This window comes from Cynara cardunculus, unplaced genomic scaffold, assembly GCF_001531365.2.
Source record: "Cynara cardunculus var. scolymus isolate 2C unplaced genomic scaffold, CcrdV1 Un_Scaffold_1227, whole genome shotgun sequence".
NCBI lineage: Eukaryota > Viridiplantae > Streptophyta > Magnoliopsida > Asterales > Asteraceae > Cynara > Cynara cardunculus.
In genome coordinates, this window is record NW_020200708.1 from 1 (window position 1) to 70308 (window position 70308).

The following is a 70308-nucleotide window of genomic DNA, read 5'->3' on the forward strand; positions in this document are numbered from 1 at the left end:
CTCAGAAATAGTGTTTTTGTACTATTCACTGTAGCAAAGGACAAGCCTTCCTCTTAAGGTTTGACACGCACTCTGTACCTACCATATTGCATTAAATGATCATTTAATGCACTGGGTATAAATAGAAGTGTTTCTTCTCCATACAGAGAGCACACATCTCTCTCTAACCTTATTCTTACTTCAAGCATCTTTCAGCTTAAGTAAATGATCTTTCTTTTAACAATTTTTTTCTTGTATTTGCTAAAACTTTGTGTATAACCAAAGATTGTTTAGATAGGTTTTTATTACCTTATCTTTCCGCAAACAATCTTGTAAAATCTGTATTGATCTTCTCTATCAATATATATTTTAAATTTGAAAATATTGTGTTTGTACTCATCTACCCCCCTTATACAAATTGTTTCTCTTCTTGTAGACCCTTACGGGACCAACAAGAACTCGTCGAGATGAAGGGGAAGGTAGAACCAGAATCTGACGTCGATTGATGAAGAAGGTAGCGATGGTGGCGGACGTTGTGTATGGAGCGCACGCCGATTGATGAAGGGAAGAAAGGGGTTAGGTCTTGAGGGTAGAGTGGTAAAAAATTTCTTGTTCCATTTAGTTCTAGGGGGTAAGGGTGAACAACTGTGTCCCACCCGTGTTCTGCTTAGTTCTAGTTAGTTCCACATAAGGCCACACCAAACATAGGACAATTGTGTTTTGTCATGTCTTGTCCCACCCTGTCCAGCGTACCAAACACACCCTAAGTAACCGACTTTTTGGTTTTTGACTCTTGGATAATCAGTTTTCAAGGAGTTGAAAAAAAAAGAATTGGTTTTTAATTGAAAAGGTGAAAAGTTGATTTAAATTATTTCACATCACTTTTTAAATTTTAAAAATCACACAAAAAGAAGAATGGGGTGGTGGTTTAAACCACCATGTAAACTATTTTTTTTGCCATTGACCTTTGAACGGCGAGTTCTTAATTGTGGGTTTTGAAGAGGGTTTTAAAAAAAATACATTTTTAAGTAAAAAGGTGATTTCCATCACCTCACTTCACCTTTTGAAAAATTGTATTTCCAAGGTGATTTCAAGATGACAAATCTTTTAGATTTGATTTTTTTTGAAATAAAGAAATGGGGAATATGGGATAACCAATATGTAAAGCAATTTTTGGTCATTGGCATCATGGATAACCGGTTTTGGTGGGGTGGTTTTCAAGATAGTTTTTGACAAAAGTATTTTTGGTTTAATGATGACAAATCTTTTGGATTTGATTTTCTCAAAAAAAAAAAAAAAGGGTTAATGGTTTAACCACCATGTAATGCATTTTTTCCTTTGTATCAAGTATTACATTTTTTTGGGAGAATTTTCCAAGGTGGTTTTTAACTTTTTAAACCAAAAATCAAATGTTGGTTTTCCTTTTTCCATTTCCCTCTTGTCATTCTTTTCCAAAGAAAAAAACCAACCCCTTCATCTTTCTGAAATTTTCCTTCAACCTCCATGGCAAGACCAAAGCAACCAGTTAGAAACCCTAACCCCTCTTGTCGTTCAAATCGCCGCGTACAAGCCGTCATCGCCACCGCCGATGACTTTCCAAACGTCGGCAATCAAGCCATCTCATTAGCAACTGCTGGTTCGACCATCCATTCGTCGATAGCAGCTGGTTCCTCCATCAAAAGTGTTGCCACCGCTCCCCAAAGTCAGCTGACGGCCGCCATTGCTCGGCTGCTCTAGCCCTCGAACGTTGTAGCTCCGCCGACCAGTCAACTTCCATCGACGCCTATGACCACCATTCTCACTTACGAGGAAGGTCATGCCATTCTTACCCAATTCTCATTTGATTTTTTAGGACTGACCACGAAAGTTGCTCACAACTGCCAAGGTACCGGCTTCCGAGCACGATGTAATTTCGTTCTATCATTCTTTGCTTGATCAAGGCACCATCAACCGAATACATAAAATCATGACTGATACTACTCTATGATGGTTGGTCAATGGGAGGAGTGCAACTAGAAGATGGGTGCCATTTCTGATTCATTGCAACAAATCAATGATCGAATCACCGGAGTTGAGAACCAAGTTGCTGGTTTGACTGCTTGCTCAGAAATATTTTGGACGTATGCACATGACCGGAATAGGGTGGTGATCAAGTTTTTGTTTGCCAAAAAATGTTATGATGGCTGCCGATATCCTGTGCTTTCCTGGAGGTCTTTATCCACCACTAGGGATGGTGATTTACCCCGACCCGGTTGAGAACCCGGTTCACCCGACCCGAACGGGGATGAGGATTCCCCGCTAAAACGGGTCTCGGGTCGGGGATCCCCGGTAGACTCAAACCAGGGACGAGGGATGTTACTCAAACCGGGGTCGGGGTCGGGGATCCCCGGTAGAATCAAACTAAATGATACTATTTGTAGGGTTTGACCGGGGTTTTACCGGGTTTTGACCGGGGATTACTAGAGATTTGACCGGGGACGGGATGATAATCCCCATACCCGCCGGAGACCGGGGCCGGGGCCGGGTATTACAAAACCCGCCCCATCCCTGCCCTGTTTCCATGCCTATCCACCACAAGTTCAACTCCTAAAAATTCGTCGTACTTCCACTTCCGATGCTATGAGGCAACCTTCGGCCAGTCAAGGTGAAGCGGGTAAATCGGATTGATTTCTCCTAGGTGTTTCCTCATCATTTTTTTGAAACTTTATTTGTCCAACTCTTTTGCGTATGTGCTACATTTTCCAACCTCGCCTTTTATGTTGATTTAACGAGGTTGTTGATACTCTTATCTTTTGTTAACATTTTCGGCGTTGATATTTTTGTGGTTTCGTTAGCTTGTTCTTTAATTTCATATACGATTTCTTTGATGGATTCTTTTAGGTTGCAAAAATTAAGTAAGACGTAGGTCATCTTTCATTTTTAGCCGAAACACTTTCCCTCATTGCCAAACCAAACACTTTAACCTGGTCCAATGCGGACATTGTTCGGTTTAAGTTTGGGGGAGTTTGTGCTCCAAGGTGTTGTTTAGAAAAAATAGAAGTACCAATTGTCTTCGAAAAATTGGAAGACACAAAAAAATAAAGCAAAATATTTTAACCCAAAGATCAATAGTGAAAATCAAAATTTGGGTTTCTAGAAATATCAAAAATACAACAAAAAGATGCGATAAATTGAAATCATTTAAGCCATGTTGTTATTTTAGACAAGTTTGGAGGAATTTTTTTTTAGCCAAATACACTAACCCGATAAAGCCCTACCGATTAATTTTTACACCTCAAAGATCAAAGAAAGGAAGTCGTACATCATCTAAGCTTAACGAGATTTCAACTTCCCTCCGTAAGTTTTGTGTTTTCTCGTTCCTTTTTGTTCTTATCTCTTTCATTTTCTTTACTTGAGGACAAATAATATCTCAAATTTTGGGGGTGTGATAACTCTCATTCTTGAGAGTTGTTTCTTATTTATTTCTTCCATTTTTGCATATATCAAATACTCAATTTCCTTGTTTTTCTCCATTTATTCTAAAAGTTTAAAAAGGATGATGAAACACAAAGAAAAAAAATTCATTCCAAAAAACTACACTTTCTAGCAACTGCCCACAACGGGAAGTTCACGAATTTTTGTTAGTCTTTTACTTTGTGGATGATGTTTGCTTGAAGATCTTGTTCAAAGATATACTATAGCTGGAGTTGCTTGTAAAATTGTACTTTTGTATTATTTTAAGTGGTTGTTTAATGGTTTTTGTCCCAAGGTTTATTTGTGCTTAATTTTTTTTGGATAAATGGGTCATCTTTATTCATTCATCTCTTATATAAAGAGGCCTAGGGGTTCACTTTGAAGATCATCTCTTGGAAGCATTATCAACTGAAATTTTTCTCTTATTTTCTTGAGTTTTAGCATGTAATTATCTTATTAATTGTAATCTGTTGCCCACAGTATCACCACTGTAGACAGCAGACTTTTGTTCTATATTAATGAAAGTTGCATTTAAGTTTTATTTCTTGTCTTATATTATGCTTTTCATGTTTATTATGAGCTAATTTACTCGTATGGGTGTGGGTGTGAATTTAACTTAGGATTTTTATACAATATTTGAGTGTTTTTAGTTTTACCACTTCGTAACTTGGTCACTTAAGACGGGACTTAAACTCGACGCGGATAAGCCGATCACTTTGAATTGTTAATATTAGATCTTAAACCCAGAGATGGGCGGATCCGAAATACGCCTAAGTGATGCACAAAGAACTCAAGAAAGTCTTTGAAAATTACGTAGAGATGCAAATTTTGTATGTATTTAGCTAAGGATTAAGCGATGGTTATTCTTATCACAAAGAGATTTGGATATGAATTTTATTTCTTCTCTGTTTAGCTAAATTGGCAAGTTTCGAAGTGGTGAGAATAGGAACTTTGTGGGATCTGTTTATAAATCTTCACTTTCGAGAGATTGAAATATTTATAAACATCTCATAAGTTTCTGACCATTATATTATGTTTTTATCTTAAGAAATACTTACACCCATGCCCATCTTTTTATTTTGCAAGTCTTTTTCGTTTGTGATTATTCTTGTAAGCGATCATAGTATCAACGTACACTTACACCGCCACTGTGTGGACTTCATGCCCACTGTGTGAACAAACATTCTAGGTTTGTGATTAGAAATTTTAGAAGTCTGATTCTGGTTCTTGTTTGCTCTTTTAACCAGTTCCTCTACCAAATAACTGGAACAAAACCAAGGACAAATTATTTTTTGAAGTTGTGTTATAAATAGTTATTTCAAACAAAAGTGCTCTAATCAAACAACATTAAATGCATCTACTTTTGATGACATGATTTTTCGTTTACTTTTAAAAACCAATACTAATATATTGTTTACAAGGACTTGATATATCATATGCAATAAACCATTCAAAAGTCTAAACCAGTGGACTCCTTCATGGAACTAACTTTTTAGCCATGTTAAAAGTAGCAACACCGATAGATTCGAATTAGGGTTCAACCAGTTGTGGTGAATAACTACTTTGGTTCAAGCGTCCGATGTGAAACAATAGAACAAAAACCTGATACAAATTTACAAAAGCCAGAAAAGATGGAACCATATCTTTTGCAGGTTTCTACACACTTTTATGTTCTATACTGTCAATAATGTCTATGCAGTTCTTCATTAATGACTTGGCCTGCTCGTTTTTTTCGATTTCCCATTGATGAAGAAGCTCGTTTTTAAAACCTACTTCAGCTATGGGTACTTCCGGAAGGTCTCTATATAGCTTCGTCAGTTCCTGAAGACACTCTGAAGCTGCAATGTGAACCTGAGAGTTTGCAAGGAAAAAGAAAAATGATTGGTTAGATAGTTGCTAGCTTTAGTCTTTGGTAATACTCCTTTACCGTCCACATTTCTATTTTAGTTTGTCTTCAAATAAGTACCGACTTTCAAAAGTAATTGTCTGTTTTTCAATTTTACCTTTAACCGTGAGAAGAGAAATTCATTACCCCCTCTGTTATTAAGAGGGTAAAACTGTCATGTAAGTGTAGCATGGCAGGCATTTATTTTGGGAAGGAGGGTGTAGAAACATAGCAGAAAACATTGCAAATTTTTTTCTTCCCTGACCAGGAGTGACTGACCGACTGGAACAAAACTGCATGTTTCTAGTAACTGGTCCGGGCTTAACTGCTGGTGTGATCCGTCTAATCTAGCATATTTTTTTGCCAGTAAATCCCACTAGGAAGTAGGGTCTGAGGGTGAGATGTATTGATGTACGCAGACCTCCTCTCTAGCTCAAAAGAGTAGAGCAGTTGTTTCCATGAATACCCCTGGCTTGTGCAAGAGTGTGAGAAAAAGGGTAGAATAAACAAAGACCAGCACATGATGAACATAGAATCCGCAAAATAAGAAAAGGTAATGGGTACCATTGAAAACATACAAAAGGTAAGGCAAGTCAAAACACACATAAAGCTAATACATATCCCTAGCCTACACTACTCCCGACCTCTCCAACTCCTTTCTGCCCGACCACACTAGCTATGGGTCCTCGTATCTAGTCTGGTACCCTAGTTATCCCTTTCAATATCTTGCAATGAATAGCCAACACCATTATGTACATTTTATATACAGAGTGTAAATGACATGAGAAAGAATGACATACCTGGGCAATCTTTACTATGCTTATACAATCAATCACTTTTGGTGACACAGAATAAAATAGCTGGAGGTAAAAACCAAATTACAATTAGAATCCAACAATTATAAATTTAGTTCAGAAAGATGGTTGGCAATGAGCTTCTGTTACCTCTATAGCCAATGCTGATGTATCAACATGTTGGCTAGATTTATCCGTGTCTTTCAACCCTTCATTTATCCTTGAACATAGCTCTTTAATGGACGTGAAGACTGAAACTTTAACTGTTCGCAACAGCGTTAAGTATCATATCAAAGACATACCACAGTGAAAGTGAAATAAACAAGTACTTTAGTGCATACCTATCCAAGGAATACCAGGTGCTAGGGAATTTAAATACACATGTAGCAAGTCCTTTTGCCATTTGAGAATGTCACTTAATCGTGCAACAACTACACAGGATGTAATGCAATCGACAATCTTGTCATGGGGAACAGAAGAATCGTCTGTCTGATTTGCCTCTGTGTTACAAAAAAGTAAGGAACAATTAACATCCGGGAAAGTAATATATCTGCTTCTGTTTATCCCCTTCTTGATGATAAATTTGATCATGCTTTAATTATCAATCAGCAGCTCATATCTATGCCACAATTGTTGTCTAACTAACAATGACAATTTCGATGAAGCGAATATCTCAATCATCAATCCAGGTATAGAATATATTATCTCTTCTCTTGCAATTTACATCGTCTTCTTTGCTTCTTTTCTTTTCTCTTGGTCCTTTTCTGATGTGTGTTAAGCTGAGTTCATGAATGCTCGGTCCCATAAGAGGTTATCCTTAGCAAAGTGCAAAGCAGGTTGGGGCCTAAAGCAATGACCTAGGTCACTTTAGGCTAATTATTTGCTGAAGCTTTGAATGACCTCTTTAGTAGGTTTGTACAAGTGCTATCCTAAATTGATTTCTAATTTTAAAATTTCTCTAGATTGTAGCATCAAAAGTAACAAAATGTGTCAAGAAAAATAAACGACAAGCACCAAAATAGTATTACTTGGAGACCCCCTATTTTAATACAGAGAAACCCATTATTTTACCTTGAAAGTACACACCATAAGTTTTTATATTCCCCCACAACACGTGTCACACAGTAATATTGCCAAGCACTACGTAAACCTATACGGTCACATGGAAAGGATACCTATGCTTCGATATGGATGATGAAAAACACGAATAATATCATGTTGACCATTAAATTGTTATTCCAGCAGAATAGCTAAAGTATGTGTTAAAAATGTAACTATGATAATTACAGAGTTTTATATGTAAATGTATTTACATATAATTTTATTAACGATTAATAAAATTAAATAGAACATTTATTTAAGCTTAATGAACTTTTAAATAGATAGGCCTAATGATTTATAACAAGCCCCGCCCATGTTTGAGAATTATGGTCTATCTATAACACCAATGGCCACCTATAAATAAGGTGATAGGCCTAAGCCTAAAGAAGCTAATCAATCTTTTAGATTTAAAGATTATCAGAAAAAACAAAAAAGAAACCTATTTTCTTTTCCTGATAATACACATACTAGAAATCTAGGGTTTCGGGCTACACCCTATGGAGGCCAGACGTGTTCGTGTGTGGATCTACATAGAAGAAACCTACTTTGGTTTCTAGTGCTCCGTCAGAATCTACTAACAATCTCAAAGGGAAAATTCTAAGTACCCTTTGGTTTGTTTAGATTCGTTTTGGATCTGGATAAGGTTTCTTTATTGAAAAGTTTTCTATGAAAGTAACCTAATTTAAATTTTTCCGCGGCATTTTTAAAATGTTACTTTCGACATGAAACCCTACACCCACCATAGTCTAGAAGGAGTTTGTTTAACAGGTATTATCTTGCAAACCAAGTTCAGCATCTCTAAATGTTACATAAAGAGCTAAGTTGTTTAAAAACCATATCTGCTTATACTTGCAAAGAGATAAACATGAAAATGCACTAGGTATGATAACACTCACAAAAGCTGGAGGTGCTGTTTGGACCTCAGCATAACCATTGGCTAGACATGAACATGTTCTGCTCAAGGGTATTCCAGATATGGTCCAATAGTCAAATAGCATCAATGGGCATTTATACTGAGAAGTCAAAAGGCAGGGTGTCCCTACGCTATTTTAGGGAATCCAATGTACGATCATAGGGGTATACTGATATGCTGATTGGCTTGTTGGGATCTATAGGTGCAAATTTGTCTTCAAATTTTGCAACACAACATCTACTGGCTAGTTTCTCCAACAACCATTTCCTAACATTTAGAAGTCACCTTGTCCAAATTAGATGACCTCCAATTTTTGCTTTATAGTAGAAGAGTTGTGAAACCAACATATCTCTCCAAGAGTAATCATCTCCTCTCTTCTTCCGCCCTTTTTCCATCCCTTCTCTCTATCTCAATTCTGAAAGAACAATTATTGAGTGTGTTCTTTAACATCTTTATTTGTGTTTTGTCATATTCAACGTGAAAAATATAAGATTCTAGATGCGACCCTATATGATACAGCACATAGAGACGAGATCTATCATACACAAAAAAGGTAGTTTTCTATGTGAAACTAGTTGCCGTAGGGCACCGTTTTGTTTCATTTCCTTGAAATATATGCTGATTCACCTCATCCCTCATGAGGAATTGCCAAACCATTTGACTCTTCAACCATTCCAATATAAAGGATTAGTCAATCAACACATAGATGGTAAATGGGTTGGTTTGAAAATAAATTAATTGCTAGTTGTGGAATATTATTCTCGTCAAACTTAAACCTAACAAAAATAAGATCAAGACTGATAAGAATAAGGTTTTGAACAATTTTGCTCCCTTTCGGCGAAGTAAATCAACCTAAGGTTAAGATAAATAAGGGTTTAATTCGGACTTTTCTTCGGGCATGTATTAGCAGATGAGATATATATATATAGGTTCGCGATGCATTGCTACTAGRAATCAAGATATTGGGGTTGGACTTGTCAATAGATTTATAACTTTTAGAGCACAACCAATCTCTATTCGAACCCCCTTACTTGTAGGAGCCCGTCTTGGTTTTGTCAATTATGTTATGGCTAGAGTCCAGCTCATGACGACCTGGTCCAATTGGGCGAAGCTGTAGGTATTATTGCAGATCAATCTATTGGAGAACCAGGTATTATTGCACTAGGCACTCTGCTCTGGTGCACACCTGCAACCGTTATGCAGCTAGGGCAAGGCTATGTAAGATTGTGAGTCGCCATGATAAATTATATTAGCATACCATGATTTCACATATTATAAATAATCATGCTTCAAAAAAGGCATCTCCTTGATTTTAGAGTTACAACGAAAGCTCTCATCTGTTTAGAGGTTGTATGGAACTTAACCAAAGAACACTATTTAAAAACTAGAACATGTTACTTGGACCTACGGCATAATTATTTATATTATTTAGACATAAGCAGCTGAAAGTGAAGTACTTGTATTATAACATGTTCCAAGTGCAATCTAGAAGGCTCACATGATTCGCGCCAAAACATATCATCAAATGGAATGTACCCTTCAAATATAGCGACATGAACAGATTACGTAAAAAAAGCATTATGAATTAAACATGATCTCGATAGAAAGTGGATATCTAGACTTCTATTGAAGAAATTGAAGCTTTTGGAAAGAAAAAAGCATATCTGACCTGCTTTGTCACCATCATTTGGTGAAGACACTTGTTTGGATATAGAGTTGAAGGACAAATTGCACATTTCGAACAACAACGGGAAGACCACACTAAAGAAGTCTGGATTTTTGAAGGCTTTTAAAACCTATTAACATATGCAAGTCAAGTCAGTTCACAAAGCAATGCTTGAAAACAAGAAAGTATACCACTAAGTTCAAACTCTAATAATAAACCCATCCACCAACTAAAGGAATAAAAACACATTATAGTGAGTGAGGAAAAGTTAAATTAGAGAAAAAAAGCAAACTAACCTACGAAATACTTTAAGAGAGTGAGCGAGGGAGAGAGAGAGAGAAATGTTAGAATTTCCAGCTAGATAAGATGGCCAGAATCAAAACGGGCTCTGCTATTCAATTGTTTCAGTACCTTCTATATCTAGATACATTGTTCGTTATATTCAAACTGTTGAAGGTTGTCATACTACCACCAAAGTACATACTAGAATCTTACCCCACAATGAGCCCATGCCGCCACTAGAGAAGCATCCAGTTGAATAACAACATAAAATTGCAGTCAACATTTGATCATTTTTTTTATTAACCTAGATATCCAACCCGTTATGCGAGCCGACTAATCCCAGGGCGACTACCTGCTTTGCAGATAGCCCGGAGTCACTGCTTTTGAACTTCCATGGCCACAAGGGGATTTTTATTCCTCCTTGGATTTGAACCTGGGACCTCCAGGTACTTTTGACCTTTGGAGCCAAGCTCAAACCAATCAGGCACCACCCTTGTGGCTCAACATTTGATCATTTTCTCCTACAGATCAGTAATCCAAACTCTCCGATCTATTCGTTTCAATGCTTTTATGTTTCTTAGATGTATGCGATGTCTAAATTTTAATCATCTTTTTGGCCTTAATACTACAGACAATTTTCAGGTCCATATATGTTCACTCTGAATAATGATATAGATATGCCTTCCCATCAAGGTTTGTTACAAGAGCTATACAGTGATCATTGATTCTAGGGCTCAAAAGGGGTATAGGTCATAAATGGCATTCTCAAGAGGTGTTTTCCTAAGTTACAATATGATCACTCCCGCATAACCCTATTCTTTAACAAGTGGTAGAGTGATGGCCTATCAAGTGAATTGTTTCTGCAAAAGTTACGATTAAAGAGTCTGCTCACTTTTCCTGTCCCACCTGATCCGATCTGGCTTGATTCTTCAACCTTCCATTCTTGATTACCCTGAAATCCTAGTTAAGGTTCCTTAAGCCCCTTATTACTTGGTCTATGATTCAAGTTCAGCTACAATTGGAACCTTCTGTAACAGCCAATCTAAAGAGGTTAAGAAAGTGTACTTATACACCATCAAATCGATGCTAAATGGTACCATCAGTTTGCTAACTGCTTATTATTAGTGTGCAGAAAGTTAAAAACCGAGTAAATGATTTATCAGGTCAAAAACTATTAATAATATAGTGATCAAGGGGTAATATGATATCTATTGAGGTGAATGTAACGGTGTAATTAATTTATAAAAAGAATGAAGAATTTAGAAGATATTACATCAAATAAAAAACAATATAGAATTTTAGTCTTAAAACTAAATAAAAAAAAAAAAAAACAAATAACGATGATAAAAGAATTGGAAAAAAAGGGGCTCTATGAAATTAATAAAAGAACTAAAAAGATGCTGGAAAAAGGGGATGTTAGGCCTGTGGGAGGTGAAAAGGTGTTTTTATTTTGGCAGAAGGTGTTGGAGGGCGCCATGTGAAGTGGCGGGTCACTTGGTGCCACCTCCTCAACTCTTGTATAACTAGGACAGCCTCATTTCTTTACCTTCTTTTACTTGCAAACTCAATCAGAAAACTCTATAACAAAACACACACACATACATAAAACATAAGAGAGAAGAACAGGAGGAAAGGGTAAGCAAGGGCCTTTAGAATAAAACCTGTGATACATACTAAATTTCAGAGGTTTTTCTATAATTTCTACTTGGAATTTGAAACTAGAATCAAGCCTTATGCATGTTAAGTGCTTTCATGCTATGTTTCATGTAATTCAATGAACTTTTATATATATATATATATATATATATATATATATATACACATGGTTCACCAAAGATTTCACTATCAAGCAAGTGAGGTTTGGCGGAGCATAAATCATAGAGGCAGTAAGACTGTGGCAGGGGGTCGTAGAAACGAACCCGCACTCTTGACGAAGGGCTCCAGAATAATAGCAGAAAGCTGAGACACCTACCGGTGGAAATCAGATTTCTTACAACATGAATTACATGAGTATGTTAACATGTGCTTCTTGTTATAATGAGGCTGTAAATTGGTTTTCTATATGTATTGACATGAGAATGTGATATCACTAAACAATTGTTACAATTCAATTGTTTAAGTTTCTATGTATGTATCACAATTGGGTGCTTTGGAGGCACACGTGGATAGTTCAAGGGAGCTACCAAAGTATGCGCCATAGTCGAGTTTTGTATCGGTTTGTATATGGTCTTGGTATTAAATTGTGTCTTAGTATATGTGTATTAAAGGTTAGATTGTGTATTGTAATTACGATCCATCGAAATGCTTTTATGTTATCAATTTCTGTTTTTACTTCAATCGTTTCCGCTTGGCTTTGGTTGTGAAACAAGGTTCGTAACACACTCCGTGTATCTCAATAAGGAGGCAAAACGTGCGCCACTTGGATTAATGGGCAAATTTGCAGCAGCTTAGGTATAGCACAACATTTGATGTTATGTAGTAGGAGGTTATTAATTAATTAAGTTGAAAGGTCTCTACAATCTTAGTGTGGTGTCTAAAACCTCAGTTTCTAAGGATATCATTTCAGAAAACCTTCCAGTTTAACGAATAATATATCAAGCATTGAGATACAAAAATAGTTGTGTTGCGAAGTTCCATAGGACACAAAAGTAAAGCATTTTTTGCATGGTCACAAGTGTGGGTTTGCTTTTTTCATGAGTAGCCAGGCAGATCACTGTTTTGATGGAGATGCATTATGATAATGAGGTGGCAATGCACGATTTCCATGAACAAGATTTGATGAATCAATCAAAGATTTCAAGGTAGATTACTGTTTTGTTCCTTTGATCAAGACAGTTTGAGTGAATATATAGGATACGAGTATTATTAGCATTATGTTCTTAAATTTTATTTCTCCCCTTCATCTAACATATTTAAAACCTTGACCGAAAAAGCATCGACTTCTTTAGAAGAGAAATGGCTTTTTTACCTTATCTAGACATTGAAAGCCTGCATCACGAAACCTCTTGACTTTCTTACTGCATGCGGATGTTACAACACTCAAGATGGCACTTTCACAGGACGGATCAGCAGCAGAAATTGCGGTATGGCAGGAAGTACAAAGAGAAGACAGCGCTTCCAACAGATCCTCCTTTCCCTGTCAGGTATTACCATTAGTTAGTATGAACCAGCAGGTAAATCAACACAAACTCATAGCAATATGACTATGTTTGGCATTATGTAAGCCTCATTAGATAAGACGCTCAACATTTTGATAGCCAGCAGGAATACCACCAAGGGTTAACAAGATTTGAGCTTCTAATGTGGCATGGAACATTGCCTGACATATGGATAATCCACTTAACCTGTAGATATTCCCCAAGTAAAATAACCAAATGGGTTATACTTTCTACTCCCTTTTCAAAAGAAAATAGCTTCAAAATGAGATGTCTGTGGTTTTCCTCTAATCTATTGCATTCAGGCAAGTTACAAAAACTTTAGAGACCTTTTTGCCATTTGGACATATTGCTGTGCGCTCTAGATGCAATGTTCCATAAATTTAACGTAACCAATTGACACATGTACACAGTTGCAAAAAGATTATCAAAATTTCATAAAGTACTGAAATTTACATGTGAATAAAAGGAACTAAAAGCAAAAGCAAGAGAAGAGCCCTTTTTATTCCATGCTCATTTATGCAATTCATCTTTTTCACCAAGGTCATATTATCATACCTAAAAATTTGTGTTAAAATAGAGATTAGGATCAGATATATTTGGGAGTTCATGTACACGAGCATCATAAAAGAGATGATAAACTATTCATATGTCCAATTTTAAGGTAGTCAAAATTGTAATCCACAAATACTATCAACAATCAAGTTACTGGTATAAACATATAGTCACATAAGCTAGAAATAAGCAACACAAGGTGAGAATCAGTAATTCAAAAATAGGTTAACTAAAAGAATTACAAGGTAACAGTTTTAAACCGATGAATAGTAATACAAATGAACTTCAGGACTTCATAAAGGTAGGTATTCAGTATTCACAAAGGTGCAGGTGAGAGTGATGTATGTGCGTACTGGGTGACTTGGTTCCAAAATAAGCTAAACATCTAGGCTCCAAGAAATTTCATTAAGACAATGAGGTCTGCCTATCATCTTCTCATATTAATTGATTGAGAGAGAGAGAAAAGAATTACCACAGTATGCACATTACAAAATACAATTACGTATGATTTTCATAGGAGCTGTATTGTAGATTAGAATATAGCGAGTATATCTACCAGTCTGTTACAAAGCTCAAATCATTTATTTCAAGATCCGTACCAGGCAGAAAAGAGCGGATAGTAATAGAAGCGGATACTTTAGAGATTTGCACAATACTTCATCACATGCACAGTTCCTAAAATTGCCTTAATTTGACTTCATATGCGGAAAAAAAAAACTACTTCTAATTTTAAAACTAATATTATATTTAAATTTTTGCAGGAAAAAACAACTTCGTCAAAACTTGCAATAAGTATCATAAATACTGGAAGGATTGATGCTAAACTGTACAAGATAAATTATAATTTTGTAACACAAGTTTGACATTCAAAGCAACATAGGATTGGAGAAGTAGTATATTGGTCTCTCAGAAAAATGTAAAAGAAAAGAAGTTGGTCAAAGAATAGCACAAAAGTTTAAAAAGAACTAAAAGATCCCAATTCACTGTAGTTTTCACTCATTAAAAAGCGATCTCTTCAACCCCCTCCTCTTAGGGCAGAAAAGAAAAGCCCAAAATTTCTAGAAAGCAAGGCGTAAGTCAACAAAAACAAGTCCTTAGCTAGACTAGCATTTATATAGGACAGAAATAATATGGCGCAGTACCTAACCTGGTCATATACGCAAAGAAGCAGCATACAGGTAAATGTAAAACGAACCCCATAACTAACAAAGTAATTGGAATACAAACAAGTATTTGCAATGACTGGTCTTCTGGTGCCTGCTGAAACATAAGAAGATAAACCTACCTCCCATATACGACCAGGGATTTCATTCATAAGAGAAGTGAGCAACACTTGATGATATGAAAATACAGATGCATCCAAGACTTCACAAAGCTTTACAATTGCTTTGGCTGCCTATAAAACATAAACAAAGACATAAAAAGCAACAGAAGAAGCTATGTTAAACTTGTGATGCATTAAATAAAAATGGGAGCTTACAGGAAGTACAAACAAATGAGACTACCTTCCTTTTACTAGCCCAAGATGATGATGCAATTCCTTCAGTTATTAGAGCAACAATTTCACCTACATACAACTGAAGGGTGAGACGTTCACTGGTCATATTTTCCTCCCATAATTCCTCATATAGACTAGAGACGTTCTTGTCATCCTCAAACCTGCATAACCATAGAAAAAATAACATATGACTCACATTCGTATCGTAGATTATTTAGAAAATTGATATCAAAGGCTACAAAACAAATTGTGGCTTGTGATCAGGAAGTAGTTTCATAAATCAAACTCTGAAGCCTAATGGAATAGAGGTTTCAATAAGGTAATGGCATCTACGGAGCAAACTATTCTTCTATTTACCTTCCCTACAAAGTCAACTGTTGTGCAAATAAAAACCGTAAAAGGTGGCTAGAGATGATGAATCACCTTTAAGGGTTTATATTTCACTGGTAAGGCAAGAAAAATCCTGCTTATCTTCAAGCAATGTAATCCTAAAGGACATCATGACTTTTTGAAATGCCTGTGTATATAATAGAGTGAAGAAGATACCCAAAATGTACTACCACAATAGAGTATGAAGTTCTGAGGTGAATAAGGACTGGATATGGCTAGGTTCAGGCTATGGGTAATGATAAATGAAGATAGGCTGAGCACTAACAACAACAAACTAGTAATAAGAACAAGGATGGGTAGATGCGCAGTGATGATTCTCTATAACCCAATTACTTTCAGGTGATATTGGTTTAAAATATCTTATCCAAGACCCAATCAAATTTGTAGAACTTGTATTTTCCAGGCAATATCTGTCCTCTTTGAACAGTTTAAGGTAAGTACCCCAAGCCTTCTCCATAGACGTATAAACCTACAAAAACACCTAACAAATACACTAAAGCTGACAACTGAAATCCCTCAGCCTCTCTATCTTCTCATCTCTCCTTGATATATCTTGTTTTCAATTCTATCCCCAATCCTTAAACATAAACTATAAGTTGCAACAGTCTCAGATCAATTCATATGAATTAACACAAAGATCCTATGATAATTACCCAGTAGGTATGTTTACAAGGAGGGTTAACAATGTCTGCTAGAATACTCATTTTAATCTCTCTTCCGGACCCTTCGCTCGTATGGGCATAACATATTTCATATGTGGATACCAATAACAGATTCAATAAGATCTGGGTCGAAAGATGAAGTATGTTTCTGAAGCTAACCTTGAAAGAAAAATAACCGGAACAACTGTTGCATAATACCCATTCAAGATATCAGCAGCTGTCGATGCATAGCTTTTTAATAGCAGCGCACATGCAATCTGTGAATTTCTATCACCAGTATGCAAAGCAGCAGTTTCTTCGATAAGCTTTTGAACCTGGGAGGGAGGTGCATATTTTATGACAAAAGCACAAGAATTTGCAAAGGCACGCTTCGATGCAGCACTTCTCTCTTCCTTGACCACTAGAAACAGAAGCCTCAGTAGCATGCTCGTGAATGGTTTAATACTGCTTCCAACCTTTTGAACTAACAGACTAATAAAGCTAGCAACACCAACCCTGTGCACGAACATAAGATGAAATAAAGTATCAGTATGATTGAGCAAATGCACTTCATGACATGAGAAATTCACTCCCAACACAATTAAATCATTTTACGTATGATAGTAAATACAGAGAAGTTGTACAGATCAAAGTTGTTAAAGGCTCAAGGCGTACTTTGGTGCAAATGGGTCCTGGGGCCTAGGCGTTAGGCGCAGGCGTGAGGCGCGGGCCTCAAGAATGAGAGACGCATGTTATTAAAATATGTATATATGCACACACACAACTTAAATATGAAGCAAAGCCTCCAATGCAGCAACCAACAGTACTTCGATAGAGGCAGGGAGAAAGGTTTAAGGCGTGAGTTGTGAGGAAGAAGTTTTAAGGTTTGGATATTTATAGAGAGGGAGGCTTGAAGTTCTAAGGATTGGGTATTTAATATTAGGGTTTGACTTAGGTCATCTATTTAATTTGTCTTTTTTAAGAAGTCTAAGAGAGGACTTAATATTAGGGTTTGACTCGGTATTTAATAACTCCTTATGAGGCGCATCGACACCCACAAGCGCCTCAGCCAAGATGCAGGGCCTTATTGAGCCTCGTGAATACGCCAAGCCTCAACTTTAAAAAAGCCCAAGACCTTGAGCCTTGTGAGCCTCAGAGCCTATGCGCTTTTAACAAATATGGTACAGATGTTAGTAACTTGATGGTCAGAGCTACCAATAGCCTCCTCTTAGTGAATTACATCAATGGTCTCTCGACCATTAGCCCCACCTAGGGTTTTTGCAGCATGGTTTGAGTGTTGGGAAATCCCATGGAAACAAGATTCACACACATGAGCAATATCACAGCAACGGAATGCAAAACAACACAAACAAAGAACACAGATTTTACGTGGTTTGGCCTACTCCACGGCCATCCTAGAGTCATTCTTATTAATTTTAGTTTAGGGTTTTACAATTACAACAAGATGCCTTTATAGAAGAAGAACGGGCCAAAACTTGACATCTGGGGGACCATAAAACAAATTTTCAATCCAGGGGCCCTGGAAATTACAAAATTTACCATCCGGAAAACCCCATCAAGGCCCTTGCACTTTCAGATTCCCACGAGCGTCAAGAAAAACAAACATCAAGCAGCAGCGGACTCCACAATCAACATTAATTCTGCAGGCAGTCTTTTAAATATTTATGGACAACAAATGCCATTCTTCCAGGTGTATAATAGTAAGTTAACATGTGTTTATCTAATTATAACATATCAAAAAAAAATTCTTATCCACACTTCCCACCCAGCCTATCACACCCGTTCTTCTCATTTTCACCCAAACCAGTTGAAGAAATTCTGGAGTGTTTATGAGAAGGAGATCAACCGCCAAGAAATTTTAAGTTGTGTACAAGAAATTTGAAGTTCCAACAAAAGATAATAATCAAACAACTAAGAGAATCAAAACATTTTTAGCTTTAGAAAAAACAAAGATCCCATGAGTTAAAGCATCCATGAAGAAAAGAATCATGAAGTTGCTTCAAGCAGACATCAGAAGTGGGAAATATAGACAATAATTAGGGAAGTCTTGGGTTTGTAATCCAGAAATACAGAGAAGATCTTTGATGATGATGATGATCACGAATACGCACTATGATTATCTTCTAAGGTGCTAATTAAAAGGTAACAAGAGAACGTTTTGGATACTGATGCTACTTCCACCACTTCCATCTGGTTCTGGTCAACGTCTGATTCCACCAATCAAACCGTTACATGTCAATGACTTCCTTAAGACAAGCAATGTGTACAAAGATTGTTATAGAGCAGGAGAAAGGAGGTGTAATTTCATGCATTACCAACCCAACCATGACATAATTTGTGTGAGCACCTTTCTTTTTTTCTTTGTGGTAATTTGAAAATGCATGAATCAGTGTTTCATAAAGATGATCACGAAGAAACAGTAAGAAGACAGAGAAAATGGGAAGGGGTAATTTGTGTTGTACTATCATTAATATAAATATGATAAAATGGCCAATACACTCTTCAAAGATGCCATGGAGACAAGCGTTGTTAGGTGCTCCATTTTATTTTCCCATTGAGGCCGAACCTAAACTTGTGCTCGAGAGACTTCTCTTGGTTGAGGCCCATAGCTTCAATGAGGCATGCCACTTAGGGACCATTTACCAAACTCTTACCCGCGTAAGTGCTTACCGATACAATTTAACACTATCACTTACTTGCCAGGTAAGATTTTGGTCCACCAAAACGGTATCGTATGCAACAATTTACCTGGTAAGCGGTAACCGTGGTAAGAGTCATCGCCCTCACTTCGTCCTTGCCTTCGTTCTTACTAGGTAAGCTTTTTGGTTCTTGCCATATTCGTTCTGAAAGATAATGCGACTTGGTAAGTGCTTACCCGGGTAAGCGTTTGGTAAACAGCCCCTTAGTTGTCTGTGAGGCGAAGGCTTGAGGCACACGAGGCATGGGTTTCATTGAAGCGAGGAACAAGATTTTTTTTTCTAATAACGGATCAAAAAATATTATTCTAGTCCCTTCTAGTTCAAATGAAATCTGAACCCAATCTGAGGCCATTAAGCATTTCTTCCTAGTCTGCATGGCAACGACTTCCCAAAGGCAAGCAACGTGTGTACATAGACTGTAATAGAGCATGAGAAAGGACGTGTAATCTCATGCATTACCAACCCAACCATCGCATGATTTGTGTGTGCACCTTTCTTGTTTTCTTTTGGGGTTATTTGAAAATGCAGGAATCAGTGTTCCATAAGGTGATGAAGGAACAGTAAGAAGACGGGGAAGAATGGGAAGGGGTAATTTGTATAGTACAATTAATAATATAAATACGATAAAATGACTAATACACTTGGAGACAACTTTCTCTTGGGTAAATACGATAAAATGGCCAAGGCCCATAGCTTCAATGAGGCATGCACTTAGTTGTCTATGAGGCGAAGGCTTGAGGGTACGAAGCATGGTTTTCATTGACACGAAGTACAAGATTATTTTCTAATAATTGATCAAAAAAAATTCCTAGCTCTTTCTAGCTCAAATGAAATATGAGCCCAATCTAAGGCCATTAAACATAACTTCAATCAATATATTACAGAAAATTGCCTAGGGACCTTCGCTCTAAGTATGCCTCATCATCTCTTTACCTGTCAACTCTTCTCTTTGTTGATTATGGGTTTGAGGTTCATCGTATAGAACTTACTATGCAATAAGTGTTGATTGATGATTCTACAATCCAAGATAACAGAATGTTTGTGATTATTTTATAGAATACTAGGGATTTTTTATATATATGTTGCCAATATATCTACACATATATAATATGTGTGTGTTCTAATGGTAGATAAAGGAATGCTAGATAACTTATGGAGAACAAACAAACTAGAAGAAATTTGTATTTTATTCTCTCTCAATACTTGATCCTGGCACTTGAATTTTCCTTGGAGAATGCTTATTTGACGAACCTCTAGGTCTCCAAACTCCATGAACATATATATATGTATGCACCTCTGCATATGTGTGTATGCAACTACACAAATGAGCGAAACAACAAAGTATTCAGTGATTGTATGAAATATTGTGTGTTGCTGGATTTCAATCAGTGACTTTAACAGCCAAAAGCTATTTAATGCCATCAATATATTAAGGCAATTACACCAAAATATGGCATCCTATCAAAATTAACAAGTAATAACTTACATGCTTATATAGGTTTCAATAATTTAAAGGAGGAAACCAGATCAATTAAGGTACATGAAAAATGGGTTATACCTAGTATTTAGACCAACACCAGATCTAGCCAACTGGGAAAGACGAGGAACCAACTGCTCCAGAGATTGGTCGTCAACAACCTCTATGCACAAATCAAGAGTTTCCCACAGCGGAGAGCTCTTGGCAATTGAGATTCGTAGGTTTTCGAGCTTCTCTGTTTGTATCCCAGCATTTGCTGCATGCATCTATAGTACAAAATGAAGTCCATTAATATCATCAGATGAAGTATAGAGCAAGCGAGAGAGGAGGAAAAGAAACTGAATCAGCGAGCTTCCTGATCTAATAGAAACCAGCTTTCTGATCAAATAGAAACCAGAAAGAGTATATAATAAATCATTCCTATATTTAGCACCAACAGTAACAAATATAAGTCAAACCTCGACATAATTCAGCCCTTGGTCCTCAAGGCTTGATAAACTTTCAAGCATGCAACAAACTAATTCAGATAAATGTGGACGGATTGCAATGCCTGCACCCTGGAAATATGAACATAAAATTAATGTATAATAAAAAAAGAATTCAAGAAATTGATGTACTAGTTCCAAGAAGTATAACACTATAATTACCTACGTAAAGAGAATACTCAAGAAGCTATGACCACATTTTCCGTAATATTTAGAGCATATTTAAAAAAGTACTACTACTACTACAACAAACAGTTATTGGGCTGTCAACTTTCACTAGATTGCATTCATTGGACAGACTGGCATGAGACGCTCATTGGTCTAAGGGTGATGGTTTGCAAAATCTAATATATACACCCAGACACCCAGTGCATAGCAAGAATATTAGAAGATAGCATCAAATGTATTTTACTCTGCTCCATACTTCATAAAACGTGCCTACGCGACTTAGGATGTCTTGTAATTGTTCACTTATTCCAGATTTGATATATATTGTTTGTAGAAGAAGCAATAACTATATTAAACCACATTGCCCTGCACCAACCACAGCAATGTTTTTCTATAAAAAAGAATGTAGCAATTTTATTGGAATTCCAAGTCAAATTCAGTCCAAAGAATATTCTTCTACAGAAGTCAAGATCAAACTCAAATGTCAGTTCTAAAACAAACCCGTGAAAATTGATACTCCAAATGTCATTTGTGTAAGATGAAGATCGAGCTTTCTGTCTAATTAGGCTAGTACACTTCTTTTTTCCATTAAGAACACTTAAAGTCTCAATCTCGAGGCTTACGTGAAAATTGTGGACCATGCCTCCTCTATGTCAAGAAAAATAGACCAACACACTTGGACTTAATTGTTGGTTGATCAGTTACTATTTCTTTCATAAAATGCCTATTGCTCCATTATAATGAAAGGTAAACGTTGAAGAGAACATATTTTTGTGTATTTCTCTTCGATACATTTATACAACATAAACCTAACTAATAAGCGCAAAAAACTAGAATCATATTTACATATTTAGCATACTACTTCTACATATTTACATTATACCCTACACTTCTACAACCCCCCCTTCTGAAGGTGGAGAGTCTATGATTATCTTTCCCAGCTTGGAGCTAAATCTCCAAATGTAGATGTTGAAAAAGTTTGGTTGCTTTTGAGATAAAGTATGAATTGAGATCAATGACTTTAAGATCAAACAGTTCCATCGAATTGAGTATGATTGTATGTGTGATAGCATCTACTATACCAGGAATATCAAAGAATCTCGTTTTCTACGGCTCCGGTGGGTTCCCTTAACCAAGCCACTGCCTAAAATGCTATTAATGAGAATAGTAATTCACTATTCTACATTTCTTTATGTTATTTGTACCAGTAACTAACTGGTAGCTTCAACTTTTACACTTATGTAGTCACTATCAATTTCCACATATTTATTTTGTCATTGTGGATTGGATTCTTTGCATTGTTCATGGCTGCTTTATTGTCTCATAGGAGTGAGATTGAACCGGAGTTCTCTACTTTTAATTTGTTTAGTAACCTGGTCAGCCACATTCTTGCACATAAACCTTGCAACATTGCTCAGTATTATGCTTCAACACTGCTTTATATCACAATAGATTGTTTCATACTCCCCATTGTGACAAGATTGCCTTGTACAAATAAACAAGAGACATAATTAGATCTCCAATCAGCCAGGGTTCCAGCCCAATCCGCATCGGTAAATACTTTGGTTCCTCTGCATGCCCATTTTTGAATGTCAATCCTTTACTTGGCATACTTTCGAGATACTTTAGCATCCAATATGTTGTATCCATATGCTCTTATGTAGGGTTGTTCATGAATTGACTTGCCACACTCACAGAGAATCCAATCTCAGGCCTTGTGTGGACAAGTAGACTAGTTTCCTTACCAACTATTCATACCGCCCTTTGTCCACTCAAGCACAACCTTGTTTGGTGCCTACTTGTTTTTAGGGATCCATTGGTGTATAAATAGGTCTACTCTCTAGCATTCTTGTTTCGTTTAGCAAATCAATGAATTTAAGAAATTACTAGAGATCTTTTAGTGAATTTGGATGCGTGAGACAGAGAATTTTATTAGATGAGAAAAACGTGAAGTGTTTACAACATGACCCACTTATTTATAGGCTAAATAGAAAAAGGAAATAACACTAGAACTAAAGTCACACCACTCGACAAATCTCCACCTTGACTTCAAATTCTACAAAGATTGCTTCTCTATAATTGTGAAGGGACTCCATTTCTTCACTCATGGCTGCTACATCAGCCTCCTTTGTTGTGATTGCTTCTCTATAAGTAGACGGCTCAAAGAACTTCAATTCTTCAGCAACTTGTAATGCATAGGCCACCACGTCATCAAAACCATACTGAATTGGCCTACCAACTTATCTTCGAGGCTTGTCTAACGCTATGGACTGAAATTTCATAGGCTCGTGCTGACTTTCGGACTCAACAGGTCCTGTTTGAGTCATGTTACTGCGCTGTCCAGAAACATTCTCACCCTCATCTGAATCATTTAACTCATGCTCCACCTGTTCGGAGATCCTCTCCTCTTGGTCTTTTGAAGTAGATGAAGTAGACGAATACCGTACGTCACGCAACATACTTCCTTCATCAAATATTACATCACGGCTGAGAATCACCTTTCTTTCATCAAGTGACCAAATTCTATACCCTTTTACTCCAGCACCATATCCCATAAACAACCCCTTCTTTGACCTTGGTTCCAACTTTCCTTCACTCACATGGTAGTATGAAGGACAACCAAACACCCGCAAATTCGTGTAATCATCTGGCTTACCGGACCACATTTCAATAGGGGTTTTACAACCAATTGTTGTTGCAGCGGCACCCAATTCACCAAGTAACAAACCGTGTTTAACGCCTCAGCCCAAAAACCTCTAGACAGCCCTGCATTTGACAACACACATCTAACTCTTTCTAGCAACGTTCTATTCATCCTTTCGGCCACTCCATTTTGCTGTGGAGTGTCCCTAACTGTTCGGTGCCTTGGCATTCCTTCATCTTTACAAAACCGGCCAACTCATTCGAACAAAATTCCAAACTGTTATCAGTTCGGAACCTCTTTATCTTCTTCCCAACTTGATTTTCAATGAGAACCTTCCATTCTTTGAAATTCTCAAACGACTCACTCTTATGTTTCATGATAAACACCCAAGTCATCCTAGAGTAATCGTCAACAATTGAAAAGAAATAACGGCAACACCAAGAGAAGAAACCTGTGAAGGACCCAACAATCAACATGTAGATAGTCCAAAGTAGACTTGGTATTATGGACAGCCTTTGAAAAACTCACTCTCCTTTGTTTTCCAAAGATACACTACTCATAAAAGCCTAGTTCAGCAACTTTATGACCTCCAAGAAGTCCTTGCTTGTTGAGCATGAGCATGCCTTTCTCACTAACATGCCCCAACCTCATATGCCACAAGAGTGTCAAATCTGACTGGTTTTTATCAGAACTAAAGGCTGGCGATGCTGACCCAACAACCGTGTTGCCTTCAAGCACATACAAGGTACCTTTCTTGACTCCTTTCATCACCACTAATGCACCTTCAGAGACCCGAAGTACTCCTTTTTCACAGTTGTACTTGAAACCTTTGGAATCTAAGGCTCCCAAAGAAACCAAACTCTTTTTCAAATCAGGTACGTGATGAACATCAGCCAAAGTTCTCACTACCCCGTCGTGCATTTTGATACTTACCGAACCTATTACAGCAACAATACATGGAATGTCGTTCCCCATTAAAACACTTCCTGTTGCAATCTTTTCATAAATATCAAACCAAGCCTTATTTGGTGTCATGTGAAACGAACACCTGGAGTCAAGAATCCACCCATCTTGCTGACTTTTAGAGTCAACTACTGAAAGAACCAGATTAGCCTCTAAACCCGAATCATCTTTACCAACAACAGTGGATGCCTTCTCTTTTTGTTTCGGACATTCATTTTTCCAACGTCCAAGATCACCACATCTGTGGCATACATATTTCGGGATAGCTTTTGATCCTCCACCCTTCGATCTTGATCGACTTCTTCCTTTCCACTTGCCTTTACCTTTCTCTCGACCCTTTTCTCTACCTCCATTTACCACTAACAAGCCAACAATTTACTACTAACAAGCCAACAGGTTGGCTTTCAGTTCCATTTCCGGAAGCTTTATGGCACAATTCTCTTGAATGCAAACTTGATTGAACTTCTTCCAAAGTAATTGTATCCCTTCCAGCTACAAATGAGTTGACAAAATTTCCGTATGAGGGTGGCAATGAAACCAATAAAATGAGGGTAGCATCCTCATCTTCAACTTTGACCTCAACATTCTTTAAATCCATAAGAATGGAGTTTAACTCGTCAAGATGTTCCTTCAATGGCATCCCCTCCATTCGAAGCGAAAATAACCTTTGCTTTAACAACAACTTGTTTGTTAAAGACTTTGTCATGTAGAGACTCTCAAGTTTCATCCATAAAGATACAGCAGTCCCCTCATCTTCGACCTCGTAAATCATTTCATCGGCCAAGGACAAAAAGATGGTGCTGTGAACCTTCTCATATTGTTGATTAAACTCGGCATCGGCCATATTTGCAGCCAAGGGAGTCCAAATTCCTTGTTGTTTCAGGAGAGCTCTCATCTTAATTCACCATAAGTTGAAATTATTCTTCCCAGTAAACTTGTCGATCTTGATCATTTGTGGAGGCATCACCAAAAACTTGATTGAATCGAGGCAAGTGCTTTCGATCACCAAAGGATGACCAATTCCAATCGACCTCCACCTAGAATCGAACACTAGTCACCAATTGATCACCCACTCGTTAATTGATCAGCAATTACAGTCACCAGTCATTAATTGATCACCAATTTCAATTGCCAGACACCAATCGATCACTAATTTCAGTTGCCAGAATCCAATCGATCACTAATTTCAGTTGCCAGACTCCAATCAATCACTAATTTCAAGATGCCGGTTCCCAATCGATCGCCAATTTCAATTCCAGAAACCAATCGATCGCCAATTTCAATTCTAGAGACCAATCAATTGTCAATTTCAGATGTCGCTCCACCTTGAATCCTGCTGCCTTGAATTGGACTTCAAGATTGACGCAATTGATTGCCAAGATTGCAATAAGGAGCAAATTCAAAACACTGGTCGACTTGATCAATCGCAGAAGCAGTCTTGATCAATCGCAGAATCAAGAACCGAAAAAACCCAGAACCAACAAAAGCGTGTCTTTTGATCACCATGCTCTGATACCAATTTGTTAAGAAATTACTAGAGATCTTTTGGTGAATTTGGACCCGTGAAGCAGAGAATTTTATTAGATGAGAAAAATGTGAAGTGTTTACAACATGACACACTTATTTATAGGCTAAACATAAAAAGAAAATAACAGACTAACTAAACTAAGTCTACTAGAGCCAAAGTCACGCCACTCGACAAATGACGTTACTTTCATTGTGAGATGAAAATGCCTTTATGTGATCTACCTTCTTCCATCCCTAGGAAATACTTCAGATTTCCAACATCTTTAATCTCGAATTCCTTAGACAAGATATCCTTAACCCGAGCAATTTTGTACATGACATTTCCAGTAAAAACAATGTCATCAGCGTAGACCATGAGGATGGTTATTCTTTGGTTCAAGGCATGTTTGCCAAAGAGAGTATGATCAACTTGACATTGAGTATATCTTGTACCATTTAGGACTCTAGAAAATCAATCAAACCTTGCACGAGGAGATTGTTTGAGGCCACAGAGGGACTACATGAATTTGCATACCTTGCCTTGACTTGCTTTGGTAGAAAATCTGAATGAAATTTCTAAAAACATCTTCCTCTAGACCTCTATCGAGGAATACATTCTTGACGTCAAGTTGGTGAAAGGACTTGTCAAGATTAACAGTAACAGATGATCAAGACTCTGATGGTATTTAGGTTGGCAACAGAAGCAAATGTCTCTTGGTAATCTATCACATAAGATTGGGTGAATCATTTGGCCATTAGACATGCTTTGTGCTTGTCAACTTTCCATGTGCCTTATGCTTAACATAGAGAATCAACTTGCACCCAGCAATTCATTTTCTTGGATGAAGGTCTGTGATTTCCCATGTTTAATTCTTTTCTAACGCCATTATCTCTTGAATCTTTCAGAATCAGAACTTATAGGACCTCCTGGATTGATGTTGGAACCTATATTTCATCAATTCTAGAAACAAAAGCAAGGTAGCTTGGTGATAAAGCTTTGTAAGATATGAAATTTTTATGAGGATATGAAGTACATGCTCGAACTCCCTTTCTTTTTGCAATAGGCAAATCTATATAATCAACATGAGTAGTATCAATAGGAAGCATACCCTAAGGTTCATCACAAGAAGGATCTTGTTGAGACTCATGATGCAATGTTGAGGTTGGACAACCATATCCCCTCCTTGCTTCCTTTTCCATAAATAGACTAGTATCATATTTACATGTTTAGCATACTATATCTACATAATTACATATTACACCCTCTACTTCTACAAAAGGAAAGGAAATATATTTTATTTAATCGCCTGAAAGAAAGAGGCACTTTCTTAAACATGCATGTAACATTTCTAGATATGAACTCCTCATGAATCCTTAGTAGTGTTTGTAATTATCGAAGTGTTGTGGTTTAAGATCCACATGTCATTGAGGTGAATGAATCCACGGTTACATGTTGCATAAATAAAATTTTGAAGAATAGTTTAAAGCTATAAAACTGAATGCAAAATTAGAGTCCTTGAGAAGTGCTATATTACCTTTGCAAGCTTTGTAACGACCGTAATTGATGCCTTACGAATATCATCTACTTTACTCATTATTCCTTCAGTCAGCAACAAAGGCAAAACAATATCCATTGCCTTTCTCGCATCAGAAATTTCTGTGAGAGATATGTCACATAGCCTCAATGTTAAGGAGGTAACAGCGCGGCATAGTCTTTCCCCAGAAGTTCGAACAGTCTCCTTTATGTCATCCATAGCACGAAATGCAGCTGTCCATATGTTCTTTAGATGCTTGCCAACCTATGTATTTGTATTGAGTAGCAAATACAGAGTATAAAACATGATACCCCATTAAACTCGATGAAAAGCAACAAAAAAGTGAAATCTTCTATGTAATTATACTAAATACAATAAAATACCATTGCACATTTATGAAGACTGATGTTTTAGGGCCCATATGTAAACTAAAACCTTGTGTTGTGTCAAAACTAAGAACATGACCAAAGGGGCATAAAGCGTTGTTCCCCTTTTTCTTCTTGTAGCAGTTGAACAACTTTAACTGAACAACCAAGTTATTAGGTAAGACTAACATGCTCTACAGGATTCCATTTCAGAACTTATACAGAAAGTGACTGCATAATGCCCCTCTATATTAAGATTTAAGAATCATTGAAGGATTATTGGTCTGTATTCATTAAATATTTGATATGCTCAGATTTAGTTTTTACTATTTCTCACTGCCATGCAGTTCCATTGAGGTGTTCATGTAATGCTTCAAACCTCTCTGAGTTAAGCAAATAACCGGTTAAAGCCCTTAAGTTCTGAAAAAAGCATAAGCTAATAACCTGATTAAATTTACGCCCTTGAACTAAATCTGCAAGAGCAAGACATGAAGCCTCGCGTGAGCGCCAAAGCCTGGACCCGCATTGTACCAACATATCTTCAATGATTACATCCAAGTACTCATCAATAGTCTTTTTCGAGTCTGCAATAAGTGATTTCCAAATATGTGCCATCGCATCCTATAGGCAAAAAAGGATTCAAATAAAATATATATAAAACAATGACCATGTTTGACGTATGATGAAAAAGCTTTTGGCTCATGCATAAGTATAACAAAAGATTGAACTATTGTGTTATCAGCACAGGGTCAACAAAACAATATGAACTAAATAAGATTATTTGATGAGAAGTCTATAGCATAGACAGATTGAAGCATGCATACCTGCACATTTTTGTCAGGGTCATACTGGTAGCGTACAAGCCTCGGGACCAATTGACGGAGATAGGGTTGTAGTGCATCCCCTGCCAGCTTGGCTATCTTTGAGAACCCAAAAGCTGCACCTCTCTTAGAATTCAAGGAAGCTTGATGATTGGCCAAGTCCATGAACTTATAAATCAGGTCTGGTTGTCCCATCTCATTTGCCAGACTGCAGAGCTCCTTGTAAGTACTAAGTTTCCCTCCACTAAGACTTCCCCCAATGGAGCCCTCTTGAAATACTTCAGTGTCTTCAACAAGCTGCAGAACAAAAATCCCCAAAAGTTAGATACACCAAGATATTATGACAAGGATCAAAATATGAATAACTTTCAAGTGTTATGCAATGCACACCTTCACCGCCCTTTTCCTCTTTCCTGAACCAGTCAGGGTGCCAACTAGTGCATTTACCAAGTTCTTCTTCATCGAGGCATCACCAAGTTCGTAAATAATACTCAAGCCTTGGGATGCCAATTCTTGGGTGAGTTCATTCTGCTCACCAATTAGGTGTGAAAACGCTTCCTGGAATGATGGAGCATGGAAATGGACTCCAATATAATTAGAAAAAATAAATCAAGGAGCTTCTAAAACATATCAAGGAAAATACATGGGAAAAACAGATAACTACCAAAATGGCACTGAATTTCAATGATCTAAATCTAAAATTCAATGGTCATTTTCTATAACCTTATCAGCAGGCTGATTGACCCCTCAAGAATCCAAGTGTATCATCATTTCACGGTAACAAGCAATAGCGAAAAACACATTAGCTTGCTAGTAAACCACATTATAGCAATAGAAGATATGAGTTAAAATGACAATAACCGTCCACCAATTGGAATTTGATTATTTACTGAATGAAGTATTTTAGTTGTATGATTGTATTCTATCCAACTAATAATACAATTAGGCTGGTTCAACTCTTCACTTATATTGGTTTTGCGAGCACTCTTTACCCTGCTTGCAGGCTTCTCTTATTGTGGAATAATACTTTTGTTTTTCATACCAGGAATTTCAACAAGCTATTCAAGAACTAGATCTTTTTACAAATATAGGAAATAGATATCCCTATCTTCTGTATTTTAATTTAGTTTTACAGGGTTTTAGAGTTTTGGCTTGTTGGCCTGACTTTATTCTTTCCTGCTTTAATTAATAACATAATTTCTGAATTCATTCTTTTCATGGTACTAAAGCCACAAGCCTAGCTACAAGATTTGTTGAACAACATGGCAAGAGTGATCGATCCCATATTAGTGTCTTAGGACAAGTAGATCCCATTGGCTTGGGGCAAGCAAGCATCATTCACCACAGCTTGGTTGATGGAGTGAATGGTCTCAGATTGATATTCATTTTGCAAAACAAAGATGTTCCACAATCAATAGACATGGTATCCAAACAGTGTGATGAGCAGGTCAAGCATTCCCCTCTAACTAGTCATTGTCATGTATTATTACAGATTTTGGGGTATCTCAATCGTGCTCCAGGGGAAGGTCTATATAAAATCATGGGCCTGTCCTGTTTGTTGGAGATATCTTACATCCTGGATGTTAGAAATCATATCAGACTTGGGTTTACCCTTGCTAGAGGAGTTGTCCTTGTTCTTAGTAATATTGGGACTAGATAACTTTTTTATTTCATGTTTAACCTGCTTTGGCTCCATGTTTCACCGTAGCAGATTCATATCGTTCTTTTCTATAAATTGTGATGCGTCACTTGTGCAATCACAAACTTTGGTTTAGGGGATAAGGGTCTTTGGTTAGGAGAGCAGGTGTGTTACCATTGAACATCATAGAGTATTTTGATTTTTTGTCCATTTTTCTAGCTCACCAGTTCAGCACATCCAACATAATCCGGCCTTGTTTTGATATTTGACATCTTCAAACCAGCTCTAGGCCACATTACAGGATCTTGGGTTTTGGGAAATTCTTTTGTGCTTCTTATCCTTGGCAGTTGTTGGGATGGAATTCTGTCAATAATGAGAAATCTCAAGGATGCTCCAGAAAAGGTCTCTTGTATAATCATCAAGGGAACAATGGAACTACATGTCATTAGGATATCCAGATGCTAGTATATTAACTGAATATTGTGTACATATTAGGGTCATCTTAGATGGTGAAAAACCATGAACATGATGATTATACAAAGGATATTTCAAGTGTACCAAACACAATGAGGTACACTAATGCTTCTTTCATGGAAGGTGATTGGCGCTTGTTTCTAGGTTTGTCAGGAGTCTCATAACTTTGGCTTGCCAAACTATTTCGTATTTTAGACATACTTTCAGGTCACTAAAGACTAGAAAAAGTTTTTTATGAACTAAGTTTTCGCAAGCTAGGGTCTTCATGGAAACAGCCTCTCTACTCCTTGGGGTGGAGAAAAGGTTTGTGTCCATCTTACCCTCCCCCAGACCCTACCCCGTGTAGGATTTATTGGGTTTGTCGGCTTGGTTTGATTTGTTCTTCACATCTGATCTTATATAACACATGTCCCACCATCAAATGAATATCAACATTATTCATCCTGTGATCCTTTCAACACTCTTGTTTTGCGCCAGCGGAAGGGACAAAAGGAAGATGACAACAATACAAAAGATGACCAAAAAAGACTATACAGTAAGTAACCACTTTGAGCCACGATACTATGGTGATGGGACAACTACTCATAAATACTCCACACTAGCAATCTTGGCATATAAGTGACGAAAGGTGTATTCTAAAGTTTGATGCATTGGCTCATGCAGTACCTGAATATCTGGAAGTAATTGCTGAATTGATGGATGATGACCGCAATACATTGTCAGTGATACCAACCAGACAGTTCCACTACATCGCTCTTCTTTTTTGGTACTGTACAATAGATCATCAAATAGCTTTTTAGTAATCATATCTCTAGCTACTACATGACACTCCTCATTTCCTTCAAGACCTATAACGCTAGATGCCGCCACAGCTGAAGATATATCTGCCATTAAATAACTTGAAGTCATGGAGAGTGAACTGTAATCAGTTTTCAGGATCATAGCAGTAGTCACTGGAACTCCCCCCCATAAAAATGAAAGAGCTTCACCAGCAGCAAAGAGGACATCCTCAACCTGCTCAATTAACACATGAAAAAGGGTGGACAGAGTAGCAGGGTCAAAGATCCCATTATTCTTCACAAGCAAAACTACCTTGATGTGTAGATATTAAAAGAATAGAGAAGGGTAACCGGAAGAAATTCTATCTACCTTAGACCGACCAAGACTAAAGATCAAGTCAAGAGCATCACTAATAATGGAAGAAGATGATTCCTTCACACACATATGCCCCAAAGATAGAACAATTCTTTGAATTGATTTGGTATCATCACTAGAGAGGATCTTCTTCAACTTTTCACGCAAGAACGTCAAAACATCATCTGAAGTTCAAAGGATCAGCAAATGGTTGGCACCAGCATAGATAAGCATGTTATATAATTCTTTGGTTCCCAGCAGAGAGTTTATAGGCTCACCTGTGGAAGAGTCATGAACCAATTTTGGTAGTGGGGCAGACAGCCCAACATGACCTAACCCTTGCATTGCAACAGAAGCTAATGTAGCACTATCAGAGTTGACTACATCAACTAGACATTTCAGTGTACTCTGGAGCAATGAATCTGTGATCTGTAGAACAGTTATACAGTGTCATATCATATCCTAAAAGATGAAATGTTAATGAAGTACAAAGTCAAGCAAGCGAAAGAGGAGGGGGTTAAACTGAAATGTGATAAAGATCAAGAATGACTTACAGTAGGAGTTCTCGACAAACAGTTTGCATTGACATATCCAAGAGCACATATCATTCCATGCTGAATTTCAAACCTTGACTTTACCAAACCTTTGATGGATGAAATCAGTTCATGAATAAGATCAGAGGCAGCAGATATAGGAAGAGCACAAGAAGCAATTCCAAGTAAGCGAGCTGCACATTCCCGTGTGTCAAAGTCAACATGGCCTAGTAATTGTTTCAACCACGGTACTTTAACAGCATAGCGAGATCCTAACATCTAAGATTTAAGTATTTATCAGAATTAAGAGCACAAATATGAAACAAAACAACAGTAGGAATGTCCATGTAACAAACCTCGGGAAAGTGAGATCCTATTTTGATTAAAGCCTTAGAGGCAGTAGCATGCAACTCAACAGAACCCTCATACGCCATTGCATGCTCTAACAGCAAACACATGTTCCCTAGAGAAGACCAAAACTCAGGGGTTCTTTCTGTTGCAATCTTTTGATTCACATCCGCCTCAAAGCACTGTAACAAAAACCTGATTATAGCTACATAAGTCTGCGACGGGAAAAGAAGTCGTTCTTCCCTTATGTCACTGGATTCTAGCAACTGAGGCTGTCGTCTAAGAATATACTCTAGCATATCTGTCAGTTTAGGGTACTTGAGATTTAGGTTTTCACCAGATCTTCCTTGATCTTTACCAAGAAAGAGACCTTCCAATGCCATCTCCCTGTAAAGAAATTCAGTAAATGTAGCAATATTAAATAGTAATATAGTCTGAAAATAAGGTTGATATATGAATACATATTTGTGTGGAAACATGATATTTCATCAGGTAAATGCATTAACGTGAACGTACAAGAAACCAGCTCTAATCTTGCATGCAGCAAAAATATGACTCCATCCCAAGAAAGAATATTATCTTTACAAAGAATGTATTTAAAAAAAAACTGATTGGGGTGGACCATAAATAAAAAACCATCCCATAATTATAAAGAGTTGACCACATCCTAGAACAATTACATGAAACTCCATGCTATTTCTCCCGAATTAAATTCTAATAGAGCTACCCCTTCCATAACTAACACCCTATGTTGGGCATCAACTCCCCTATACATTGCTGCACTCAAATATCTTATATGGGAGATAACATCATATAAAATGGTGTACTATTATTTGGTCCTAGGCTGATGCTACCCCAACCATCTCCTGCATATCTTGATGTCTACTCTCATCCTTGCTTTCATTGCAACCTCAACATAGACATTTTTCCTAAACTCCCATTTTGTACAAGTCCTTTTCTCCACAACTAGAGGAGAAACCATTCTCATGGCAGTGTATTGGATTAATTGCATGCCATCTCAAATCCTCAACTTTCAACCACCACATAAAACTGTTCAACATTCTTTTCCTCACACCTGAGTCACATCCAATGAGCTCCTGCTGAAACTATTCGACTATACAACATTTATCCATGTGTACCCTAGGCACTATTAATCATCGAACTCAATAAGGTCTATCCATAGGCTACTCTCCTAATCAAAAAGGGTATAGGTTTTATTTTCTGTCCACTGACCGATTATATATCATTATGGATGCTACATAATATAGAGTATACCCTACTTCTCCAAGTCGTCTGCTTGGGGGAATAGTGAACATGAACCTAGGCATTGGAACCTCTAGGAAACATTACTTGATTCATCAACTGACCCTCGTACAATGTTACTCCACTTGAGTCTAAACAGCGTCATCCATAGTCCTCACATCCATCCACTACCATGCCCTCAGTTTAAGTATAGGTCAGTTCTGTTTCAAGAGAACATACTAACATATTCTAGGAGGAAGAAGAGGAAAAATGTAGAGCCTGAATCAAGTTAACCACTCATTTAGCCCATCGATATGAATTCAAGGTTTTCGTAGAAAAGAATAAGTGAAGATATCCCAGAAGTGAAAGATGTGGACGATTCAAATGTTCCCATTGCCTTGAAGAAATTAGTGAGACGGTGTTCCAGTCATCCTATCCTTATTGGTAACTATATTGTTTATGTTATGAAGATTTGTCACCTAAGCTAAAGTTTTCGTTTCTATTCTCGAGACTACATGGATTCCAAAAAAAAAATCATGAAGCCTTACAAAATCCAGAGTTGAAAAAGGTCGTTCACAATGAGATGAAACTTAAGAAAAGTGGACCATGAACATTTACAAATTGCCCACCATGAAAAGTGGTTGCACATGGATATAAGGATATTTATAGTCACGTAGAAGGTGAATGGCAATGTACTGTACAAGGCTCAGTTAGTCGCTTGAGAGTTTTACTCAGTCATATGGAATCGACTATCAAGGAACCTTCGCACCAGTTGCAACTAAACACAAGTATGATACTTATCTTGTTGGTTATGAATCAAGATTGGCGTCTTTAAGAACTAGATTTAAAAAATGCATTATTAAATGGAGATTTAGAAGAGGAAGTATACATGGATATTCCACCTGGGTTTGAAAGTAATCAAGCAAACACTCACGTCCACAACTCAGAAATGACTCTATGGGCTAAATTAATCCCCTAGGGCTACAACATGGTCAGATGGAATTTCAAAGTTAATTATGAATCTTGGCTATATCGAATGCCAAACAGATCATATGATGTTCATTCGACCAGAAAAATCGCCATTTTGATAGTCTACGCCACTACAAGAATAACATCATTTTAACAAGAAATGATCAGGATGGCCTACAAAATCTAAATCTATCACATGAATTTGAAGTAAAAGACCTCAGAAACAACAAATATTTCATTTGTATGGAAGTGACTCGGTCAAAGAAATGTGCTAATATTTCCCAAACCAAATACATACTTGATGTACTTAAACAAAAAAGAATGCCCGCATTCAAACATGTTGATACTCTTGTGGAACCTCACAAGAAGTTGTGTTTAAGAACTGAAAGTGCATGGTGGACAAGGGAGATAACCTAGTAGGGTGCTCACGTTTGACATGGTATTGGCATGCAGTTAGTGTTGTTTGCAAATATATGCACAACCCAACGAAGATCATTTGGCAGCGGTATAGAGGATTCAACAGCATTTGAAGTTGGCACACCGGAAAGGATTATTCTTTCGAAAATAATTTGAACGTTGAGACTACTTGAATGCGTACTTGGCTAGAGATGCGAATGTCAACAGATCAACTTCCTGGGTGTGTGGGAAACTTGGTCACTTGGAGTAAGAAACGATCAGTAGTGAAGTAGTGTTGAAGCAAATTATAAAGCATTGGCACAAGAATTTGGTAAAGGAATATGGATCAAACGAGTTTTGAATGAGCTCGGTCAGCACCTTGCCTCTCCTATCTAGATGATGTATGGAAATAAGGTGACTATTAGCTTTGCTAAATTCCGCTGCATTATGATTGGACCAAACATGTTGACATTGATCAAGATTTCATCATCGGAAAGATGACAAGTGAAGTGATGAAACTGGACTACATCAGAACTAAACAACAAAAGATATCCTCACCAAAGCACTACTGAGACCAAGCTTTGAAGACCTCATATCCAAGTTGGCACTATATGACATATAGTCTCCAACCTAAGGAGAACGTTGAATTCGAAAGAGAGTTAGGAATGTCATTATGCTTATCTTTTCCTTTTAATTAGCCTCTATTTTAGGAATATATTGGATTATGTTAACCTCTATAAACCGATGTTGCATATGATTACTAATTACTATCTGAGAAACAGAAGAATCAATTAATTCTTCAATGCCAAAGACCCATTGTTCCATATCTCGTATCCCTCGGAGAAACTTCTCTCAACTACATATGATACTCCAAATATTCCATTGCCCAAAGCAAGGTGATATAGTTAATTGACAAAGCCTGTACACCATCTTATTTATCACATTGTTTTTATGCCATTTATCCCTTAATCACTTTGCCTTCATATACATAATATTTGTCCCCTTCTAGGACGGATCCCATTAGGAGCAAGTGTACACTTTGAACCCAAATATGGATAGATCTTTACTCTTTAGTTACTTGAAAGCAAGACTGCTGGCAAATGGCAACAAATTTCAAATTTTATGGGTACATAATAAGAAAAATATACCGAAATGAATTAAATATATTAAGGGTATTAACAAATGCCTTACAAAATAAATAAATAAACCAAAATTTGTTTATTTTATAACAATTACTAATGAATAATTAATACATATGTAGTGGAATTTTATAATAAAATAAATGAAACTTATTTTTGGAGCTATTGAAAATAAAATTATTTCTATTTAATTTAGAAAAAAAAGAACATTGTTTTCTATTATGAATATATATGTAAGTAATTAATTGTTTAACGAAAAGGATATGAGACCTTATTCCAGTGGCCAGATTTGTGATTTCGACATTGCTACTTATCATTAGTGAGACCACCACAACGGCCATTGGGATGTTCCTTGTATCTTTACAATATTCCAAAGTTACCCACGAAGAGTTATTATAGAACACAAATAGGGACACTACAGGTCAAACTTCTAACCTGTTTTCTCAACAACATTCGACAAATTGCTTTTAGAGTTAAGGGGTCCAACAACTTCTCATTTCTAAGGGGTCTGACAACTTCTCATTTCCCCATTTGGAACTGAACTAGCAGCCTCTAAATCCTAAGGTGTGGTCCTACCAATGATGCTTATCATTTTTGGTGAAAAATATTAAACTATAGCATTACAGTTAACAAACCTTATATCCAGTTTAGTGTCTGCAGCACCAAGCATACAGATAAATCTGCTTGGGCAATGTTGCGAGTCAAATAAGGTTGTTGCCCATCTCAGCGCACAAAAGCGTACTTCACCTTGTTCCTTGTAGGAATAATATCATGGATTAGAAGATTATGATTAGTAAGCAGCATAAGTTGAAAATACTAAGACAAGGGGACCCAGACAAAAGTAAAAACAGAGATACGAAGAATTAGCATGTCAATGGATTGTACCACTTGAGAATTTTCCAGCAGAAGCAACTCTAAATCATTTAATACTGTTATTGGTGCATCCTGACAATCAAACAACAGACAGGATTAAAAACTTTCTGCGTATATAGAAAAACGAAGTAGCAATTACGAAGGGTGACTTGATTGGAAGTGATACTTTATATGCAACAGCAAGAGAGTTGGTTGCTTCTTGAACAATTAGACGAATTGATGGAGACTCTAATTTCAGGGCATTAAAAAGCCGAGCAGCCATGTCAATTTTATCTCTGAAAAAAAAGTTTACACCATGGCATTACTTACATAACAAATCGATAATACTAAACTTCAAAGAAGAAAAAAAAAGAGCACCTGAAAAGTTCCGGCAGGCGCTTCGCAAGCAATCCAATTGCTTGGAAAGCAAATGTTTTGGTCTCCCGTGCAATTGTATCTAGATAAATGAGATTTCAAAGACAAGGATTATAAGTTCTAATAGTTTAAAAAAAAAAGTACGCAGAGGAAAAACATGTCCTAACGTAAAAGGTTTTAAGAGAAAGACCTGATTCGGAAGCTGTATAACCATCCAGGGACTTCAGAACACCACTAAGTATCACGGGACCCATACGTTTGAGCTGATCAATTTCTGCCTGTATATTTTTAAGGATGATGATATGAAAAAGGAATGTCAAAAGACTTCTGAAATCCTCTATATCTCAAGAAAAACATAACCTACAGCAGTATTAATTGACCAGAGGCATCAAAAGGGAACACCATTTCGTTCATTACAAAAAAGCCTGCCCATAGAGACGGACCTAGGTGGTTTAAGTGGTGGCACGGGCACCGCTTTGTTCCTCCATTTTAGTGTTAAATTTTATAGGGTCATGAAAAGTGCCACCGTATCAATTTGTCGTGTGCCACCATATATATTTTGAAACTGCAATGAGGACATAAATTTTCCTAGGTAGAGTTGGTTTGCAAGGATTTTCTTCCACCCCAGACCCGAGTTCGAATCCCATTAGTGTCACTTGGTTTTTAGCTTTTAATTTCAGATTTATTATGTCTCTGGAAAAAAATTTGCAACAAAAGACTTGAATAGAGGACCTCACGTATGAAAATCAATGAACTAACCAACAGAATAATGATAATTTTGGGAAAAATATAGTTTGTTATAGTCAAATGGTGCCACCATTTGACTATAACAAACTATATTTTTCCCAAAATTATCATTATCCATTTGAAAAAATTTCTAGGTCCGTCTCTGCCTGGACACATGCTGACATGCATGCCAAAAAAACAAATAACTAAAACAGAGATAGATATAGATGCATTCTTGTATACAGGTTGGTATGACCATGCTGAATGATGAAGTAAAGAATCATAGTAGATACAACAGTAATCTTTCTTGTATACAGATCAATACTAGCATCAAGTCACATACACGATGGAACCTAGAGATGATTTAATTTTGGGTTATGATATTTCAACTTGATAACCCTGCAATTCTGAAAAAATGAAATATCATTATTCATTTGGAATGACTATTATGGTTCCATCTCCCAACGTTCTGCTGTTGGTACACCATCATCACCTAGTACATCACAATATAATAGGACTTAAATCTTTATACACTACAAAAAGGTAAGTCTTTATTTAAACAACAAGCCTTTTACCCACACTGATTGGAATAGGCCACAAGTTAACCTAAGCATGTATTCACAATAGAAATATCAAATCATAAGACCATAAACCACCCTCGTTGATAGCGTAGGATATAAAAAGAACTATACATGTGGTGACCAAAATGATCAAACGTCCAAGGTTCATATGGCAACTAGTGCAGTGTGGATTACATGTTCACATGAATGAGGATTTTATATTTTTAGCATTGCGCACACATGTTCACAAAACCAGAAAAAGGAAAACAATGAAGAATCCAGGACTGCAGATCTCTATAACTAGAGAATTCAGAGGAAGCATTTCTCACTACGAAGTGACAATAAGGTACGAGACTATCAGTGTGTTTCATCTAATCATCCCCATCAAATTGAACAAGCTTAGTAGGATGCAAACAACAGTAGGGATATATGTGGTCTTGAGAAAGACCTAATGATGTGCATGACAGAGCATAGTCCAGAAGATTCCAACAGAGAGAATGTTTTCAGCACATTGTTGACATCATTAATTAGATGTCCAAAAGCTTATGCTTTTGTCGACAGCTTGCAGTAGCTTCATTCACATAATGATATTTCCATCACCTTACAGCAGTTATTTTCTACTTTGAATTGACAAAAAACTTTCTTTATGTGGTATCATTCCATCTTAATTTGTGTGGAATGACGCAGCATAACTTCTTCCAAAGTAATTTGATAAGAAACATATCACTTACATGCTTAAAAACCCATACAGTGAACTCCATTCCTAATTGCTTCAGCCTTGATGTGGTACCATTTCCTTGAAGCAACAGATTCCAACAGAGAGAATGTTTTCAGCACATTGTTGACATCAAAAATTCAATATTAGATAGCAATCTAATGAAATAAAAATGCAAGGTTTGACAATCAAGAAGAAGCATTTTCTCATTCAATCTTTTGCATGAACATAGAAAGGTAATAACAATATCCATATATAACCATTCACATAGTGGCCGGAATGCCAAGTTTGTTAAAAAGCAACAGATACCAAAAGATCATCACACGCTATTGATACAACGATTGACCCAAACCCAATTTTAGATCACAAGATTCCCACAATCCGAAGGTCTAGAAAACTAACTTTCAGCTTGGGTAAGATAACAATATACCATCACAGAAACTCTTATTGGTGGTTACAAAACCAATGAAGTGGTCCCAAGTCATACATTGGTTAAGCTTATCCACCTCACCAAATGGGTGATTGAATTGCCACATGCAGATACTACTTACTGGTGTATAGGAGAGAATAGCCAGCATAAAAAATGCAGCCATGACTCACATGCTTAACCTAGTAGATACAAGCTATCGTTAGTGTATAACTCTCCCCTCTCCATGACACCAATGTCATAAGCAGGGAAACCTTGGGAAGCCTAAGAAGTCCGTCGAAAGCGGACAATCAAAGTCAAATAACTAAGGGCAACTCCATAGCTACACCAATGTCACAGAACTCGCATAATTCCTATATGTAGAAAAGACAAGTACTTTGATACACATTCTCTCTCCTCATAATTACACCCTATCCTCAAAAGAGGAAAAAGTGGGTAACATTGATGGTAACCATAGATTTACTCAATAAATAAACGATGATCTGCAGGAGGGAACCATCAACACAAGGAACCTAATCCCCAATTGGTAGACCCAACTCCCTATGCGAGGTGCATTCCACTTAAGCCTAACCAAGGATTCAATTACAGGAATCAACAAAAAGGTCCACTAGGCAAGTGTAAAGCATGCAAAGACTCTGTACATTGAGTAATGTAAAAGATGAAGCTCAAAATCCTGACCTGTCTCTCCCTTGCAGGAAACACTTGACCTGGTTACTGATGGTGAAAGATCATGAAAGGTAGAGGAAGGGTGATTGCTAACAAGCACTATAACCCCTTCACTGCCAAGCACGTTTCCTTGGGCCTTGGGGTATAAATAACCCCTTCACCTAACCACCATGAACAGTACCATTTCACTGAGCTCAACATCCATACCCCTGCAAGAGCAAGATGCATCTATCTTCTTTTTATAACTTGGATGTTTTACCCTCTTTACCCCCTTTGACTTGCTTACTAATTATATTCCCTCCTTCCCTTTCCCTATTATACTTGCTTGCAAGTATGTAAGCCACTCTTAGAGGGGCATATATCCCACATTGTTCGCTTCTCTTGCCTAATGCAAAAAAATTCCTAAATAAAAAAACAAAAGAAACCATCAAGAGTAGCCTTAGTCATAACTCACGTCAATGCTAACAGGGGCATTATCCATCAAACCCTGAACAAACGACATTCATGTTTCTCTTGGATATTAGACATAAGAAAGTGGTGATACTAATTGAACAGAAATCTAGAGTCATGCAATCCTGGTATCAGAATAGCATAAGGAAACTCACTTCCCTATAACAAACGCAGAAATAAACAAAAATAAACACAGAGAACAAAAACCTTATAGAGAAAATTGTAGGTAAAAGAGAGAAATTAAACTAATCAGAATCTTGAGTGTACAAAGAAATGAAAGTCATTCAACCTGCAAACCATATACACTGCCCCCTTGCAATCTCAAAAGTACAAAGAATAACAGCAACAAACAGAACCCCATGATACATGTGTGTATCATTGAACCAAAACAGAACAGGCCCAAACCCTCTGTTAAATTTTCCCACTTCAAGGTTGCTGCGAAATTGTCATGCAGCTCGAAACGTATACCGGCTACATTCTACGTGACCAAAACTACCAACATGCAAAGAAGTTGGCATGTAACAAGTACCACCACTAATATGAGGAAACAGTAACACACAAGAACATCTCAAATGGTTCAACAAAATCCTACAACCTCACCACCAAAACAACAAGATCCTCCCGAATGGCTTCCCGGAAAGAAAAATAATAGACATGGCAAATATATTCAGAATTGACCAAAAATACCTTCATAAGAAGAGCAAGAACAGAAGGGTGCTTATTAATGTTCTCAAATGGAGACGGATAAAAATAACCCTCGCTCGTTTCTAATTTTAAGCACTTATTTGATTATATGATCAAAAAGAAGAACAAAGAACCGAGCATGCCTGATCCAACAAAAATCATAGATGATAACAAGATTATATTTATTTATCTAATTACAGCATGCTGACCACCTCTATCTGATTCTTGAATGCATATATTTGTATATGTAGTTCAGAAGATTCCCAGCATAGCAAGATTCAATGTTAGATATAAGTTTATGCATATATGTTTGATTACATGTCAGTGAAATAATCAATAGAAAAACTGCAACACCAGATGAAAGTGTATTAGTATAACCCTCCCCAAACAAGAAAAGTGGAGGCAAGAAGAGAGTAATTTGAATGTGTGTATGTGGATCAGTATCCATTCTCCAATATGCCAATTAAATCAACACACATCCATCCCTCCATTGGCAAATATGACGGCACATTAACTAAATATATATAAGGGCTTAATCATTTGAGAACTCCAAAATTTGTAAGATGCGTGAGAACTTCTACCTAAGGTTTTGTTTCACATATTTTTTTCCATCTAAGTATAGTATTTAATGTATGGATTAACATATTTGTTTCATAATGTGTTTGTTACATATGTATTCGGTTCACAATGTGAAACTCTTTTACATATATTTTTTTGTTTTACAAACACGCCTAGAAAGTTTCACATTGTGAACGGAATAGATGTGAAAACAATCACATTGTGAAACAAATATATGTTAATCACTACAATAAATTCTAGCCATAGATGAAAAAAAATCATATGAAATAGCACATGATGCATTGGTTCTTATAGATCTCATGATTTAGAGAGTTCTCAAAAGGTCCCTCAATATATATATATAATATGTATGTACATCCACATATTTACGTCCAAATATGATGGCTCATGTTAAATATATGTACGTCCACACAATTCACCATAGGAACAACATAAAAGGCATAGGTTTGTCTGAGGAAAACACACGTACCATATATGCAGCCAAATATACACTGTAAAGTTGAAGGGAAACTATTTGCTGCTGTAACCGACCGGCAAAAAACCGACATCAGTCTCACTCTTATAGCAGGATTCCCAGGACTGACTCTTGAATCTGGAGCAATATGTTCAGCTCCAACAGTCCCTGCACAACAAAGATCAGTGTACATTTAAGATTTTCTAGTCTCCTAATAATGAAGCATGAATCTCTAGAAAGGTTGGTGTAATCACAAACAATTAAGATAAGTAACATGACCAAGAAACACACCCACCAAAGACACTATTGTGCTAGGATACAGGGATAATTTAAATGCATAAGAAATCCTGCCCAATTGATAGTGACAAAATAGGTCTCAAAAAAGTGTTTATGTATATTAATCAACGCAAGAATAACTGGAGGTACCAAAAGGACCAAGGAGCAAAAAATATAAAATAGGTCCTAAACAGTATCGAACATAAAGCACATGAATCTCATACATCAATACTCCACAAGTTGAAGCACATATGTCGTACATGCCCAACTTGCTAGTTGCTACATATACGATCACATTGAGTTTTACAAAGTGGCCTCATGGAAATACACTAATACAGGCTACATCATCTCCAGGATTCACCAATACCAACTCGATAGACGGGAGGTCCACAAGTACCAATCACCTTCTCACAAAGTGACTATGTGTTTGGCTCACTCATGAAACATCTTATTCTTAGGATATGCTTAGTTGCCTCATAAAAATAGATGTAGAATAAAACATACTGAGGTCACTCACTAGTTGTTGTGCCATAGTTCATTAATCAAAAGCAACAATGGAAAACGAAAGATACCGTTTCTTGTTTTTCCAATAATTACAAGCAATACATCGATCTGCTTTGTTAACATCTTGCATGACTCAAATCTGAATAACATGCAATCCAATTGTGCCCCTTATTTGTACACAAAAGACTCCACCCTATGCATACCTCAAAATCTGCAATATCATACCCAATGACTAGTCTTTTCGGGTGACATGAATATGTTCAACGCTCACAAAAAATGCATTATTAAGCATAGTGACCATGAGATGGGACTGGTTTTGGTACACAAGATTCCTCTATTTTGTCTTGATTGAGACGCATATTAGATATTTGAGTGATGCTCTACATTAAAATATGTACCAATTAACTCTTGCATTTGTTTTGTGATGGAGAGAGTATTAGTTTACCCTGGGTCAATCATCAACTAGGCCCTATGCCCACTCAGGACCATCCACCAATCAAAAAAATAAATACAGAACATTAACAATGAAAAAGGTCTTCTTTTTATACATTGTTCAACACTGGGCAGCAGATAGTTACGAGGCTTTGTGTGGCCAATTTTGACCTATGTAGCCTCAACATGCCTTCAATTTCACAGGATCTTACATTGATCAAGCTGCTTCATTATACTTTTCTAGGTGCTCTACGTACCATTCAGCTAGAGCCCCCAAAAAAACTTACACAGCTTAAACCAGATGTCTTTAGATAGACAACATTTTTGTAACTACGGTAACACTAAAGTTATGGAAGCAAATATGAAATATGATATTAAGATGTTAGGTAAAGCAGACAACTAGCCCAAGTTGAAAGAAGCTACTCCTCAGGTTTCCTGTTTCATACAGATAAATTGTTCAACTTTCCATACCATTGAATAGCAAAAACAGCCTATTTATCAGCTTGGCATCTTCTAACTGTACTCCAGAAGTTTTCTTCTTCAAAAGTTCCTCGCCTCTCTTAATAACAGGCTCATGTCTGAAAGAAAAATACCGAGAAAAAACGAACTCATCCTTAGCTAACAAGCATGAGGACTAAAACTTAATAAAGAAATAGGTAGGACACAACTTATCCAAACTTAATAATAAGTAAACACCAAACTCATACCTATCCACACATGCAGCAACATATAGAGGATATACAAGTTCAACTGGCAGCTCCATGACATCTATAACGTTCAATAAACCCAACTAGAAAACAGAAAAGAAGGTGAAGAAAATCATTAACAATAAAACACACTGAAAAAAAAACATAGATTAGTGCTAAAACACTCCACTGGCTTACCTTTCTAATTAGAAGCATGTCATGAGTCAGTGGACTCTTCCCTGTCACACGGTTGCTTTGAGAAACTGAAAGCCCGGGCGGTGATGCCCCGCTGCAAAATCAGTATAGTAATTAGGATCAAGAAGAAAATTATGATGTCCACTTGAGTAGGAAACAAGATACTCCAAAGGAAACTGAATCCCAACCTAGCGGATGATGGTTGATACAAAAGCGTATGAAGACAAAATTCAACAAACATCTCTCTGTCCTGAGATCCACTTATGAGCCGATACTTTGTAGCAACTTCATCACTAATTTTACTTGAGTGACATTCACCAATCACCTAAAACCAAGTGGAAGGGGATGTAAACCAGTACTGGAAATGGCTTAAGTGACATTCACAACAACATATATGACAGCAAAAAAATAACAACACCCACAAGTTCAGCATACACTTCCAGGTTCAAAATAGTAAAGAGAAGAATCAAATAATGTCACTCTAGATGTTTTTCTTTGAAAATGTTTGGTGTTTTTGATGTAGTATTGCATGTTTGTCTTTTTTGTAAATATCTGTGATTAATGCAACAGACAGATGTAGACGTAAAGAAGAGACAAACAAATGAGTTTATACACACACACACACAGATGCTAGAATAAAACGGTCTACAAGTAGTTAGACTCCACATTTGGACAAAATCAACAATGCAGGAGAAAGTGATATAATTCTAAGCTCTCCGCATATGGACATCTATTCTAATGTATAGATAAACAGATTGAATATGGGTGTGTGAATAAGTTTACAGTATATGGAGCAGATGGATCCTGTATAACCATCAGCTATGCATATGGTGACAAACAGATAATGGAAAACTGCATTATCAAAAATGGTTAGAAGATAAGAGTAAAAATACCTTTACGACTATTCGCAAAATCATATCCTGGTGTTGAGGAGGAAGCTTTGAGATGCTAGCTATCATAGATGGTGCAATATTTTCCTTTTTCTGAATGTAAGCATTTAGAACAAACACAAATTTCAGAAAGAGATTTGCAAACATTTACCAAATCCATGCATGAAAAATCCTCAAGCGCATCCATACAGCAAAGATACCAATACAGACCTCTTTGCTGACACGGTCGAATGCCATCTCGACATACACAATGCAAAAGTTTCTAACCATCGGAGCAGCATTAACTTCCATATACAACTCCCATAACTCTTCCAAAGGCAAACCTATCTGCTGCTGGTGTTTCACTCTCTTGTTGACATGGCTTAGGATTTCCATTACCTATTATAACCAGCAAAAACTAACTTATCCACAACTGTCTCAAATGCAAAGATAAACTCAAAATCAACCAGAACATATGAACATTCAGGGGTAGCCATGTGGTTAACTAGAAGTCTGAATCTTCTAATGCCCTTTTGGTGCCAGCTTTCAATGAGCAAAATGAAAAATCAAAACAAAAAAAAAGATAATGTGCAACACAATAAAAAAACTGAAAGTAAAAACCACATACAAAAATAATAATGATCTCTACAAATAAGAAAAAGTGACATGTATGAAACCGTTTGAGATTTACATGCCACTCAATTAGCTTAGATAGTATGGGGACAATCCAAAAGTAACGTGATGCATGACATCAGCAACTGAAGAAGAAGAGAAGGGAAGGGGAGGAGAGAAAGGAGCCATGAAATAACACAAAACATTTCTAAGTTCAACTGATTTTACATTCATTAACTAGTTTTTTAAACTGAAATCCCCATATGCTATTAAGACTTTAACATAGCCCAGAGCACAAAATCACATGGAAACAACATAAATTCAAAAAACCACAGCTTAACTTAGGTTTGGTTCTTTTGCCAATTATTGTGCTCAAAGGCAGTTGTATCTTGTATGAATAATCCGTGACTTGTGACTACCGTAAATCCTACAGACTAAGATGCACTCATCCTTGAAGATATTAATGCAGGTAAACCATGCAATCATCATGGACATCATCTAAATGAAATACCATGCAAAGGCTTACGGCTTTATTACAATCATATATGACAGCAATGCATAGAAGTAGAAAAAGAAAACCAAATGCATTATACAAGTCAGAGTGCATATTATCGCGGTTTATGAAACACCGTCAGACTCTTTGTGTATACTAGCAGCCTTCTCAAACTTGTTCATGAACCCTTTACCTATCATTTTGGAGAAGTTTTAGTTTGCAACATCAAATTTAGATATTCCAACTACAGAATATCATCTTTACATCCTCTATTCTGCATGACCAGAAGAACAGAGAGCAGATTTATGTGCCTAAACTTGGGAAGTTTGCTGGTGGAAATCGAGATAATGCTAATGGAAGGTATCTTCCCCCCACCCCCTTCCCAAAAAAACGAAAAAATTTTAGAAGTCCATATAATTTCTAATAGAACATATCTTAGAGATGGTGAGCACTGTGCAGAGATCTCATGCACTTATTTGCTATTCTGGGCATTTTCTACCATATCTTTCAAAACTTGAGGAAAGTTAACTGCATAAAAAGAAGGTTGAACATCATGTTAGGCTCAAGCATGGGCCTTGGTCCATGCAGGATTTCATCTAGGGTTAGTTAGTAAATTAGGCAATAGTACTATTTGATAACTAACGATAAAATAGGAACTAAGAAAAGTGAAGTATTATGGTAATTTTATTATGGTCATTGAATATTGAATCGGGCATGTTTGGAAACAATGGGCCTCTTGAAAGTAGGTAATGTTGTATTAGTATTCTGTTTCTCACTCTCGGCCGTCACAGCTGCTCTCAGGAAGTCCTGGATGCCTTGAGCTAGTCTGGTATGAGCAACCTTCGTTTTCGTCCTCCTTATTGCAACTTTTCTCTCTCTTTCTCCATTCTGCTACTTATGTCTCCAATGTCCTCAGTAGTCGTCGCTGCTGCACCAGCTGATGCTATCTCTTCTGCTAGGGTGTTGACCCCCAACAAATTATGCAATTATGCATTAGTTTCCCTTTCTCCATGAAGACAAATCTCCTGTCCATTAAGTGAATCAGTCTTGATTCCTAATTTCTCATCCAATTCTTCCATTTTTTTCACAGTCATCAGTCCCTAAAAAGTGATCTAGTACCAATTTGATAGACCCCAACACAATTTTATTGATCAAAACATAAATTAACTACTTTTGAGAGGTAGGTTATCTCCCAAGATGCTCAATTCAATATTCAATCATAATCAAATCAAGCATAATATATTACTTCTCCTACCCGTTTCTAGAGTTATTATATGGAAATATCATTGCCTAATCTATTAATTACCCTGAGATACAATCCAGCATGGGCCTGTGGGCCTAAACAACACTCCAGCTTGTCCTTTAGTCAGTATAAATAAATATTTGTAAAAACAAATGAACATTTCAGAAGATGAATTTAATCCTTAGGAAACCTGCTAATTAATTGAGGGAGGATGACTTTAAAAAGTTAATTGCAAAGACGAAAAAATTAGCTTCAAATTTGGCTAAAAATCGAATCTTAGAGACATGTAAAATCAAGACCATTAACGAGTAAGAACTACGTCAAACTCAAACCAGCTCCAGTATCAGTTATCACTACAAAACTGAATGCATTTAAAAAATAAACCAATTAATGAGAAACACCAACACAACACAATCTCCTCACCGCAATAATAGGAGCATCCAACTTTAGAATTTCTTAAAAATGGGAAATAGTAAAGCAGTTCTAACTTTTCTTAAAGGAAGCAATTAAGAACAAGCTACTCCAAGGTTGGTCTTTTCGTAGACAGAAATAGAAGCAATAAAAAACTTTTATTGCACCTAGCACAAATCACTGGAACACTGTTGATAATCTCCATGAAAATAACAGTTCTAAAATCATAAATGTCCAATATATTCAACAAATTGAGATAATTGTCGCCAAAAAAATTTGCAAATTAAACTAACAAATTTAAAAGACAAGTAAAAACACTAAATTCAGAAAACAATTAAGCTGCCAAGTTAACATAAAAGTTATACAAAAAATGAAATTATTTTTAGGAACCCTCTTCGAAACTAAGCTCCACCATAAAGAACTACCATCAATCATTCCAAAAAAAAATTATATGGACTTTAAGTTCAATTTTTCTTCATAAAAAGAATTTAATGAAGTGCACTAAAGAACTCAAATGATTGTTTGGGAAGTTCAATTTCTCTTCATAAAGTTCAAGAACTAAAATAAAGGAGAAGTGATGTTGCATTGTTTTTTATGCAATTCACTCATATGTAAATTCCACAAGTTATCTTCTATTTCTCCATGCAACCTGTAAGTCCTAGATTGTTGTAGTTTTCCTACTACATGTGCTCTACAAGCAAACCACAGCTCACTAGTAGAAACAACACAAGTCAGCCACGGCTAAGCATTAGCCTTTAAATAGTTCCTAAGATATTATCAGGAAACCAACTCAATAAAGTAGTTTTTGGTCCAACAACACTCAAAAACAAAGCCTATGTTTAAGAGTTCAGCCATGCAAAGAGTCATATTTAACAAGAAAAATGTTTCAATGGTACTTCTGGACCAACAGCTATTACATCAGAAAGTTACATTTATATCTTACACAAGTTAATGTTAAAGCTTGATCACATAAAGCACTTAAAATCTAACTTACTCAGTACCTTAGTGAAGCTTAATAACAAAAAGTTTGGTGTACAACAATATTGTATTACTCACTCCATCGCAAATTAGAAGAAGTTTCAAATTTTGTTTACCTTATCCTACATTGAATAGAAAAAATGAAATTCTGGAAATAGAAGATGCTTGTATAAGTCATAAGAAAGCAATCAAGCTATACGTGTATGCCTACACCAACCTTATAATAAGGGTACTTTTAGAATAAATTATATCAAGTATGTATAGATTTCTATAATTCTGTTCAATTATTTTGAACCATTCAAGAAATATGCTAATCTATCAATACATGTTCTAGACATGTCTACATGTAAAAATCAAAATAAACCAATACTGAAAATATCAGTACAGTGACTTATAGTAATTTATAGCTAGAGTGCAAGAATGTTCTTGATCTTTAAGTTTTTAGTAGAAGTTCTTGAATGATGGAAAAATTAGATTCCTTGGTTTCAAAGGAACTTTGAATTGGAGCATAATTATACTCCTTGTGGATGTTAACCTGGTACTTTCCATATCCAAATTCCATAAGGATTAAGGATATTGTTACAATTTAAATACTTGATATTAACAATTTAGTCTCAAATAGTTTAGAAGTCATATATAATCTTTTTAGTACCGGAAGTGATAGTGTAGCCCTCATCAGGGATTAACATACGAATATCTTGCCTCTTAACAGTAGTTGAGTAATAAAATACCAATCATATTGTCATAAACAACACCATGGCATCATCACGTCGAATAAATACAAGGGAATTAATAAGGAATGTCTCTAAGAATTTTAATCAAATTGAGCAACCTACAAAACAAACTAGATGAGAAGGATGAAATGGCTGAAAATACCTTGGTCCTGACGGCAGAGGATGGACGAGAGAGAGAGGAAATGGTAACCGGAAGTAGCTTGGAGAGCAAGTTTTGGAGGTTGGGGTCATCGCAAAGTGCCAATCGAGTAAGCATACGATCAAGCACTTCCTCGATTTCTTCATCCGATTTCCCTGAAAAATATGAGGAATAGGAGGATACTGATGATGTCGCCATTGTAGCAAAGCTGGTGAGTTTGTGAGCAAATTACGAATAAGAGGAGAAAGGATTTCAATTTTCAAAGACTTGATTCGGGTTTGTCCAGCTCGCCTACGTTGCCTTTCTTTGACCTCAACAAAACTCCATTTGTTCCTACTTGTAAATAAATAAACGAGTAAATTACAAATTTCATCCTTATGATTTGGTGAAAATTTGGATTGGGTACCTCAAGTGAAATAATTACAGGAACGGTCATTGTGATTTCATTTTTGTTCAGATAAGGTCCCTCATGTTGATGGTCGTTCAAAAAACTTGGTTAACTTAGAAGCATTTTCATGTTTTCGTTGTATTATAATATTTGCACTTGTTTCAAGGACCAGTTTTGCCAATTTTTAAAACTCAATGATGATAACAAAAAAACAAATAACACCCTCATATACGGCTTCTTCCCTAATTACCTTCCCCTCCCCATATACGTCTTCAGAGAGTTATGATAGAAGCACAGTCATCTTTCTAGTAGAGATAAACTCCAGGAAAAAAATGGAAGAAAGGATTTCAAAGAACTCGAAGCATTTTGCATAACATTTATTGAAGAAGGATTATTTATAGAAAGGAAATAACAAAAATGAAACAGAATGGGGCAGATGGCAACTCATAGGGATTCCATTCTAACAAATTCACATGATGTGATCTTTAAAATGAGATGGCACTTTCATTGTCCTCCTTCTAGAAGCTTTCGGTTGTGGATCTGACTCATTGTGATTGCATCATTCCCTTATGCTTCAAAATTGACCTTGTCCTCAAGGTCAAAATTAAGATATCACTTGACAAACTTAGATAAAGGTCCCTAGGTGGCTTCCTCCTCAAACGTTGTACCACTTACCGATGAGCGTAGGTGTAGGATCACTATGGTTAACTAATAGAATAGATTCTGGAATTAATTAAGTTGGTAGGGGATCAGGAGGCGTCTCGGTAGAGGTGGGAAGGGGTCCTGAGTAAGCACGAAATAATGATACATGGAACACTGGGTGGACCTAGGTATAGGAATGGAGCGGGGACTTTAATCCCCATCCCCGTCCCTGATCCCTCATCTCCGTCCCCGTCCCCGTTCTTGTCCCCATCCCTATCGCTACCAGAGAATATGATCACATCCTTATCCCCATCCCCAAGTTTTCCCATTTATGTAAGGTATTTTAATTCAAATATTTGAGACAACACACATGTTTAAATCTCACATATTTTCAATAAACATAAAATAAAAAAGAATTTAATTTTTAATACAAAAAAAAAATCACAAACATCATATAATAACTAATAACCTCAAACCAAAAGAAATTTAATTTAATACAAAAAAGACTTAATGTCACATATAACAAAATATATCGTGTAATATCCAAAACATATCGATTAACATTCAAAACATATCGAGTAATTATATTTTTACTTGACATCCAAAATATTATATATTAATATCCAAAAAGATAACAATTTAAGATTCTAAACTTAATTAGGAAATAGGACATTATGAATCACCTATTTACTTGAAATAAATAATATATATTTAATCTTTTAATAAATATATATAACGGGTACGGGACGGAGGGAGGAGTGCGATACTCGTCTTCGTCCTCATCCCCGTCAACGTCCTCAGATTGAGACGAACGGGGATCCCCGTCCCCATCCCCAATTTATCGGGGAATCCCCGTCCCCGATCGGGGCGGATGGATCGGGTTCCAGGTCGGGGCCTATTCCCATGCCTAGGTGGACCAAGAAATTAGGTGGAAGAGCCAACGTATAAGCAACATTGTTGATTTTAACGGCAATGATATAAGGAGCAAAGTACCATTTGGCAAACTTTTGTGAACTTTGAGCAACAACTGAACCTAAGGTTGAAGTTTGACAAGAACATAGCCACTGACCTCAAATACTTTGTTAGTGAGATGTTTATTTGCGTGTTGGGTCATTTATTTTGGGCTTGAAGGATATTAGTTTTAAATGAAGCCAGGAGTGTGGTACGATAGGTTAAGGTGAGATCCAGTTTGGGATTTGTTGACTGGCCTTGAATGTAATGCGGGATAGTTGGCTCAGATCTACCATAAACGGCTTCAAAAGGAGTCATCCGGATGGCAAAATGCCATGCAGTGTTGTAAGACCATTCTACCCAAGAGAGATAACGAGACCAAAAAGGTGCGATTCATGGCTAAGGTTGTTTTATTAAGCAAAAAAAACTCAGACCAAATTTTGCTTATGAAAGGCGGGTCACTGTCACTAACGATGGACTTTAGAAACCCATGAAGACAGATGATCTCAAGTCTCAACAGTAAATATCGGTGCGTGTTTTTGCGCATCCAAGCTCGGTGGCAAAGCAATAAAATGTGCAACTTTAGTCAAACGATCTACAATGACTAGAATTGATGATTTACCTTGCGAAGAAGGAAGTCTATTTATAAAGTCCATTGAGAGATCTTCCATACATATTCTGGAATAGGAAGTGACTGGAGCAAACCCAAAAGGAGTGAGGTGTTATATTTGACTTGCCAACATTTTGGGCAATTGGAAACAAACTTTTGGACTGATTGGTGAAGAAGAGGCCAATATGTAACGCCCTCAAATTTGGAAAAAAACGTCTAATTTAAAATTTTCCATAATACATCAATTAGAGATTTAATCCTCAATTCAAATTCAACATTTGATTATCTATAATGGCAATCTAAGTTTTAGAATCAATAAAATAGATTCCAACCTTTATACAAGTCTAGAATAAGGACAGGTGTTACTAAATCCCAATGACAAAGGTTATTCTTCAACATAGGAAAGATGTCTTCTAGATAGCTAATTTCTTTGGGTGCCTCTAACTAGCACTCATCACACAAAGTGTCACTGATATCATTTTCCCAAGGACCTGATGTACAATGCCGACAAAAAAGGTTAGGCTTAATGCCTAGTGAGTTCAAGTAGTTTTTCGTTAGTTATATAATACGGTAAAACGGAATGCAGGTTGGATTACTAAAGGAGCCTCAGAGAGCGATTCAACAACTGATAGATGTTCTGTGACTGAAGGAGATCAGCGACTAGAGGAGATTCGGCGACTGAAGGGTCAGTATTTGAAGTAGAAGGGGGTAAGTGACCAATGGGAATGGCAGCAATCCTCGAAGAGGATTCAGCTCCAAAACTGGTCACATCTAGAACGATAAATGGATCATCGTCAGCTTCTGGGAGGTCAGGGTTTGGTTGATTGCTGAAGGAAGCTTCAGGCTCTCCATAGTGAGATATCATCCAGTTATCTAACTTTTCATCATCTTCAGAGATGGGTTTAGAGTTAGCTGATTGAGACTCATCAAACATGACATGAATAGATTCATCTGTTGTCTATCGTCTTTTGTTAAATACTCTGAAGGTTTTAGACACTAAAGAATATCCAAGAAAGATTCCTTCATCGGCTTTGGGATTGAACTTTCCAAGTTGGTCTTTCTTGTTTAGGATATAACAAGTACAACCAAAGATATGTAGAAAGCTGAGAGAAGACTTTTTTCTATAGAATAGTTCATAAACTGTCTTCTTGAATCTCTTGACGATCAGTGATCGGTTCTTAGTAAAACAAGCAGTGCTGAGAGCTTCAACGAAAATTGAGTAGAGAGATGGGATTCGCTGAGTATTGATCGAGCGGCTTCAATGATCGTTCGAGTTCTCCTTTCAACGATCCTGTTCTATTGTGGAGTTCTCACAGGTGAGAGGTTGTGTGAGATTCTCTTGTTCACAAAGAAGTCATCAATGGTACTATTTTTGAATTTGGTGTCATGATCACTCCTGATAGACCGTACTCTGATGTTGTTCAGTACTTTTAAGCGTTTGACGAACGAGATGATTTTTTCAGGTGCATCACTCTTAGATCTGAGAAAGAAGACCCAAGTGTGCCTAGAATACTTATCAAGAATAACAAGCGTATATTTATTTCTAGCTATAGATTGCATGTTGACTGGACCAAATAAATCCATGTGCAATAGTTGAAGAGGATAAGTCACTGAACATACTTGCTTAGATTTGAAGTTAGCCTTTGTCTGCTTTCCTTTTTCACACGTTAAGCAAAGAGATTTCTTTGCAAATGAGTGATGAGAAAGGCCAGTGACAAGATCTTTTTGAGACAACTCATTCAACGTCTTGAAGTTGAGATGATAATGTCGTTTGTGCTATAATCAGTTGATATATGAATAGGATTTCGAGAGAAAACAGTTATTCTCAGTGAAGGGAGAATCTATGTTGATGACGTACATGTTCTCTAGATGAGAACCTATAATAGCAAGGTTTTCATCTTTGTCATAGACATAACATGAGTTCTTAATAAATTTCACTGTGAAATCTTTATCACACAGTTGACTGATGCTGAGAAGATTGTGCTTCAGTCCTTCAACATATGAAACACGTCTGAAGGTGGTTGCACTGTTGGTTAATATACCAAAGCCCTTGGTATATCCTTTTTCGTTTCCTCTAAAGGTCACGGAAGGTCCTCTTTCCTCTTTGTAATCAGTGAGCAGGGACTTGTCTCTGGTCATGTGTCTTGAACAATCACTATCAAGATACTAGATGCCTTTGACTTCCTACAAAAGAAAACAGATTAAGATTGCTTTGGTACCCATTTCTCAATACATCCAGTAGAGTTAGAGGCGACATTCACTAACTCTGAAGACTCAGAGTTAGCAGGTGTCTTCACTGATCCTGAAGAAGAGGCTTCAGTGGACTTCTTCACCTCAGCCGTTTTCACAACTTTGGTGGTTGATTTCGCCTTGGCTAATTTTTCAGCCTTAGCTACTTTATTTACCTTAGTTGGTGGACCAAATTTGTTAGCTGAAGAACACTTACTAGCAATATGTAAAGTTTCATCATGGTGACGACACTTCCTAAAGCTAAAAGAAGCTTTAGAGCCAAAAGGGTCAGAGCGAACAAAAGAGGGACAAGCTCCAAGGATTCCTTTCTCATTTGTTCGAGGAGGAACAAGTGAGAGTTTGGATACCTTGGGTGAAAGATTCACTTTCAGTTTTGGCTTAGATCTCTAAGAGGGTTCAAAGACCTTGGTCCCTGAGGAAGAAGGTTTACAGGCTGAAGGAATAGATCTGGATCTATTTGACTTGTTGGCCTTCTTGGAAAGAGAAGCGCTGACAATGGTTTTACCTTTGTCTTTGCATCCTAAATTCGAGGGAGTTCCTTCAAGAGGAGTCTCAGTTGAAGAGCACTGAGAGGAAGAGGTGTCAGAAATGGAAGAGACAAAAGTACCAAACTTCAAGATGGACTTGTTAGTGACACTTTCTTCTTGATCATAGAAAAATCCTAGAGCACTCTTTATCTTGGTAGGGATCTGAGCGTTGATGATCTTAGAGGCCTTGATAGAGGCTTTGCACCATCCTTCAATGGTAGCCTTCTCAGCCTTGAGTTTAGCCATAGCTTGCTCACGCTTAGCGATAGCCTACTCGCGTTCGATGCTTATAGTCTAAGTTTACAAGATCCTTAAGATTTTCCTCAATCTTGGTCAGCTCTTTGATCCTTGAATGGAATTTCTCTAATTGTTCTTGAAGATCAAGATTAAGCTTTTCAGCATTGGATTTCCCATTCAAGGCATTGTAAAAGTCAACTGTCAGTATATCTAGTGCAATTAGGCTATCAGAAGAAGAAGGTTCATTCAAGGAACATACACGAGCAGAGGTTGATGACGAGGGATCACTGAAGGTTGATGTCTCTGATGGTTCATCTTTAACATCCTTGGCCATTAGACAGAGGTAGACCGTATCTTCCTCGTCAGAGGATGATTCTTCAGAAGAATCAGCCTAGTCATTCTCTTCAGCAACAAGACCTTTGCCTTTATGCTGAAGATTCTTCATCTTCTTATACTTCTCCTTCAGTTTTTAGGTACTTGTCCTTTTGAGGCCTGAAGGAGGATGGGAGTTTGGAAGATGGCGTCACAGTTTACTTCGACATGCATTCACTTGCAAAGTGATCTTTGTGTTGACAGTTGTAGCAGCTCGTCGAAGCCTTATCAATGGGGTTTGACTTTGGCTTTTTAGTTAAGGTCTGCGAAGAAGATATGCGGTAGTTACTTTTTCCGCGAACCTTCTAAAGGAGTTGGTTAAAAGAGCCAGCGACTCATCAAACTCTAAAAGATCAGTGTCTGACAAGCCTTCAGTGTTGGAAGGATCTAACTCAGTGATAGTCATAGAAGAAATAGAAGGAATATAAGAAATATAAGGGTCAGTTGAAGGGATATCAGAGATCAAAGCTAACGGAGAGCTTTTCATTTTCCTAGAGTCTTTGAGAAGATTCTTCTTCAGCTGACGGGATTGCTCATGATTAAGCAATATCCTATAAAAAGAGCTGAGAGAAAGGGATGACATGTCCTTGGACATCTTGAGACACATGATATACTGATCCCTGCTTCTGCAAACATTCAAGGAATTTCGTGAGTGTCTCTAAGTTGGAATATTCTCTTCCAACTGTCCTCAAATCAATAAGAAGACGCTTAAATTGTTGATGTACTTCAGACAAAAATTCAATTTTTCCACAAAGAAAACTTTCATATTGTCTTACTAAATTAATCTTCCTCAATTCCTATACTTAAGAAGTACCTTCATATTGAACACATAGAGTGTCCAACATGGATTTTGAGGTTTTAAGCTTCATCACTAAGTGATAGACCTCGTCACGAAGAGTCATGGCTATTATAGACCTCGCACGAGTGTCTATAGTCACCTTCTTCTTGTCTTCATCACTCCGTTGAGGGAACTTTGGAATCTGTCGTTTATGAATCACGACAATTGTACCAGTTGCAGGAATTGCTGGAGAGATAACAGATGGAACATAAGGTCCATTCTTTATATAGTATGGAACCTCATGATCTATACATTCCAAGAAGAGAGACATTCGATTTTTCTAGTGAAGTTGTCTCTAATAAACTGGGGAGTTTTGGCAAGAGAGTCATTATCGTGAAAGTTGGTGCTAGTGTTTTGCAAAGCGATTTTGAAAGGAATAAATTATCTAGAGAAGAAAAGATAATAAAACAATAATACAACACAAAAATCAAACGCTTCTTTGATACCACTTGTTGGTCCCAGTTGGATTTACAAGAGTTTATAGGTAACAGTTTGTAAAAGGGGGGATGAATACGAACATAGTAACTTTCACTTTTTAAAAATTATATAATGATAAAAAAGATCAATACAAATTTTACAAATTGTTTGCAGAAGATATAGGATACAAAACATATCTAAACAATCTAAGATACACACAAAATATAGATAGCAACAAGAAAAGATTTGCTACAAGAAATAAGGTAAGAAGAAATGTGCTCTTCACTTGTTAAAGTGGGTTTTTCTCTTTAGACATAGAGTAGAGAGAGAAGTAACTTCTTGGGTAAGTTTTGGAGTGCAGAAGAAGATAACTGATAGGAGAACCACTCATTTATTTATACCCATTGCATTTAATGCAATTCAGAAGTTACAAGCATATAGCAAGCTTTTAGAAGAAAGCTTGTCCTTTGCTATAGTATACAATCCTTTTGGCTGTATATGAGCAGTCCCCTTTCATAAAGTAGGTAAGCACATTTAGAGTCAAAGAAGTGGCTCTATATTTTACTATACTTAGAAAGGTATGGGTTTGTCATTTGTGTGTAGAAGGACAAGACAAAAACAATCTTGCTCGACAAGATTCATTTGATCGTTGAACACTGGAATGATGTTGAAGGTCTCATCAGTGTTCGTTGAATCTTGCGCAGACTTCACACTTGTGTAGACGAGCTTCTTATCACTAAAAACCGCTTCAGATCATGAATTTGATGGTATCTAATCTTCAGCTTCTGTCTTCGACATCGCTGAAGGATCTATGGTGTGAGTTTTGTCTTCTTGAAATATATAGGTCTCTAAATGAATTACAATACATGTTCAACGATCATTGAACATACTCAGTGAAGATCGCTGAAACTGAATGATATAAATAATATACTTCGATAGATAAAAGGATCATCATCAAATTATTGGGAGAGATGATGAACAATAAGAACGATGCACTATGCCCTTGTGTTTTTATAAAGAAGACAATTTATGGGTTTTTTTATCATAGTTGTATATGTCGATGATATGAACATAATAGGTATTCTTGATGTAATAAGAGATACTGCAAGTTATTTGAAATCTGAATTTAAGAAGAATGATCTTAGGAAAACTCGATTTTGTCTAGGTATAGAACTACAAGCTATCCATAAAATGCCCAGGCAATTTAATATGGATAAAGCACATCCAGCTAGCACTCTCATGATCGATTGAAGTTTGGATACAAGAAAAGATCAAATTTTCTTAAAGGATGATGACGAATAGGTGTTGGGAGCCAAAATTTCCTATCGAGTGCAATGGGCACATTATTGTAGTTAGCACAATGTACTAGACCTGGTATTGAATTTTCAGTGAACTTGTTAGCTAGATTTTGCCCGGCTCCAACGTCATTGCAATGGTATTAAGAATATTTTTGGATGCCTAAAAGGAACCATCGACATGAGCTTATTCTTTTCCTACAAAGAGAAAAATAGGGTTCAATACCTGTTAAAGGTATTAATAGAGAAAATGTTATCCCCTACAATGAAACCCGAACGATATATTAGTAGGATTTGTTGATGTTGGATATCTCTCTCACATAAAGGTCATTCCCAAACAGGATATGTTTTTACAGTTAGAAACATGGTGATTTCTTAGAATTTACCAAGCAAGCCCTTGTAGCTACCTTATCAAACTATTCAAAGATTATTGTTCTACATGAGGCAGTTCGAGAGTATATATGGCTAAGGTATGTTATTACACATATTAGAGGGGCTAGTGGTTTAAGTTTTACCACTAGATCCTACAGGCATATATGAAGATAATGCAACTTGTATTGAATAAATGGAAGTAACATATATCAAAGATGATAATACAAAACATTTTTTGTGATAACTGGGTCCTGGTTATTACCCGAGGTATTTATTATGTGAATTAATTGATTTCGTGCATACATGCTTACATGAATTTAATATGTGAGTATGTGTATTTTCATGCATGAAAATATATGCATGATGTTAAAATTGTATATGATTTTATGTATGTGTGTAAGTATGCATGAGTATGTGATTTTATGTATGTGTGTAAGTATGCATGAATTTTTATATGCATACATAAAATGGTAGTATACATGCATGGGGTTTTATGAATTAAAATATCATGCCTACATATGGTATGCATGAATATGAAATAATATGTGTAAGTGTGTGCATTAATTTATTTACATGCATGGGATGAGTATGTAGAATGCAAGCATGTGTAAGGGAGTGTAACCGCCTTCTTTTATAGAAAGGTATATATAGGGTGGTTTGGGACGTGAGGCAGGTTTCTTGCCTCATTTGGAAAATTTTGAGAAGTGAGAGAGAGTGGTATTTTGCTTGCTTATCCAGAGATCAAGCTGGTCTTGCCTTCATCTTACTATTTCATCTTCAAAACTTGAGTTTTTCTTTAAGGTGAGTAACTTTTAAAACATCCTACATATGAATTCTATTGTTGGTATATTGAATTTTAATTGTTCCTTAAAATAGTGTTGACCGGATTGCGTTTGAATTTGGATAGAGTGTTGACCGCTGTGATGAAGTCTGGTCACTGTGTTGACCGGACAAAGTGTTAGAATAAATGTTTGAAATGCTAAATCGGTCATAGTGCCGCCCGAGGACGTTCCTAGTCCGGCTAGCGTGCCGTCTGGATATGGCTTAGTCCGGCCATATTGCCTTCCGGATAACGTTTTAAACCGTTTATCGAGTCGTCCGAATACGCGTTCCATCCGATTGTAGTGTTGTTTGGATTAATTGTCGTTTTATCGTGTCGTCCGAATTGTCGTTTTATCATGTCGTCCAGATACGCGTTCCCATCCGGTTAACGTGTCGTCCGGATATGGTTTTTGTGTTTATCAAGTGTTGTCCGGATAGGGAGTCTGGCCAAACTTGTCCGGACATGTGTTGTCCGGATACAACTATCTGCACAAAATGTTAAGTGTTTGGAATATTTGTAATTTTCACAATTTAACAATTATTTGGGTTTAAATTTGTAATTGTGAAAAGTAGTATTTTATATCTTTTAAAGAGAAAAGATAATGTTCCTACTAAGCATGGTGACGTAAGTCTGTTTTGGTATGGAACTGGATTTTGGGAAATGTTTTTACCAAGTGTGGTGACGTAAGTCTGTTTTGGTACGAAACTGTATTTTTGAAAAATGTTCCTACCAAGTGTGGTGACGTAAGTCTGTTTTGGTATGAAACTGGATCTTGGGAAATGTACTACCAAGCGTGATAACGTAAGTCTGTCTTGGTATGAAACTTGTTTTAAGAGGTAGTTCCCCCAGACGTGGTGACATTTGTCTGTTCTGGCTTGGAACTGGGTGATGGGTACTACCTGGCGTGGTGATTTATGTCTGTTCTGGCAAGTAACCTTGTTTTAATGAAGGAATAAGAGTGACATATCAAAGAGAGGTGTACTTTGTAATAAGGGAGGCATTGTCATATGTGGATACTACTATAGCTCTTGTTATTATCACTAATTAGATACAATGATTCTAAATCATCATTTCTTTGTGACTTGATGAATTAGAGATATTGTTCTCTTTAGAAATAAAAATTTAAATGTTATTGATAAGGGGAAAATGGTTTGTCATCAGAGGCATTTATTGTCTAAGTTTTTATCAATATTTTTAATACATACAGAGGGGCTCTGATTGGTCATACTGAAGGACCAGAGGACCTCTGGTTATGTAAAAAGGGTTTTTGATATTTTGGGAATTTTATAAATCAAAGGCTCTGTATTTTCATACAAAAGCTCTGTATTTTAAGTTTTATGTTTTATTCTTTAAAATTGTCTTTTCATTAAAATTATTTATAAATAAAGTTTAAGAGTTAGAGGAGCTCTGATTCTAGTTTACTTGTCCTTTTAAACTATGTTATGTTCTTCTGGACCTAAGGTTTTATTTGGTTCTGCGGACCTCTGGTTGGTCATTAATTTACTTAGACACAGAGGCTCTGGTTAGTAGAACTAAAAACTTTGGTTGGTAATGCTAAAGAGGCTCTGGTCTGTAGAACAAGAGGGGTTCTAGCTCTGGCCTGTTGAGTCAGAGTGGCTTTGGCCCGTTGAGATAGAGTTTTATTTTGAGCTCTGGGTATTAGAAGGGTACATTTGAATTATGTCATGATGTTAACTATTGATCTTATTTTGATCATATTGTGAACTAAATTATTTTGTTGAAATGCAATTATTTCTATGAAAAGTTATTTTATCAGATTTTGGTGTTTAACACCCTGCATATGCAAAGAAGAGATTTACTCACTAGACCCTTCTGGTCTAACCCTCATTTTGTGTTTCAAAAATATGCAATGCAGGGACTGCGGTGTCCAGTGATATTAAGGGAAAAAAGGAAAATGTGATTATTTTCCTTACTTGATATCTGATTTTGAAGATCAACATGAGATTGCTTATTTTGAAGATACATGTTGTTATACATGTGTTAGTACAAGATTTTATTTTGGAATTTTTTCATATGTAGATTTTGTACATATAAGAATTCATGTACTATTGGGACCATTGTGGTGTAAACTGTATTTCTTTGTAATGAAATATATGTTATATGCACATGTGCTGTTTGGGGGTGTCACATAATGGTATCAGAGCCTTAGTTTAAGAGATTTAGGTATTCAAAGCATAATGCCTAGACTTAAACTGTAATTTGTAAATTAAGGGTGATAGTATCATTGGGAATAAAATATTATGGGTTAAAAAGGGCAATATGTAAGGTGAATTCGAATTACAAATGACCAATGTAATTATGAATTTACAAGTACGTACCTATACTCGGATACTTTATTATATATTTGGGAATGTGAATACGTGATATTTAATACTATAATATCTGCAGATGGCTAGTCGATTATGAATATCTGAGAGGATCACCCGCCCCGAGTCTGAAGAAAGGGAGGAGTCTCCTATCAATCCTCCAACTAATACTTATGGGAGTCGAGGTCGGGGAAGAATCATGGGCAGAGGCCGAGGGAGGAGTCAGGCTCCGGGAAGAAGTCAGGTTGAGATTCGCCCTGATCAAGGGGAATCTATCTCTGGGAATGTAAATCAGGAGCAGGGGCATCAACCTGAATTTATAACTAGAGATGTTATGGCAGAGAAGATGGGTAAACTGAGAGAGACTCTGGTATCCATAATGGGATTGCCGGACAGAGTAGAAACCGAGCGAGTTGGAATTAATCTTCCAGCTCATTCAGCAAGCAGCAATAACAAGGGAGGGGACATAAAAATGTTCCTGACTTGGAAACCCCCAACGTTTTAGGGAGAAAGAGATACAGTAAAAGCGATGTGCTAGATAAAAGAAATTGAATCGGTATTTAACACCAGTAGGTGTTCTGAGTATCTATGTTGAAGTCTAATGCCTTATATTGTTGGGATGTGGAGTCCTCAGCACAGCCAAATATTTTGCAAACAATGCCTTGGGAAGAATTTGTGACTAGATTCAAGACTCAATTCTGTCCTAAGACTACAGTAAGGCTAGGGATGGTGATTTGGCCCGACCCGGACAGGGATGGGGATTCCCCGCTAAAATGGGTACCGGGGTCGGGGCCAGGTATTGTATCCCCCGACCCGCCCCGTACCTGGTAATATTGACCTACTTCATATTTGGGCTTTGGCTATGGGGATTGGGGCCTGGGCTTTTGTTTCATGTTTCATACACGCAGCACGGCAGCAGTAGGAGCAGACGAGCAGTACGGTCCCTCGACCCACAACCCTCAATTGTCAATTCTCTTCTCTTCTCATTCACACAGCACTCACACACCCTCCTCAACCCTCGTCGTCGACTCGCCGTGATTGTTGTTGCCTTGTCGTCGACTAGCGTCACATCCACACAAGACCCACAACCCTCGTCGGTCGGCTGGCTCGTCCTCGTCACAACCCACGACTCAATCGAGGAGTAATCGACCCACAATCACAACCCTAGCCGTCTTCATCATCGAGTTGCATCAGTGAGCCACTGCCACAACCCACAGCTACCGGTCGTTGCCTCGTTGGTCGTTCTTCACTGCTTACTTCTTACTGCTTATAGCCCACAGCCACAACCACAGTGTCTTAGCTGCTTTCTTCATTATTGCATAGGTACATTAATACTAAGTATTTATATAATTTTGCTTACTTATGAGTATTTATAGGCATTAATCCTCAAGAAATACTTAGTAGTGCTGATTTTGATGTTGGCTTAGCTTACTGCTCCATTATTAGTAACACCCCCTCCCCTAAAGAGTAATGAATTTATACTCTGTATAACTTTCTTTCCTAAATTGCTTTTTCTAATTTCAGAATTGATGTGGGTTCTTTGAGTTATTCAATGCTACTAGATTAAACCCATTATGACTCATTATGATAGCATCTGTATCACTGTATGACAACATATGTAATTCTGTATAATTGACAGCATCTGTATAATTGAGTCCATCTTGAAAAATGTTTAAGGTTATTTGAGTTATTCAATGCTACTAGATTAAACCCATTATGAAGGCATATGTGACTGTATGACTGTATCACTCATCACTGTATGACAGCATCTAACAGCATCTATCTGTATGACATTGATAGCATCTATATAATTGAGTTGATGAGTTCATCTTGAAAAATGTTTAAGGTTCTTATTGGAAACACTAGAGGATTGACTTTAAATAGTCAAACTTCATCACTTTTTATGGAATGAATAGATTATAAGGAAATTAATTAGTATTGAACTTTGCAACTTACAACACCCCCTAAAGAAAGGTAATAAATTACTAAATTAGTATTGAACTAATTAATGTTTATTGATTGTTGTTGTCTTTTAATTTGAATGTATGTCATTGTGCCTAATTTCATATTCTTTTTCTAAGATGGAAAATTCACAAAGCAAGAACATAGAAGATATTGGACGTAATGCTACGGAAGGAAACGATAAGGATAATACGACTTGTAATGACACAAACGAATCTGTAAGCATGCCTATGGGTTCAAATATTAGCCCCGAGACTGAAGTCAGTGAACCAGCAAACAAAAGATTGAAATTTGTTGTCTGGAATCATTTCGAAGCAATATATATCGATGGTCTTCACCGATTTGCAAAATGTAAGTATTGCAATAAGTAGATGACCGGTAGACCTAATGATGGGACAACACATTTGAAAGATCACTTCAAGATATGTCCGAGAAGAGTTACAAAAGACATAAAACAACATATTCTAGTTCAAGAGCAGACTACTAAGGATGTAAAAACATCTTCATTGAGTAATTATAACTTTAGTGTTGAAAGCTCAAGAGATGATTTAGCTAAAATGATCATTCTTCATGATTATCCACTTTCTATTTTTGAGCATCATGGCTTTCGGAAGTATTCAAATGGTCTTCAACCTTTATTTAAGGTGTCTTGTAGAGCTACAATCAAGTCTGACATCATGAAGATATACAAAACAAAAAGAGGTGGTGTATTGCGATGTTTGGAAGAAAACGAAAGTATGATTGCTCTTACTTCGGATATGTGGACAGCCGGTAACCAAAACAAAGGTTACATGGCACTAACAGCACACTACATAGATGCCAATTGGAAGTTACAAAATCGGATTATCAGGTTATTTCCTTTTTTTGTATTTTGTGCTATTTTTATAATTCAATGTTAATATTCTCATTTTAATATATTCTTTGAATCTTTGATGCAGCTTTATACGTGTGCCATCTCCACACACTGCTGATGCATTGTCCCAAGTTATGATCGAGTGTTTTATGGATTGGAACATTGACAACAAGTTGTCAACATTGACACTTGACAATTGTTCAACAAATGATGCTTTGGTTGACAGGCTCTTAGGTACTCTTTCTCCTTCCTCCTTAATTTTGAAGGGTAAGTTGTTTCACATGAGATGTTGTGCACATATCATTAATCTCATTGTACAAGATGGGTTTTCTATGATTGAGAAAACAATCAAGAATGTTAGGGATAGTGTCTCATTTTGGACTTGTTCTCCTAAAAGAGCCCAAGATTTTAGACTCGTTGCACGACAACTAGGTGTAGATTGTGAAAGAGAATTAGTGCTTGATTGTAAGATTAGGTGGAATTCTGTTTATACAATGTTGAATGTTGCTTTAGAATATAAAGATGTCTTTACTCGTTTAAGCAAGAAAGAGAAACATTATGTTTCTTTACCTAGTGAAGAGGACTGGAGAATGACGACTAATGTATGTGATAAGTTAGGTTTATTTTATCGTGTGATAGAGACATTCTCCGTGACCAAATATCCCACTTCCAACATGTTCTTCCCTTTGATATGTGACATAAAATTATCTATTAAGAGTTGGGAAGACGATCAAAATGACGTTATTAGGAACATGGCATCAAGTATGTTGCTTAAGTTTGATAAATATTGGGGAGTCATACATGATGTGATGAGTGTAGCTATTGTTCTAGATCCTAGATATAAGTTAAAGTTGATAAATTATTTCTTCCCGAAGAATTATGGTGTGGACTCAAAAGATGAGGTTATGAGGATACAGACTCTATGTAATGATTTATTTGAGGAGTACAAAAAGAAACATGATCAACATAAAAGGAAAGGACAAAGTGGCACTACTGTTTCAAGTGAGGGGAAATCTTCTTCAAACAAGGCCTCATGGCAATTGGATTTTGAGAATATGATCTCTGAGGATGATATGTTTGAAACGACTGAGTTGGATGATTATTTGTCAGAGAAATTATTACCGTAAGATGAAGGGTTTGATATATTAATATGGTGGAAGTGCAACGGTGTCAAGTTTCCTATCATGCAGCGGATTGCGAGGGATGTGTTGGCCATTCCTATTTCAATAGTAGCTTCAGAATCGGCTTTTAACATGAGTGGAAACAAGGTAACGAAACAACAAAGTCGACTAAAATCGCAAACAATTGAGGCTTTGATGTGCAACCAAAGTTGGCTAAGGAAAGAAATTGAAGATAGTAATTATATAAATTGTTTGTTGTAATAATTATGTAAATTGCAATTGGTATATAAAATTTTTCTGACTTGCATTATTTTATTTCAGATAAAAAACACGGAGAACCAAAAGGATTTGATCAAACGATTGGATACGATGAAGATGTTGATCCAACTTTTTCCTATGCCAATGAAAGAGTTCGACGTTGTGGTGGGGATGGATTGGTTAGCTGGAAAATCAGGCCAATATTATGTGCAACTAGAAGATGATCAATATTGATCTACCGAGGAAAGGACCGATTGTAATTTATGATGATTGGCAGGATCACCATACTAACTTGTTATCGGTTCTGAAGGCCCGAAATTGTGTTCAGAAGGGATGTCATAACTATCTGGCTTACATGGTAGACTCAAAGAAGGAAAAGAGTAAACAAAAGTTAATTCCAATTGTATGTGACTATCCGGAAGTCTTTCCGGAAGATTTGACTGGTCTACCACCAGATAGATCTATTGAGTTCAGGATAGATCTAGTACCCGGGGCAACACCAGTGGCAAGAGCACCATACCGGCTTGCACCGTCAGAGCTGAAAGAGTTGGTTAGTTAGTTAAAGGATCTCCTTGACAAGGGTTTCATCAGACCAAGTACCTCACATTGGTGTGCTCCGATTCTGTTTGTCAATGCGGATGTGCATTGATTATCGTGAATTGAATAAACTAACTATTAGGAATAAATATCCTCTACCAAGAATCGATGTTCTTTTTGATCAACTGGTGGGAGCCAGTTACTTTTCAAAGATCGATTTGCGATCAGGATACCATCAGTTAAAGGTTAGAGAGGAGGATGTTGCCAAGATGCTTTCCGAACTCGGTATGGACATCATGAGTTTTTGGTTATGCCTTCCGGTCTAACCAATGCTCCTGCAACTTTTATAGATATAATGAACCGAGTATGTTGTGAATATCTCGATAAATTTTTTATTGTGTTCATCAATGATATTCTTATATACTCCAAATCTAAAGAGGAGCATGCTGAGCATCTTCATTTGATCCTTGAACTTTTGAAGAAAGAAAATTTGTACGCTAAATTGTCCAAATGTGAGTTATGGTTACGAGAAGTCCAATTTCTGGGTCATGTTATATCTGAAGCATGAGTGAAAGTTGATCCTGCTAAGATTGAGATAGTAGAGAAATGGGATGCACCGAGAACTCCTTCGGAAGTCCGTAGTTTCCTGGGGTTAGCAGGGTACTATCGGAAATTCATTCAGGATTTCTCAAAAATTGTAGTACCATTGACGAAGTTGACTCAAAAAAACATTACGTTTCAGTGGGAAGAAGATCAAGAGAAAGCTTTTCAGTTATTGAAAGATCATCTGTGTAGCACTCCGGTTCTGTTTTTACCGGAAGGATCAGAAGATTTCATGGTTTACAGTGATGTTTTGAAGCTAGGTCTGGGTTGTGTTTTGATGCAGATAGAGGAAGTAATTGTATATGCATCCATATAGCTGAAAGATCATGAGAAACAGTATCCAACACACAACATGGAGCTTGTAGTAGTAGTTTTTGCTCTGAAGATTTGGAGGCACTATTTGTTGGGGACTAAGTGTCAGATCTTCACGGATCATAAAAGTCTCCAACATTTATTCAATAAAAAAGATCTAAACATGCGGCAACGACGATGGATCGAGTTGGTAAATGATTATGGTAAATGATTATGACTGTGAAATCCTTTACCATTCGGGGAAAGCTAATGTGGTAGCAGATGCTTTGAGTAGAAAAGAGAAAAGTGGTACAATCAGGAATGTGGCTATGAGAATGAGTCTGTTGCCGAATCTTCATGATGAGATTGCAAAGTGTCAGGGGGAAACTGTTAAGGAAGGTAACTTCAAGTCTGAACAGGTGAGAATATTAATTTCTACTTTGGAAAAGAATGACAAAGATCTTTTGTGTTTTCAAGGTAGAATATAGGTACCGTGCTATGGAAATATCCGGGAAGTTATTTTGAACGAAAGTCATAAATCTCGGTATTCTATTCATCTTGGCACCAATAAAATGTACAAAGACTTAAAACCTTTTTATTGGTGGTCTGGATTGAAGAAAGACATAGCAAAATATGTGAAACGATGCTTGACATGTTTGCAAGTGAAAGCTGAACATCAAAGACCATATGGAAATCTTTAGTCTTTAGAGATTCCTATGTTGAAATGGGATCATATCACGATGGATTTTATTATGAAATTGCCTCGAACTCCAAAGGGATATAATGCCATATGGGTGATTGTGAATCGTTTGTCGAAATTTACGCACTTTCTTCCGATAAAAGAGAATTATCCGTTATAAACGTTAGCAAAGATTTACATTGAAGAGATTGTGACCAGACATGGGGTTCCGTTATCCATCATTTCAGACAGGGATAGTCGGTTTACATCCAAGTTCTAGGAAAGTTTTCAAAAAGCTTTGGGTTCTCATATTCGGTTGAGTACGACGTATCATCCACAAACTGACGGGTAGAGTGAAAGAACAATTCAGACTCTTAAAGATGTGTTGAGCGCTTGTGTCATTGATTTCGGGGGATCGTGGGAAGATCATCTACCGTTAATTGAATTTTCCTACAACAATAGTTATCATTCCAGCATTTAGGCGACACCATATGAAGTTTCGTATGGCCGTAAATGCAGAACGCCGTTGTGTTGGAATGAAGTGGGTGAAAGATAGTTAAAAGGGTCAGAAGTGAGAGAGAGTGGTATTTTGCTTGCTTATCCGGAGATCAAGCTGGTCTTGCTTTTATCTTACTATTTCGTCTTCAAAACTTGAGTTTTGCTTTAAGGTGAGTAACTTCTAAAACATCCTACGTATGAATTTTATTGCTGGCATATTGAATTTTAATTTGTTCCTTAAAATAGTGTTGACCGGATTGAGTTTGAATTCGGATAGAGTGTTGACCGGAGTGATGAAGTCCGGTCACTGTGTTGACCGGACAAAGTGTTAGAAGAAATGTTTGAAATGCTAAACCGGTCATAGTGCCGCCCGAGGACGTTCCCAGTCTGGTTAGCGTGCCTTTCAGATATGGCTTAGTCCGGCCATAGTGCCGTTCGGATAATGTTTTAATCTGTTTATTGAGCCGTCCAGATATGCGTTCCATCCGGTTGTAGTGTTCGGATTAATTGTCGTTTTATCGTGTCGT

General features: G+C 36.9%; 2 protein-coding genes across 5 annotated transcripts; one reads left to right on the forward strand and one right to left on the reverse strand.

Moving 5' to 3' along the window:
• Positions 1–4874: 4874 nt before the first annotated feature.
• LOC112502316 (proteasome adapter and scaffold protein ECM29) lies at positions 4875–51244 on the reverse strand. Of its 4 annotated transcripts, XM_025106200.1 has the most exons (35): positions 50934–51166; positions 48202–48450; positions 46552–46719; positions 46345–46434; positions 45640–45776; positions 45455–45545; positions 45278–45360; positions 45042–45148; positions 43374–43526; positions 40115–40179; positions 38288–38375; positions 38101–38179; positions 37910–38018; positions 37756–37815; positions 37506–37624; positions 33133–33511; positions 32798–33055; positions 32522–32672; positions 32259–32428; positions 31776–32123; positions 29387–29554; positions 29000–29293; positions 28620–28796; positions 27811–28074; positions 20968–21066; positions 20591–20775; positions 16493–16828; positions 15289–15442; positions 15069–15179; positions 13042–13209; positions 9795–9921; positions 6453–6611; positions 6262–6374; positions 6118–6177; positions 4875–5283 (listed from the first exon to the last, which is right to left on the reverse strand). In XM_025106200.1, exons 3-35 carry the CDS (start codon positions 46714–46716, stop codon positions 5089–5091), a joined length of 5262 nt encoding a protein of 1753 aa, XP_024961968.1. In that variant the 5' UTR covers positions 46717–46719; positions 48202–48450; positions 50934–51166; the 3' UTR covers positions 4875–5088. The 4 variants fall into 4 exon arrangements, with proteins under 4 accessions (XP_024961968.1, XP_024961967.1, XP_024961969.1 ...); XM_025106199.1 differs by lacking the exon at positions 48202–48450 and having other exon boundaries at positions 50934–51244; XM_025106201.1 differs by lacking the exons at positions 43374–43526; positions 45042–45148; positions 45278–45360; ... (4 more) ...; positions 48202–48450; positions 50934–51166 and adding an exon at positions 41204–42951.
• An 11934-nt stretch (positions 51245–63178) lies between these two features.
• On the forward strand, positions 63179–66921 carry LOC112502314 (zinc finger BED domain-containing protein RICESLEEPER 2-like). The gene is made up of 4 exons (XM_025106193.1): positions 63179–63349; positions 65061–65201; positions 65313–65791; positions 65880–66921. The coding sequence occupies exons 1-4, from the start codon at positions 63179–63181 to the stop codon at positions 66919–66921; spliced, it is 1833 nt and encodes a 610-aa protein (XP_024961961.1).
• The last annotated feature ends 3387 nt before the right edge of the window (positions 66922–70308 follow it).

Coding starts and splice junctions, on each gene's coding strand:
- LOC112502316 (XM_025106199.1), bottom strand. CDS start 51,128: ATGGCGACATCATCAGTATCCTCCTATTCCTCATATTTTTCAGGGAAA. Junction 29,294..29,386: donor AGAGGAAAAGGGCGGTGAAG/GTGTGCATTGCA, acceptor TTTGTTCTGCAG/CTTGTTGAAGACACTGAAGT. Junction 5,284..6,117: donor GCATAGTAAAGATTGCCCAG/GTATGTCATTCT, acceptor GCAAACTCTCAG/GTTCACATTGCAGCTTCAGA.
- LOC112502314 (XM_025106193.1), top strand. CDS start 63,179: ATGGGCAGAGGCCGAGGGAGGAGTCAGGCTCCGGGAAGAAGTCAGGTT. Junction 65,202..65,312: donor ATATTAGCCCCGAGACTGAA/GTCAGTGAACCA, acceptor TGCAATAAGTAG/ATGACCGGTAGACCTAATGA. Junction 65,792..65,879: donor TTACAAAATCGGATTATCAG/GTTATTTCCTTT, acceptor TCTTTGATGCAG/CTTTATACGTGTGCCATCTC.